The sequence below is a fragment of the Eufriesea mexicana genome, unplaced genomic scaffold (genome assembly GCF_001483705.2).
Source record: "Eufriesea mexicana isolate 0111107269 unplaced genomic scaffold, ASM148370v2 scaffold5826, whole genome shotgun sequence".
Lineage (NCBI taxonomy): Eukaryota > Metazoa > Arthropoda > Insecta > Hymenoptera > Apidae > Eufriesea > Eufriesea mexicana.
Genome location: NW_016913738.1, coordinates 78641 through 150729, shown reverse-complemented (window position 1 = coordinate 150729; position 72089 = coordinate 78641). Strand labels below are relative to the sequence as shown.

Below are 72089 nucleotides of genomic sequence, written 5' to 3'. Positions count from 1 at the left end.
ACATGTACCTCGGGTACCTCAGGTACTATACAACATTCAGAGTAATTACGCTTTCGCTCCAGTCTAATTTCCACGCGTTGGAAATTGTTTTATTTGCAAGCACGTCAGTTTCTTTTTAAATCCTCTCTACAACCACGAGAAGCATGCTTCAAGTTACCAACCCATAGGAACAATGTGGATAGAATTTCACAAGAGCCAAGTGAAGAGGACTGACGAAAGCACCAAGGTACGATATTCACGTCGGTCACGTACTATGGTGATACTACACTATGGTGGACGTGTACTTTGTTACTGATTTCTAAACATTCCACGGTATTGTGTAAAAATGTCAGTACTCACGCTCTGGAATGAGTAATTCGAGATATTTCGGGGAAAAAGGAGGGTTCCAGAGTTAATAAGTGATTCGAAGTTCAAGTTCGAGACTTTTGAAATTTTCGAGACATCGAACAGGGTTCAGTCATAGTAAATTGCTTGCAAGCCATGGGGACGAAGTAAATTAAAATTCAACGTTAACAATTTATTTACAATTTACAATTTATAGAATATTGTGGGAAAAGAGGAAATAAGAAACGGAGCTTTTTGAAAAATGCGATTATTATACCTATATACCTATTATACCTGTTTACCTTCGTGATACTACTATCAATTATGTACAGTACGCATAATTAACAGGTTGACTGCCATGGTGGTCACCAGTGTCCGATGATACCAATTTTTTAAATTTACATTTGTTTTATTCTGATATTTCATTTTTGGAAAATTTGAACAACGTAAACGAATAAAGAATTTTGAACAGAAAACTCTAATAATTTGCACCATCTTTGTCTTCTTTGCCATATTGTTTAAAAATTCTTCATTATATTCTAAGAATAATGGAAATTTCATCGTGGCCCCCAGGAGCGTATCACGTAAAAAATGCATGGCATTCAAAGTGTTAACTAGAAATTAGATATCGGTAATTATATCGTAAATTCATCGATCAAAAATAATGGGACTGCCTTCGCGAAGGATCCGTGATCTACGTTGAAAAATAAAATCCGCATACTCGGTAAACGTACTTTCCCGATAAATAAAACGACAGAGCTGCAGCCACGTTGAGAGAATATATCTGTATCCATAATTAGAGATTACAGGATACACGGTGACCGTAATTATCCCGAACAGGCAAACATCTCACCTGGGGTTTCTCCACAACGAAGCATAAAAATGAAAGGGGGGAAAAAAGCAGCCAATAACAGCGTTTCTCTGACCATTCGTATCAGCTTTTATCCCCTCGCGCACGTTTATTTGCATACCTTATTTTCTTGAAGTTTTATCCGCTGGATGTCACTTTGTGTCCGGTTTCATTGCGCCTGAAATTTTCATTTCCATCGAAACGCGGCACAAGGGGAGAGAAAAATTGATTAATCAAAAGAATGCCTTTTTCTCGGAAACAAACAAATACGATTATACAATTCGCAAAAAATACTTAATATTGTTTTTAATCATCATCGAAACTGGAACTGGAAATGAAAACATGGAAGCCTTTTAAAATGAGACGAACTTTGACGATAGCATCGCTAATTACGACAATAAATATGTGACGATACGTTCGACTCTGTGTCTATCCAAAATTCTCATCATTAACGTGCAAAAGAGAAGGAAGCATCATAGCAACGAGATTTTCTGTGCGAGTGAATCTAATCTACCAGTATCACGGATTAGGATTAGTCGAAACCTTTTTCCCTTTTGTGAATCACCGATACCGATAGAATGTTTATACGATCGATGTTCCATAAACTTCGCGTTCCATATAGAGTAATACTACTGTAGTATCGCGGGCTGTGAAGGAATCTAGCAAAGGAAATAGTATTAACCCTTTCACTCCTGAGTTATAAAGAGAGTAGCAAAGGCCCTGTCCAGAATTAATTTAACAAATTTTATTTTTGTTTAAATCTAATAAAAACTTAATCAAAATATAATATCACGCGTTATAAGCATACCCGAGGTGATAAAGATGAATACGAAAGTTCAGAAGTCGCTAAATATTTTATTTGCAAACCCAGGCAGCAAACGAAAAATCCCGGGCCAAAGGAGCTCGCGCCACGTGCACACAGACGTAAAATACATAGTCTCGCAATTTTTTGACAGAGGGCAAAATAATGCAGGGATTGTATTGAAAAAAATTTCTCTCTTATCCTAGGAGATGGCAGGACACGTCGGAACAGTTGGATCGCGTTCAGAAAGAATTTTCTAAGCTCTAACAGCTTTGAAATCCATGGACGTTGTATCACGTCCGCAGTCCGGCAGTCATGTTATAACGTGACACCATACAACGTCTGCAAGGGTGAAAGGGTTAAGAGCGATATCGGGTTCGGCTCGGACGTTCGAGGTGACGTTTGGGGTGCGTGCTGATGGACAAGTGACCGCGGGCAAGGATTATATGGATGAGATATTTATGACCGGGTCGAGTGCAAGCAATGAACGAAAGTCTAGGAATGCGTCCGAGTGTTTGAAGAACCTGGTCCACCGAGGGCGAGGTCATGTGGGATTTGAGTAATCAACGAAGGGAGCTTGCGTATGAAAAGAGTGTTAGACTTTGACATGTTGACGACCGATCACGGAAATCTCCATGTTTAGTCACCCGAATGATGATAACTTGTCACAGAGATTTACGTTTTACTGCACATTCTTCCACAAAGAAATTCGTACAAATATTATTTTGTTCTAATATAAGAAGAATACTATCCCCCAACGTTCAATGAAGGATATAAATTTAGCTTTCTAATAACAGACAATGCCATAGATCGTTTTACTCAAAGTTAAGAGCTATAATTTAATTATATGCCCGGTCCTACGTGAAAGAATGGAGATCAAACACCCGGTCGTCAACGTGTTAAATAAGGGTGCAAGGACGCGGGCGAGTCAGAATGCGTGCAGTCGAATCATAGTGAACAGAGAATCGTATGTTTGAGAGCTAGAATCCAAGAATTGAGGGAAAGATAACGTAATATTTTAGTTTAAATAAATTTGTTTGTTATTAAAAAGGGGACGATGTTTATGAAACTTGCTGATCTCTGTCTGCATAGAATTATCTAGCATTAATCCTACCTTATAAAGAATAAGGAAAGTATCTATCTCGGAAAATGTCCACTTTGCACAGACCTTTTCAATTACTGTTTCATTCGATTACCGCCTCGTCTCGAATAAATTCGCTCCAACTGTACCGGTGTAATTGCAGTTAAGTCATATTGCAAGGCTAACGATCCATAATGAGTTATTTCGTTAATGAACAGCGATTAGTGTTAAGCCGGCGACTGTAACTGCATCGCCAATTGATCAGGTCGATAATGAATTTCCATCGCTGCAGGGTGATTAAAAATCACCCTCATACATTTAGGTCACGGCTGAAATAACTAAATTCCGATCGATTCATTGATTTTCTATTTTTCCCTGCAACGGAACTATCAGGTGACGCGAGTGGAGGTTGACGAGTGTTCGGCTTAATCGAGGTGAAACGAAGGTATCGGTGGATCGGTTTTGTAAATAAATCATTGCTCATTTCACGCAACGTCGAAACGGATCGGTTTGGCTGCTTTCCAGCGGTGGTCGACATCGACGACGTTGATCTTCACCGTGTGTATAAATTAGAGAGGAAAAGCTAATCAAATGTCTAAATGTCGACTCTCCGATAATCAGGATAAGCGGTACATACGGTATTTGTTATTCCATTACCGGGTAAATTGGATTTTATATGGACCTTCTGGGATGCGAATTTCGAAGATGCAAAAATTCGAGGAATATTCGTATGACTGGGGTACAAATTTCTCTCTACATGGAGCATAATTATTATTATTAATGTTAACAATACTTATCCTAGCCTAGATCTACTCAACCAATCTCTTCACTCTATAAAACTGCTACTACATCGCATTTCTCTGTAAAGAATTTTTTTTTTCTTATATATATACACATCTCGTCTGTTTGTATATTTGTATATTTTTATTTTTATTTTTCTTTGTTACCATTAATTTTATACCTCGCTGTAATAATTTTCTTGTAATTTTTCTAATGGGCTAACCCCGTATGAATAAATAAATAAATAAATAAATAATTAACGAAAACAGCGGGATGGAGTCGAGCTGAGGTTTCTTCAATTTTTCTCACTTTTACCGTGAAAGTACAACAATAATTTAAAAACTGTTACATCGAATTGAACGTCATATCGTATTTATGTGGAGCGCTGCGAGGTAATTTGTATATATTAATTTAATAATTAATTCGAAATTGAATAATCAGCTCGAATATACATGACTTTACTTAACACTGCTCTTATTGAAATTAATGAAATTTCCACACCGATTCCAAGTGGATATATTTCAGCTACATAGGTAACAACTTGATAACAACCATACAACTGCTGCGTAATTCGATTTCCGAACACGTATTAATTTTGTTAATACTTATTAGAACGTGAAAACACTCAGCCGCTCGTTATTGATCGGTAGTTCGGTTCTGCAACCAAAGAATACATATACAAACATGTTTGAATAACGGAATTTGCGAATAATTGAAAATTGGTATAGGGGTGTGGATAATCGAGACACTACTGAAACATACGAGTCTGTGATTTTCGTTGTATCTACACGTTAAATTTGTCTCTCGTAATATACGTGATTATTAGTTGAAATTACAGTTGCACAGCATGTTGTCATTGTAGCAAGATTGACAAATAACCGATAAGCCCGAACAAACAAAACTGAACGTACCACGCAAAAGGAATTGTTTGTTAACAATTTTAACAGAAATTTTCACGTGAAACAGCAGCAACGCGTGTGTATGTCATGAGTAATGAGAAGCGTGGATCGGAGACAAGATTAGGACGATATCTGAGCAATTTAATCCCGAGGACCACAATTTCCCGTTTAAGCTTGCCACTTCTCATCGGATAAAGTTCATGTAATTAACGAGTAAACGCGGTTAAGAGATTCTCAAACGCACGGATTGGCCACTTTCGGATTGCTCGTTTTAAGGAGAAGAACGAAAAGAATTCCTTTTTAGATGTTCCTCAAATTATATCTGTTGCAAATGAAATACCATCGAGATATTAAATACTGTGAGTGTTGGTTTTATATGTGTGAATGCGAATGAGGTTGAATAAATGAAACTCATTCACGATGATATAAATATAAACTGTGCGAGTACAGTCTAGTATGAATGATGTTTGAAAATATGTTTAGAATAATATACCAGAATAAAACAGTCATGTGAGAATCGTCAAAGAGGAAACATGGGTATGTAACGGTTAATAAGAGTGAGAGAGAGAGAAGAATTTTGTAGATTCTGTTCGTATAGATTTTTGACTAAAATTTACAATTGTATAAATAAGCTAAATGAAACTTATAGATTCATAATCTATCGATATATTTAATAATATTATATACGAAGGTATTTAAACTATTGAATTTTATATTGGAAATGGATAATGCATTGTATAGATGGCTGTATACAGTTGTATTGCTCACTACTAATAGCATATTAATAATTGATTTGTCAATCAATTTTTCTATTTAAAATAGTTTATTGCGAGTTACTTTCATTATTTAAATATTTTTATCTAAATACTAATGTGATAATTGTTAAAAAACAGAACATATTGATGTCCATTTATATAATATATATAACTACATAATATGCAATAACTATGAGAACGTTAATATTATTCAACTTGTTCCCACTATGATTTAAATAACACAATTGTATTCGTGTTATTGAAGTTGAAAGCAAATGACGTATTTATTTATTAATCGCATGGTATACCATTATAAATTCAGATCAAAAACGTGCATTACCATTTGCTAGCATATGTGTATCGTAATATTCTATATCGCATAAACTTAATATTACGAAAGACGAAGATAAAATATTCCGTTTCTGTGTAAACCAGGATAGAAAACAATGCAGTTTGAAAAATGATAAAAATGAAGTTATCATCGTGCTAATAAGAAATTTCCACTGGAACATCGCTAAAGGGAAACAATCGCCATCTACTGGTAAAGAAAAAAAGAATTCCTTTTATCTGCTCTGAATCACTCAATGTTTCCATCCCAATTGCCACGAAAACAACGCACAACAATGGAATAAAATATCCCGTTGCATCCGCAAAAGAAACCACCAATAAAGTCTCGCTCCCAACGGACGAAAAACACACAATCGTGCGAGATACATTTAGGCCAGTACATCGGGGTCAGAAACAGGAGAAAAACAGTCTCCAGCGATTCAATCGGTCGTTCTCGAATGGCTGAGATCGGCTGCGGAGCGATCGATGATTTAGCTTTAGATAAAGCTGACCACCCAATGGATTTCCGAATGTTCCAGCCCGGAAACCTCGCCGAGACATCTCAAGAGGAAAACGTGACAATCGTAGCCTCATGTTTTTTGGCATTTTGTCAGACATTCTTGGGGGTCTTGTACGAGGTCGGTGAACCGACCCAAGAATTTCCTTCTATGAAGATGAACCGGTTCCTCAGGTGCTCGCCGACAGATATCGAGATTCTACCTAGCTTTGTCCTTTTCAGCGATTTTCCCTCTATCGATCCATGTCTCCTCCTATCTACAGGAACTCCTAACCTATTTACAGGATTTTAATGAAATATTTTGATCTTAATCGTATATTTCCTTAAATATTTCACCGGCTTCCACGTCATACGTGTATTACGTTAATCCGTCATCTGAAAAGTAATACCCTGTGGAAGCCGGAATAAAAATGGAGGAGGAAGCTGTAGAGGTTTTACCATGGAACGAAAAAGTAAAAACTTGCGAAAAGATAAGATAAACAGCCCTTGCTTGGCCGAATTGCAGAGGTAAACACAGAATGGCGTCGAGGGTAATTAACTTCGTCTTTGGAGCAAACTGGTAGCGAACCGAGAAAGTAGCACGAGCTTTGGTATTACGTAATAGAAAAGCCCGTACAAAATACAAGGTACATTAGGTGTGTTGCAAGTTGTGATGCTGTTGAATAAGTGTAATTGATTATACGCGACGGAAAATAAAGCAAACTCGTGGAATAATGTATTTCCTGTACAGAGTTTCACGAATATTTGTGTTTCATAGTTAAGCATATATGTATAACAACAGCATGTGTGCACTTTTAAAGGAACTTAACGAATTGGAAATTTGTAGAAACCTATCACAGCAATCCAAGTTCCTTTATAATCGATATTATTCGTATTGATAATACTTATATAGAAAAATCTAATACGCCAAGATGTTATTGTGTACTTACTATTATTTTCTTAACCTAGATACTAAGAATTAATACACGAAATAACACCTATTCCAGAAACATTTCTACGTCGCGTTAATTGCTTAGATTGCCACTATCGCGGGGTTATTAAATGGTACATATCCGGTATCACCGATTCCACTTATGGTTTCTCGTATCAATTAGTAGTATCAATCACGCGTAAGCAGATAGATACGACTGTAGGCGGTTCATCACTTTCTATAACTCGCATTTAACCATCCATCAATGGCTTCGTCGCTAATTACACTGTTACATCGATACGATATCACACGATCACTGTACAACACTTCATTCCAAACATGAACCGATTAGCAAAATTGTTTTATCTTTCCCAGCATTCGAAAAAATCAAATTTTCGTAAAAATCGCTGATTTTTTATAAAAACGAGGTACTAAATGAAAATTGCATATTTTGAAATGTTCCCATTGGTCGTAGAAAACGAAGAAAAGCCCTCTGAATGTATCACTCGCTTAATTCTGCTCGTTTTGTGTTTAACACGTTGATTGCCATGGTGATCATCAGAGATCGGTATTTGTCTTCTCAGTGGAGTCATGGTGGTCACCAGAATCCGGCGATACTAATTTCTTTAATTTATATTTGCCTTATTCTAATCATTTTTTGGAAATTTGAAGAACGTAAATAAATAGAGAACTTTGAATAGAAGACATTAATAACTTGCACCATTTTCTTTTTAATATTTAATAATTCATCATTATCTCGTAAGAATAATGGAAATTTTATCATGGCCCCCTGAGCCTACCAGAGACACGGAACTCCGTACGAATTACCCAATGGACATTGCAAAATTGAAACAGATTAAAATTTGTTAATGTTATCCACTCGTTGAAGGACCCCTTTACACTCCACTCTACATTCTACACGTTCAATGCTAGACTTGGTACTGGTATCATTAATAGAAATACCGACGGAGTATTCACGTCGACGACACTTCTCATTTTCGAATTCGGCAGACATCGAATTCGTCGAACCAGTAGTTGCTATTTCGCAACTTATTTATTCACATAACGCTGTATTTCTGTTGCATTAAATTATACAACCAGTTTCTCTAAACTGCATTTGCTGCAGGTGTTCATTTTCGAATTCGAACGTGATCATAGACAGCTGCTTTAAGTCACGTGGGATGGATTAATTACTCGCAGATCAAATCACAAAGTTATGTTAATGATATTCAAATTACATTGAATCTGGATTATTTGTAGTAGGTGTTACTTATTCATAGTGAATTATCGTTGGTTTTGATCTTGTTCAGCGGAATAGAAATAATCTTCAAAATCCTAATTTTTAATTTATATTATTACTAATAGGAGATTAAGATATCCTTCCCAGAAACACCCCCAACGACACCAAATTTTCAGGAAGCACAAGATAGAGTAGATGGATGCTAAATGTGAAATGTTATTTTCGAGAGACGAGTAATTTCCGAAATATTACTGAAAAACTTTTGGTGTTATATATAAGTAGATCTGCCTATACAGGCATGATAAAAACAACCCTTTCCTTGCAATAGTAACCCCGTAGACTAAGTGTCGAATAGCCATTAACGAACACTGTTATCAGAGCTCAGTTTCTATAGGGTGTCCTATCTAAAATCTACTCGAGCAGTGATCCTTGCCAGGTTCAACGTGTCATCATGGCAAGCAAAATTTAATATAAACCCACAAACAATTTTTACAACTACCTCGAAAGTTAAGATCGAGTGGCAATTCTTGTTAAAATAAAAATTGTTCAGAATAAAAGAATAACAAAGTACATTACTTTTTCAAGCTTCTCTGATCTATTATTTATCGATATTAAAATACAGCAATTTTCAGAAGAATCGAAGAAAGAGTTGCCTTAAGGCAAAGTCACAGGACAAACATAGCCAACGTGTTATCCGTTTAATTCCTGGCTTATTTTTATTTATAGAAGTCACAGCACGCATTTCGGTAACTGTTTTGAATTTCGGCTTGCGTGGCCTGCCGCCTAATGGCTTACCTAAATTAATATGATAATTGGCATTATTTCCTGTTGTATTAACGTTGAAAACTAATCCAGAGATCAATAGACGTTAACACGAACCGCCGAGCAGTGAACCAAACAGAAAGCGAAGTACAGCCATTGGGTCGATTATGTCTGTGTATAGGCAAAATTCAATGTGCAGTACCAAATTTGTTATTAATTTCTCGGGAACTGCGAATTTACTGCACATCGAACATCTACCATTGTGACCATTAAACATAAGCTTTTGACGAAGATAAGTCTCGTCTCTAATCTCACTGTCCCAGTAAATGAATTTCGCCAAAACGTAGGGTTCACTTCAAATCACTGACAATCGTTTCATCGACAGATGTTTTATTCGACACTGTTCACGGATGATTTTTACCAGTATTGCATATACATAAGATCTTCAAGTCGTCGGTGAAATCGCGTGTATGAAAACATTGCGGTAAATGGCTGCCAGTGATGTAAAAGTAACCCTATACGTGAGAAAAATTTTACTTTTCATAATTTTTATATTTTCTTTGCAAAGACGATGTCAATACATTATTGACATTCTCCCGGTTAACAAGAGTCCAAATACGATATGAATGGGAATAATTTTAATTGTAATAACTAACTCGACGAAGACTGCCAAGTGATACTAATAATATGATTACTATAATAAAATGATTCCATTCATGCGGTGTTTGGACTCGTTTAATGCATTGATACCATTTTGAGAAAAATAAGATGAAAATTACGAACAGCAACATTTTCTGTACCACGTTTATTTTTTCCAATAGCGACTTTCACTTAAGTCAAATATATCATGCTTCGCAAAACTCGAGATATTAATCGTAAATGCTAAAAGAGGAGTGGAGATGACCTATATTAACCTGGCAAATTCTGATTAAATTTAACGTTACCGTATCTTGGGAATTAAAGCCGACCACCCACTATAAGTAGCAAAAGAAGTTGCTGGAAATTTCCGTTTACAATATATTTGGAAATCTTTGAAATCAGTATGAAACGAGTATATGCATGGATCAATCCACCGACACGGATGAAAACGTACCAAAACGTAGAACCGAAACCCCATTAACCCTCATTCCATTCTAACGCCATCGCAGAAGTAAACGCGTTTCCCGTATTGGCAGAAATGAACTTCTAATTAGCCTGATCATATGGCAGCACAGTGTGACAAAGAAAATGAACGAAACAATCGAAACAAAGTTAGACAATCACAAGAAATAGATGCAACAGCGTAGACTTATCCCATGAAGCATTAACTACAGATTCTTCGTTCATATCTGAATTTTATTTAACTATATTTATACTTCATACATGTATTCGATATTTATGAAGTATAAACGAAAATAATAATGATTTACACGTAAAGTATTACTCTTATATTTGTAGACTTGCAATATATTATTCCGGTATAGGAATTTTACGAGTATCCTACGCCTATGTTAACGTATAACGTTACCGAATACGAAGGTTTCGCTAGTGTCACAGAAGAGTGGGGGTTACGAGCGACCATGTTAGACGAAGAGAGTGGGGACTACTCCCCTTACGCCCCTGACGGATCGGGAACAAAAGTTTGCAATGCATAGTATATACGTATACCACGAGAACGTAATCGAGAGATTAATATCGAGGAATGTATAAATCAAAATAGACCACGAATGTACGAGTAAAGCAAAACTAATTCATCTCTGCTTAATTGTGGAAAGCTATCTCTGATCAGAAATAAAATACAATTACAAGTTCGCTTTGTCTCTCAACTTTTAACTTGTTCAAACTTGGAACGTTCAAAAGCGTATTGAAATTTCGAAACAACAGTTAGCCTTGTGTCCCGGTCATTTAAGTTCTTGGTTCACAGAAAACAGCGCTTTGGGAAAACTTCCTTTTGAAAGTGCAACCCACTCTGTATCCTGCTTATTTTCAAAACAGCCTCGCAATTTCATTCCTCTCTCCCATACTCCTCCCTGCCTTCCTTCTCTTTTCACCCTGCTATTTTATCAAATTTTCTTCGTAACTTTACAGTCTTTTATATGTATTAACACGTTCGCTTTGACAATTCGGCGCAATTCACGTTTCGATATTGTAAATTAATTATAAACCGGTATCGTAAAGTGATACGTACCGAATAGAACGCGATAAAATGTTCAAACAAAAATAATTTTCTCACTGTATTTTTGTATAAATGAAATGAAAAATGTCACGAAACGATCAAATTTATTGAGTATTACGAAAAAATGGGAATTTTATAGCACGCAAATTTAAGAAATTGTTATGTACGAATTGATATTGATAAAATACGATACATAACCTTATTTCTTTTTATGTACATATATGCAAATTATGATAACGTATTCATAAACAAAAATTGAAGACGATAAAAATTCACAAAATTAATATATCATCCCGAGGTATACGTGTTTCACTCATATACGAATAAAATAATTCCTATTTCTCTAATTACGCATATTAAATGATAAAACTATTATATAAATATGCAAACGAAAATGCAAAATTTATGTTAAAACTGAATTTAAGACAGTCATTTTTTATTTCCCACTTGTTACGTGACATATTTAGAGGTTATGTATTAAAGACTACGAATTAAGAAAATTTACTATACATGTACGTATAAATTTGCAATATTTCGCATTGTAGACATTTTCCTTGAAATGGACAACACAAAAGAGTATAATTTCCCAATCGCAATATATATTAGTATATTTACGAATACGTTATCGTAGAACAAAAATCTCGATCGATTGCATTTACTTTAAAAAGTGTTTGTAACAGGACATTACTTACATAAATACAGATGGAGGAGCAGAATGTAACTGTTGAAAGTAAATAACACGTAAAACTGTCTTCTTTTTACACTCAAACACAATCTTCGTGACGAATGTTCATTGTTTCGATACACACGACCGACAGCAAAGATAGCACTGAAGCACGCGTTCCGAAATGCAGCATATGCATACTTCCAACAATGGAAAAATTCACGTCGTTAAGAGTGACATATAACGAAATCACTAAACAAAATACATTTGTGTAGATATAGATCATAAAACTATAAATATCGCGATATGTATTGAGCATTAAAAATGATATACTATATAAATGATAAAATTTATATACAATCACGAAAATCATGTGAAAATATACATGGTTATGTAGCCAATAAAAATTTGCGGACGTATAGATTCTTACGAAGAGAACACACATATAACTGTTTCGATAGAATACTAAATGAAATCACTCCTCAATTTTTAGCTTAATTTTACTTCTCTTGAAACAAATTATCATATAATGCACCAGTAGAATATACACTATGACGTAGTACATGCGAAAATTTTCTGATGCAACTCGACCGTTACAAACTACACTAGTCAATTAATTGTATTAAAGGTAATATTATTCTAACTTTATGTGCACATAGTATATATCCAAAAATTTTTCTCTAATTATGTGTTATTTTAAACAATATTAAACACAAACATAAAATATTTAAGATATTCGTAGTTATTACTAATATTATTCATTTGACTCTGATCTGCATTTATACAATACAAATAAAAACAAAAAATATAAATATGAAATATATAAATATATTCTAAATAATACTTATAAAGATTATATCAATTTTCCGTTCTTTCAAATGTTCACATTTTCTATTGGTAATCGCAATTACTTATGCACGTCAAAAAAGGCGGGCTTTTATTGCTACTTTCGTAACGTTCGGAACGCTCGACGCTCGAAACGTTAGGAACACACGAAACGCTCGAAGCGTCACCAGTATCGGTTAAAAGTTTACGGTGGTGAAGTGCACGGTGTAGTGACGTGCGACGAGAAAAATCTGTCGTCTTCGGAGTAATATACATCTTACATCGAAAAAGTAAAAAGGAGCTGTGTCCTAGTACAACTATCATCTACACGTACTGGCAGAAATGGTAAGTGAAAGACCAAGACGTAAATCGTTTATATACGCAGCGTTTTATACGACGATAAACACTGCCATATTGCAATAATACGCGAAATGACGCAATTACGAAATTTACAGGCTACTAGTTTTATATAATGTTTAGCTTTTTAATGTGAATATATACACAAAAGTGCCAGAATATTACGTGTATTGCGAATACATTTACATTTACAAATTCGTATTTACGTATTACGTAAGACGTGTCCAGCTGATGCTGGCATACACAGCCTTTTGACTTCTGTTAATATGGCTGCCGGTTTGAAACGTATATTTTAGAAATGTCGCGGTTGCATATGTCGAAATTAATTCCTCGTGTCGAACTATTTCGGGAGGGACGAAATCTGTGAAAAAAATATGTTTTTTCCTTAAATATTAGCGTTTTTGATTAATTAATTTTAAATAAAGAATTTAAATATTAATTTTTTTGTTTTCCTCTTTTCGTTTTAATTACATATATAATACGTCCTATATTTTTTATTTCATATAGAAAGTGATCAAATAATGGAAGATATTTCAAAGCTAGATTTATTATTTCAAATATAATTAAAACGAAATGAGGAAAACAAAAAAAATTGATATTTAAGATATTTATTCAAAATTAATGAAAAATATTAATAACTTATTTTTAAAAAATATTATTTAGAGATTAAAAAATTTTTATCCAATGGAAAGTCATGTCGCCAGCAATAAAATGAGCAAGATTACGCGGAAAAAATATTTTCTACTTGAAATCGTGTACATTTTAAAAATAATTTTAATATTTGTTCATACCTCAGTATATTCGCATACTAACATCTAGTCGTTGAGATTTTCCTTATCTTTAACTTACATACCTGCCGTAATTTCTGTCTTCCACGCGTTCAAGTGATCCTCTGCTTAAGAACTAGTGGATTTCTTTCAATTTCCAATCCATGGACTAAGAGTTCTCTCCGTAACGCGATATTTCACCAATTCCGCGAAGGCAAAAAGCCGAAAGTCCGAATCTCGGCGAAAAATCTTTGTTCTTTCGCCGTGCGATCGATAAACCTCTTAAACGTATTTTTCTCGTGTCACGATATTTCTTCCATTTCATAAAAACAATCCGAAAAGCTTGCGGCAGACCCAGGTGTAGGATTGGGACCAGACAAAGGGGGAAATATCTGGAATTCGTTGTTTTTTCGCCGATCGATCTCTACCAAATGCATTTTCCACGCCCAGGAAAATGACAGTGGACAAGAGAGCGCGTGTGTGCATTGGGAACAGCGTATAACTTCTCGCTATCTAGCGGCCGGTGACACAGACGCGCCGGCACCAAGTTTTCCGGCCCGGGATATCGATTAAATATAGACCGAATTCGCGGCAGGATGCTCGCCTTCGCGCAGACAATAATTTTAACACTATCTCGCTGGATGCTCGTGTTAACCCTCGCACGGCGATGGCCGAGTCTGCGGTGACCCGTTTGAAGACCAAGAGCGTGTACATGTGACTCACACTGAGCGCCTAAGAAAAACAAATTTGAATCCACGGTTAACGCTGAAGCATTTCCCACGCGAGTCAGTGTGCAATACACAGTCATAGTTCTTTAATGCACTCTTTCAGTATTTTATAAATATTACATTATATATTATCAGTCCTTTTATTGTATTATTGTATTACATTATATAATTAGTAATATTCTGTAGAGCAAATAGTCAGTACACTTTATGACTTTAACTTTAGCCAAGCTATTCTTTAGGAGATATTTTCCAGAGTTTTTTCTATTTATGGTATAGTAAATTTTGTCAAGAGTATAGTAATTAATTGAGGATTTTTATTATAAATAGGGGAAATAAATAATTTTTTATTTCCTAGCACATTTTATTATGACAATATTAGCAATAATTAAGAAATAAATAAGTCAGTGGGAATGAAATAAAGCTGTTATATGTATTATGCGTTTGAAAAAACATGGTGCAGCGTGTTTACATCCTCACGGCTGACTGACTCCGCTGAGATGCTCTCGATCACAGGCAATGGCTGCCATTGACCGAAGACGACCAAGGACGATCATTGGCAGACCGTAGCGAGGCCGAGTGAGATAGGATATGGTAGTAAGGGCATAGTCTTTGAAGCTATTAAGAAAGAGAAAACCAACGCCGATGCTGCCATATCCTATCTCTCTTGGTCTTGCTACTGCCTGCTGACGATCTTCGTCACCCTTCGGTCAGTAACGGTCACTGCCTGTGATCCAGGGAGTCTTAGCAGAGCCAGTCATCCGTGAGGACGTAAACACGCCGTGCCATTTCTTTTCGAACGTATAATATGCGTCGCAGCAAACGTTAAACGCGTATATACGGATGCTAGTGTGGGTCAGGCGATACCCTGCCAACCGCCGCCTATGGTACGCCATAGGGTTAAATAGAGCATCGTTCAAATTCGAATACCGAATACCGAGTTATCAGCAACAATAAGAAATTTAATTTTTTCGCCTACAATATCGTGTGGATTAGGTATTCGCAAGACTATCGAGCCAAACTTGACTTTCACGAGTGAAAGACGTGGTCAGTAGTCAGGGCCCAACGTAAACAGCACGGGTCAGGCTCGTGGTTCATTTTTACCTGTGTTTTTGTCTCAGTTACGCGTTATTCTTGAAACGGTTCGACGGATGACCGACTCTGTTGTAAATTATGGCAATCCCATGGAGACTTAAATCGTCAACAGGTTAAGAAACCACTCCATAAATTGTTCGTAAGTCGATTAGCATGCGATTCGAGAATCGACGTTTTTCACCCAGAAGGAAAATAATTTTCCCTTCACAGCGCTATAACGATGCGGATTAATCAAAATTTGTTAATCAACTTATCTTTCAGTTCGGTTAAATACACGTATATCGATCGTTCGTATGTTCTACTCGATCGATAGCTATTTATACAAATTATCTTTATCTATGTGTGTATTCATCAGTTTATCGTTTAGTCCATTAACTCTGAATTTCTCTGGGAAAATACTCGATCAAATACGATATTCGAATTAGGAAATACAATTAAACGGTAGAACGAAGATTCGTTATAAAATAGTTTTCGTATCGTTCATTGGATGTTAATACAATGGAGTGAATCGATTTCATCGAAGTGGATCTTTTTTCGCGATAATCTTCCCACTAATTAATTCTTTGTACGAAAATCCGACTATATAACGATTCGAATATTTTCAATGGCTTTTTTACCCTTTGGCTTACAACCACGTGTGAGACTCGTGGTCATGTTTTCGAGCCAAAACCGATTACCACGAGCCTGGCCCGTGGTACATCGAGGGCTCGGCAGTTCTGTTTACGTTTTGGGACCACGCTGTTGAATTTTAAACTGTAGGGCAAGGGATTAATTAATTCCATCCAATACCATGGCACGGTTTACGTCGAACGGTTGTCGCAGATTTTGTTCCGAAACGCTTCACAAAAGAATAGTAAAACCATTCGCCAAAATTGATAAACGATAAAGCCTCTTTCGATCACATTTTCCATCTAATGAAAGCCGGATTCCTATTCAACTACATCCGTTTACAAAATTCATCTCGCACTGAATATCACGAATCAACCCTATGGTATTCGAATTTCCTTTATTCTTCAAAAGCATTTATGCTGCCTGGATGGTTGTGTGAATCTGCGGAAACGAATCAGATCACTGTTTGTCCACGGACTGAAAAAATAGGAGAAAGTCTTTCTGGTATTTTCGCGTACAAAACGCAACGGTCCTGTGTTTTTTCTTTATGAAAACGGCGAACAGTCTTTTGCGAATTCGTTTTTTGCCAAAACCAGTTCAGATTCGTGCTTAAGCCGAATCTTTTTAGGGAACCTCGGTAATTTTTGCAATCAGTCGACGAAATGGTCCCGGGCTTTTATGACCGTTCGCGTGGAACTCGCTGATTGTTTGTAAAACGTGTACACGGTACCGATTCAGTTTCGTTTGTGCCAGTTTTATTTAGTCTGTCGCTAAAACGTACCCACTGTACGCCACGTAGAATGCCATGGAAATGCCTTTCAATATCTTCGTGATTCGTATCCCTTCGCCCTTCCTCTATCTTTGTTTCTTTGGACAGGCCTTTTGTAAAGGGCCTTATTTACGCGATACTCGAATCACGTTCAATTAATTCTCGTTGAATTCGTTCGCCGGCCAAACGAATATCTCGAATGAATGGCAGTTCTAACGGTGATTTTCGATTTGAGCGGTTGTCGTATCTCGTTTCTTTATACTCGTTACGCCTTTGTCTCTATTTCATCGACTTTGTTTTAGACACCATGCGATTACGATTTATCATCAGCTGTTATACAACGCGATAGCGACCAAACGAAATTTCGCCAAAAATTTGCACACCTGAAACGCAGTTTTATATTTTTCATCCCTTTGCGTTGGATTGGTATCCGAACAAATTACACGAGGGCAGCTGAACGAGATCGTTTAAATATCTTTTTTCATTAATTATTGCGCGAGTTAATTTTTGGGGCAACGTTGCGTTATTATGGAGGATAAGTTTGACCAGGAAAAGAATTTTTCTTTATATGAAAGTCATCTTTATATGCAATTTCAAATTCGTCGATGTCTTTTTAACCCATTTGCATTATTAATTGGAATAATCCGCGCCCAATGACTGTTGCTTATCTATTTAGGCTTGTTTACCTTACAGCTGTATAAAAAGATAAATATTTACATTATATCATCGTATAGAATAATTTTATTATAGAATGTGTATAATTTTTGGATTAGATAGAAACGGGAGTGTTTCGTTTATTTTCAATCAAAGGCTCGAAAGACTCTTTAAAGCATAGATGCAAATGGGTTAGGAACTCTGTATTCTGCATGAAAGCCGTTACGTTGATTATCTCGTGACGCAATATCTTCGATTTTCGAAGTTGGTGACATTTTTCGTTCTATTCTTCTTCTCGATTCGTAGTAGAAATTGTTACTTTCCTCGGCGAAAATTTCGCGGTGGAAGGCGAATGGGCGAAACAGAACGTTAAAGATTCTCGCGCAGCCATCAAACAGTAAAGTAAAAGTAGAAACTTTTCCAATCTAGATGGATCGCGTGCAGAAAGAAATCGGTCTTAGAGCTTGCGTTTGGATTAATCTTCCCTTGGTCTGAGCCTTCTCTTAAAACTAAGATTAAATGATTCATTCGACTCAATGGAATGTTAGATCGTACATAATACTTATTCGGATGTTTCATCCGCTTAATTCAAACTTTTTTTCGACTTCTTCATGACTATGTTGTGTTTCTCGATCCCATTAAGTGGTCCTTTTGATTCTGTTATTATATACGTATTCTTGAACGTGTTCCAGATACTTCTATGAAAAATACAGATTTTTTAAAAAAAATCGAGATTAATTCGTAAATGATAGTTACAATTTATTTTCCTTTCTTTTATATTTTTTGCACATTAGTAATTATCATTGTTGTATACGTCGCCTAATAAATACACAGTTTACCAGTGAATATAACAGTTTCAATTACTGTTACCAACAACAACCATTAATATTCTAAACTATGTTCGCATCTCGTTGCACAGTAAACAACATATCGATTACTAGTTACCACTGAAAGCATAGCTCATTAAAAAAATATTTGCCATAGAAGTAAAAGCACTTCACCAAAGGTTAATAACAGTATCGTAATTGTAGTACCGCAAACAAGCGCTAGGGGGTTGTGAGAATTGATGTCGAAAGACGCGATTCCATTACGTTGCGATATTAGCGGATATTAACAATGTTCCATACCGCCTGGTTAACAGATTGTACAACGTGACCCGAACATTTTAACGAGCAGTAACCGAACAATGAAAGAAACGAATTTTACGTAACACCTGCCGTAAGCCCCGCTACGCAAATTTCGGAAAATCGATCCATGATTTGAATGTAGCACTGACAAACCGTGAGTTTCTCTGTATTTGTGCGAGAAAAAAATAGCAGAGGTGAAAACCTCGGTTAAGAGTTCGTAATCGCTTGAACTCGAAGCCAGGCGCATGCATAAAATCGGCGTTCAAGCAATTTCCAACAAAGAGTTTGCCTGGGAACGAGTGCGGTTTATAATTATCGCGACACTCTATAACGTTTCTTTAATTTCATTGACAACGTTTTAGCCACGTCGTTAAACGAATAATCCGTGATAGGGGGAACGTTTTTAACGATAAACATGGCGGTGTAAAACGTCTAGGCACGAATCTTAATACATTGCGTATTGGTCACGAGTTCTTCGCGTTCCGCGCGCCATCTGTGAAGGTCCGCTCTCGAGTTTTCTCGCGATCCGCGCGCCATCTGTTATGGGATGGCTACCTTAGATGTCAACACACTGTCTCATTGAAACGTGTAGTCCTTGACGTATGTCTCAGAGATTTCTATGCGGTAAGCAATGTGTTAATGCCGAAAAGATGAATATTTTTGTAATAAACGCCATTATGAAAATTACCAACGTTGGCTGATAAATAATATAGCCAAACGGACAACTCGTTAAAAAATCAAATGCTCGTTCCATTCCTGCGATTCGACGAGTAAATCGTGTCCATGGTTGTCAATAATTATAGTTTTAAATTTAAATCTATCACGACCGGTCGTTTCACTGGTCGAATGATCAGTCATGACAGAGGAAACAGACTAGATATGATTTTCCGATAAAACAGAGGTGGGAGAGGAACAAATATGGAAGTAAATATTTAATCGTAAAGTTAAATTATAGAATTATAAATCGGAAGATAAAAACCGTCCATTTAGTATGTGGCAGGTTTAGCGAACAAAAATTGCGGATAAAAATTTTAAAGTTGCAGCCACCTGTGGTTTCATCCGCCTGAAGGTATACGATGAAACCGTGAACATTGTAACGTTAACAGCAGCATTGCCGCAGTCTCTACTTGCCGATATATTGGCTATCAATCGACCGTTCAAATGGTAGATAAAAAATTCAGTCAGTCAGAAATCTTTTCATTGCACGCGTGGGAAACAAAACATTTTTTCAAACTGTTCCATTGGCAGTCCGAGCAACGTTTGCGTGTACACAATTGCCAGGAATTTCCGATTGTTCGCAGATTCTGGTGTTTTGCAGCCTGCACAGGCCAATCTTGAATTACGACCACGCCGTTCCATCTCTGTTGGTAGCAAGCAAGGGTACAACTCATCACTGTTCACACGATTCGCGTGCATACGTGTTATATTTTGGTCAAGATGGAGGATGAAGGTATATTTTAAAACGCCATTATGTGTGAAACTCTGTCCATGGGAATACAAAAAATTTGATATTGAAATGTCGTTACAGATTAATATTTACTGATTAATTATTATTAACAAGTTCCGTGCCACGTGTACCATTGTGGTACCATAAATGGTCCACGCAAATTTATTTATTTAATGAGCTGAAAACATGTTTTATGACAGATTAATTTTGTAAAATACATTTTCACTAAAGAATGAGGTATTATACAAAATATAGTATAGAACAAAGGCCATAAATTTGTTTAATTGTTATATATACAACAGTATATATAGCAAGGGATGCATAAAGATGGCTTATTTGGGCAATCGCTGCAAAACGTCACATCGCAGCATTAGGTGTACCATAAATGGTACACGGTGTGATAACTACTCTAAATAAGCTAATTACTTGTTGATTGCCGATGTAATGACATATCGTGTGATAACATATCAATTTTTAGCCGAAATAACAAATGGCCTCGAGATCATGTCGGGCAAGAACGGCAAACCGAAGATTTCCAAGTTCATTTCTGTGTCTATCTTGATTGCTACGTGTTCGATGGTTTAACTAACGTAAGGTTTACAACGCTTTCGATATTGTATTTGATCGACTTGTATCCGAGAAGTACACTCGAACGATTATGTGTCCGCAATAATTTCTGTTCCGTGTTATCGGTTCAGTGGTTTGGAAAAATTATGATTAGACAAGACACGAAGGTCCGGATGAAAGAAACTCGGAAGGAGAAGGATAGGTGGTTTGCTCGATAAAAGAGAAAATAATATCTTCTACCTCCGGCTAGTCGATAAGCATCATTCCGAGCCAGCGGATGGGAAATTGGATTGTCTTCTATCATACATTTTAGTTCCTATTACGAGAAACTGTACCCGATATGGTCTAACTCAAGCTGACACTTGCGATTAATGGAAAGTACAGGAACTTCTATTTGCCTCCACCCTTATATGCCTCTCCAGGATTGTACCGTTTTTCCTGCCGCTGTTCTATTCTATTTTTCTGTCAAACTATGCAGTAAACAAGCGCTTGCTGACTGAATCGCTTGATTGGGGCTTTTTTTCCTGTTCGTTTGATATGTCTGGTCAACAAGTTTGCTCGATTGTTATATCAACCTTGTTTGAGCAAGTGTTTGAAGTTGGAGGAATTGATTGATTGTTTCCTCCCTTTTATTTTTTCCTTTGTTTCCTGTTTTGTCGCGTCCTGTACACCGGAACTTTAATATCGTTTGGCTGTTGACGTTTAAAGGTATGAAGAACTCGATAAGAGGCGGGTGTTTGGAAAGAGCTCTTCATGCATTTCGAGTTATTCGAACTCGGATTGCTCGTTTTCGATTCGCATAGAATCGGTATTTCGTTACACGAAAATTTCTTAGATTAAAATTTCGTTGATTAAAATTACACAGCTCTGAAAATCACCCAGAAAATCACCTGGACTGACCTCCGAAGCTCCCTTATATCCTATTCACCGCTCTTTCAGGTCGTGGTGACGTCTACACGTTGCGAGCCTTGTCACGTCTGCCAGACCTCGGTGACCTCACCCTTTACCGTTCTTAGGGAGGTCAGCACATCTGTAGAACACATCCGTGTTCGTCGTTAAGTGGCCTCCATAAATCTAGACTGTCTCCATCCCTGTCTAGGTTAGACCAAGAGACACGCATTCAATAACTATACTCCTAGAATTCAGATACTCCGCAAGATTTAATACCCGATGAGTTGCCCACTTCGTACAAAGCGATAAAACTTGATTCAACATTCAGAAGCTTCGAGAGAAAATTTGTTAATAATAATCCTATTAAGGGAAGGTCGTTATTACGCACAACATCTACGATATTTACGTGACAATTAAACTTTGCAGAATTTCCTTTCATACTTTGAGATATTCGAATTCTGCATTAAAGATACCCTTTCGTTGTTCCGCTCTATTCCGCGATCCATTTATTACAGTTTAAATTAAGTAATTACACTTCAGCGTTAGACACTGCTCTCTTATTCCATTTCAAGTTTCAGAAGTGGAAGTTGTTTAACCACACAGTCTGAAACTGTTGCATAATGAATTACACTCGCTACAACGATTTGCACTTAAACATTGGGTATTTCCATTGGTGTTATCCACCACGAAATCGCATATATCCTTCACGTATTCCCCGAAGATAAACCCCGAAATTCTTTTAATTCGCGGAACGACCTGTCAAGCTTCTTCATTTCCAATTCGCCTTCGTTACAATTACAATTCGAAATCCTTAAATTCTTTGGAGTTCTTTCAACTTCGAATAGCAAATCCCGCGTTGAATCGAAATCAGCTTTTCGCGACGGGTGCCGTATATATATATGGCAGTCACTTGGTGCATCACAGCGGCTGACGTCGTCTATATGCAGCAAATCATAATCATATTGTTACAGATCGCACTTGAAACTCATCTTCTATGAGTTCGATCGTTGGATTGTTAAAATAATCCAAATGTACACGACATAGAATTAGATTAACCCTATTGAACGCTAAACGCTGTCAACTCAACCCGTTGATCTTCGGCGGAAGACGCCCCTTTTTATAGCAATAAGCCACCATTCGCTCAAACATTCTAGTAGGATTACTATTCGATTACTATTCCTCAAATGTACACGACATAGAATTAGATTAACCCTATTGAACGCTAAACGCTGTCAACTCAACCCGCTGATCTTCGGTGGAAGACGCCCCTTTTTACAGCGATCAGCCACCATTGCTCTTCGCTCGAACATTGTAGTAGGATTACTATTCGATTACTATTCTGGAAGTTGGAAGTCCCTGTCCAAATATTCTGGAAGGTATTGGATTATTATTTTTCTGGAAGTTACTAGGCCGCCTTTCGCTTTTGTTACTAGGCCGAGTACAGGGTGGATATGAGAAACTCGTAACAATATTATTGCTTTATTTCAATAGCTAACTCAAAATAAAGCTAATACAGGGATTAGGCAACGCAGAAAATGGTGGCGAAGTATAGTTACTCGCGTCGTCGCGAAAAATGGCGAAGTATGATACAGGTGCGTCGTCGCGAAAGGGTTAATTTTGTTAAATGCAGTCGCATGTATCCAGTAATTCCGACAATCGAATACGTTAAATCAGTCATTTGGATTCGATAGCTTTGAAATTGAAGAAATTCTCATCCCTATTTTAACGAGTTCGTTATCACGAAGGACGACTTAGCTCGTTATATTTGGACATTAAAGCGGTCACATATTTGGAGGAAAAGAGTGAAAATATAGAAACGGGAGCACAAATTCATCAACTTTCTGCACACGGGGAAAATCAAAGCGGATGATTATAAAAATTTTCATCTCTGCTCATTCACCTCGTTTCTTTGCGTTTCTTTCACCGAGCGAGGCTTCAGTTGGTTCCAACTAAAGGCAAGTCCATAGTACAGATCATTACCGCGTAAAAAAATACAGAAGCCGCGGTGAAGTTGGAGAAGTGGAATCGCGTCTGATAAACGAGACGCGTTTGAAACGATACCTACCGAGCATCTGCCCTTTTTCTCCGGTTCCATCTTCTTCGTCCACCGGCTGCCTTGAACCCCGCGATCCACCCCCCATTTCACCTTTTAAGCCTTTTTCGAGCGTGTCTCAAGGCTGTCCCGCGGCAGAATTCGAGAGCGATAAAAAGCTCGGAACTTCAGATGCTTGCGAACAATCGTTTTTCCGGTCGCTTCAGGGCAAGCTCGAGCTTGAAGACTCTCACATGAAGTCACGTATACCGATGCATGGTTGCGCGCGGACCCGTATTCACCACGGCGTACATTCAGCCTGCATTTTCTTGTGTCTGGCTGAAACGAGCCGCAAGTTTGGAACTGTTAGGAATTGTAGCTCGAGAGCCTCGGCCGAGAAAGTTCAGCATTTTTGCTTCTTACGCGATTCTTCGCGAAACGTTTTTCATCCCTGACTCGGGAATTTTTAATGATGCCTCTATTGTTCTACTTGCCGGGCATTTTTTACCGGATGCATCGCGATACCATTGCTGGAACAACGGTTGTCATCGATGAGTTTCAAAGGTGTTTCCCTGTCAGACACTGCCGGGTTAAATAACCGTCGAGAATATTCTATGAGTTTGTACCGGTACAGGGAAATTTAATGGAAGATGAAAATTTTGCTAAAGACTGTTCGAATTAGTTCGAGTGCCCGAAGGGCAGGTGGTTGTTGATTTTTAGTCGCAGTTGATTCGATAGCTCGACTGGAGTTCGGTAAATTCGTATGCAGTTACAGGCTATTACGAGAAAGTTTGCATACGGGTTGCACAAAGATCACCTTAATTGCAAATTTCCAAAGAAGCGGCGTCGTAATCGTGGAAAGAAATTAAACGGAAATTTTAATAATTAGGAATACCAAATTTTTGTAATTAAAAATTATTAACTTACTTTACTTTCCTAATATACAATTGGCCCTCGATTTTCGCGCACAATTGGTTCCTGAAAGTGTGTGCGAATTTTGAATGTTCGAAAGTAGAGGGATGTAAAAGATATGCACCAAACATTGAGTTTTAAAGTATTTATTTATCAATATGTATATATAATCAAGTTAAAGAGACGTGTTTAAATGCTTTCGGGTGTTTTCTTTATAAACTTGTCAAGAGTTAGTACCACCCTTTAAATACCACCCTCTTTTTCTTTTCTTGAAAGAAAGGCTTAAAAAGTTGAATTTTGGAAAATGTGCGAAATAGCGAATTGTGCGAAAGTCGAGGACGGCCTGTACCTCTTAATATATATCTTAAAATATATTTATATATTAATAATATATTTCTTAATATATATACCTACTTTGATAATAGATTTCCGTATTTATTGTTCTTGGAATATTGACTTCGACAAATCGTGTCTTCTATCGAGCCTGCGTTCTTAACGAAAACAAATACAGACACGTACAGTCGAATTCAGGATTAATATAGCTCAGGGACCCGAATATTATCGAGCGAATAAGCGGCGTACAGTCCGAGCATGTCCGATAATTTCGATGGAGCTGCTAATAATAATTAATCTCTTCGGTATTCGCTGATGGTGGAAAAAAGCCACGATAAATTAGCCCTTCATTGGCTGTTAATCTTCTTCCTTGAATACCACGCGTACACGCCGGACGTGATATATCCATAAGAGTCGAGTACATTTTCTGGTTCATCCGCCCCGAAAGTGAGAATATTCATTTCGTTAAACATGGTCCGCGCGTTGGCTACCCCGAGCTAAATTGCTATCGAGTTCTTCGTTCGAAAAAGGTAATCCTATTTTTGCCAGGGCTAATGGTTTAAATTTTCCACGCGGTAGTCATGGAGAGCATCCGTGATAAGGAAGTGCAAAGTTTCGTGACACGAGTGTTTTAAAAATAAAAGACTTGTTCGGTATTTAATGGTACGTTGAACAGCCCTTCGGAAACACTTTCATACCCCTAGAGGTCGAATTTATGTATAATAAGATTGTTCAAATTTGACTTTAATCCGTTTTACGACGGCAGAATGAAACGCTGAATTACGTAACTGAATTACGTAACCGGTAAGGTTGAAATTTGTTTGACCCCGATTTTGGTATACGCGGAATTTATCTAACAATAGGTGGATAGACCTGCAGCGATAATTGCTCCGCTGGTATACAGAATGATATCGAATTTAGGATATATCCTATTCATAAATTCCCGAGCAATGTTTGTTAGTCGGTTAAACAGAAATTATATTCCTTTGAATGTTTTATTCGCTGGTAAATTAGTATCGATAATCACGCATTCTCTAGATTCCTTTCGTCCTTGCGAAACTACTGTTTCGTTAGGTTAAAATATCGGAATTCCAGTGCCGAGAGCAAGTATACTCCGTCACGATACTAACTCCACTCTTGATGCTCGTGGTACTTAGACTTCTGAAATAGTAGAGGGATAAGCTACGTCGTTACATTTTTTAGTTTACGTCAAGTAAGTCGACATTGATTCTATGTTTATGTCATTGCTTTTTCTGCTTCATCACTCGACAAATCCTGTTAACTCTTTGTCACGCGTTGTAATTGTAGGGGATGAAGGTGGAGGTGGTTAAATGAAGCACTGAAGCGAAGTTGCTACTAGTACATCTCTGACAGGACTTTATTGTGCGACTTGCTGACTAACGAACTCTTGACACTCGACTTTTGACTAGGTGGTAATGAGTGTAACTCAGTGAATGACTAAATATTTGGAAAAGTGACTCTGTATTAGAGAAAGGGTACTTTTAAGCCAATCTAGAAGGCAAGCTCCTCCCCCGAAGGAGAAGAAACTCCCTCCAAGCCATGATCAGGTGTTAAGGAGACTCTTCCTTCCAGGTTAGGCTCTCCAAAGGAATTAGGCCCTCGCGAGGTGACCTGGTTTGAACCTCCTACGGTCCAACTGATAGCCAAATCCTAAGTGCAAAAGCCTAATAGCCTAAAGTAGGCTTTTGAATGACGCCCCGTGCCCAGTGACCCGAGGTAATATAGAAGTTTAATTAGAATGCACAAGAAACAAATAAACACCGAGTCACGAATTGCTCAGAATTTAGGATTTGGCTACAGAAAGACTGGAATGAGCCTTTTAGTGCTCAATTCTAAGTCTACGTTTCAAAAATATCCTAGATAATGGAATCCTATTTGTAGGTGCGACACTTTTGGTTAAAGCTGAAAAATTCGCGTGATCTATTTTCGTAATTGTGTCAAATGTGACGAAATGGTCCTATTATTATATCATGACTAATCAGATTCTTCCCTGCTAGCAACTTCTCAAACTCACATAGCGTATCTGCTTTATCGACAGTGCTTAGCAACATTTCACAACCAGCCCCAAGTTTTAAACTTTATAGGCACTTCCATACTAACATATCGAAAAGTACACTTCCAACATCCCCGATGTTACGAATATCAGCTAGAGGCAGAGTTCTAAATTGCACCATTCCTAAGGTGTTGTCCGATATTCATGGTATCGGTATGCCCGCACGATTTTGTTCCCATTCGAAGCTCTTTCCAATAGATACGCAAATAGGTATCGTTTGGATCGTGGATTATCAGCCCAATCGTGCAAACTTGCTCTGGTTCTCGTTCCTGTTGTACAAACTTGTCCCTCTATTTCCATTGCCTTTCACCTCCCTTCGATTTCTGCTCCTCGTCTCTCTTTCTCCTATCCCCATCGCGGAGATTCTCCGTTGGTATCCAATTATCGGCTATTTGGAACGTCGAAGCGGGTCAACGGGTCAACCATTCACGATTGTAGTTGTTGTTGCTTGTTCTCGCGCTGTGATCTTAAAGACAACAAGCGTGGTAGCTGGGTCGAAGCGATTCTCACCAACGACGAAAGAGAAGATGAAAAGCAAAGACGATCTCGAAACTGCACTCGTACAAGCGTTCGGATCGTCGAATATTTCTCACTCTTGGGAATTAACACTTTGACTGCTACGGTGGTTATATATGACCAGCCATGGTCTCCCCTCTGACGCCACGGTGGTTATTGGTGACCGGAGTGCTTGAACTACTTGCAATTGTAAAAATCCAATGAAAATTGACAGTTAGTTCACTTCAACCGTTACCTAGGCGTGTAACCACTAATAATATATCGCCAATTTATTATTATTTTGCCATTATATGCTTTGAATAATCAAAATACTCCCGTGGTGTCCTGAGCGAAGCACGTAATTTTGGCATGACAGTCAAACGGTTAATCGCCTTTCTTCGTAGCAAGAAGAAATTAATTACGCGGTTGTCACGAGACAATTACGGTGAAGTAAGGAGAACGACGTTTGGCCAACTCTGGAATAGAGACTAACGCGGATAACTACGTACAGTTATGGAAGGTCTCGCGAAGGTACAATACGGTGGAGTTGTACTGTGCAGAATGCGCTTTATTCGTATCCTGGTGTGGATATATATATGCGGGACTGTATGTCAGGAAAGGGGTAGGTTTTGGGGAAATATTGGTTGACACAGGATTGGCTATCGATAGACTTTGCTTTCTTCCGGATGACTTGCCTCAGGTTTCGGGTTTGTATGTAATGACGTAATAGGAAAAGGTTCGAGGAGATGACAAGAGGTACCCGTTGACACAGGGTTGACTCCTGAGTCACTAGTGCATTTTGGACGCTGACTATGGACGATAGGTCGGCTTCGCAATAGCGTACCCCCTTCGCTGCTAATAAAGCGACGCTGGTCAATAATTCCGAAGCCGAAATTCTAAGACCCTACGTAAACGGAGCAATGGCTACGTACTGTGCACTGAGACTTACATTTGATTATAATATGTCTAGAAATGGTCCGATCTTCAAACTTGATATCGCAGTTTGCAAAGCTCTTCTTTTTCAAATCCATCACGCTAACTCACTACAGATATATATATAAGCGGGACTGTATGTTAGAAAAGTGGTATGTTTGGGGGAAATATTGGTAGACACAGGATTGGCTATCGGTGGACTTCGCATTGTTACGGATAACTTGTCCCGAGTTTCGAGTTTGTATATAACGACGTAATAGGAAAAGATTTGATGACAAGAGGCATCCGTTGACACAAGGTTGACTCCTGAGTCACTAGTGTATTTTGGACGTTGACTATGGACGATGAGGTCGGCTTCACACGATCGTCTCTGGGCCTGGTGCTCTACTCGGGGTCGCGAAACGCTAGAGGGACATCTGCGAGTGAAGGAAAGCCGGATGAGACACGGTTTGAAAAGTTTAGATATGAAAATTTCATGGTTACGGAGGATTTTCAATTTCGTTTTGGAAAGTTTGGCTGCGAGCACAGTTTATAGGTTTTCCGCGGTTATGAAAGCTTTCGAAGTTTGAATTGGCTCGTGTTCCCGGCATCGATTCCGGGATTGGTCAGTTATTTTTTATTGCTAAGATTGTAAGATGTCTCGTTATTACGTAGCAGCAGAAAGATAACGTTGCAAATTTCGTCGCTGTTGCAGGATATAATACTTGGCGAAGGTCTTCACCTTTTATCCTCCTTTATAATTTAATTGCTTTCCCGTGGAAGTTGCTGGCAAGTTTGTTACAAGTCTGATTGAGATTCACGTTTTATTAATTGTTTCAAACACTACTCTTTAATGAACGTCCTTTCTTTTTGCTGAAAGTTTCACCGGGTCAGAAGTTCTCGGCCAAACGTGTTCTTTTTGTGCAACATTTTGATTAACTACCTTACCTTTCATATCTCACGACGAACAATAAAGTTAGTCTTCATTTTCACGGATAAGTATATACTCGTAAACATGTCCATGGTATTCTCGTTTAAACGCAATAGATTTCATTAAATTTCAATAACTTGCAATAAATTGAAAATTAAATGATATGTCATTACTGTCACATTAACAAATAACGATATACAAAAATGTTATTAAATTAATTGAAATATTCTACGAAATTTCCTTCGTTCGATGAAATACGATATCTTTTGGCAGGTTTATTAATTAGGTACGTTGTAATGGAAATTTAAATATATATTTCTGTACGTACTGTTCATGCAAGTACATTTTCTCACACCTTTGTGATTTTCCACGCGCAGAATAAATTAACCTTCTGTATCGTTATCTTTTCAGGTATCGCATAATATTTCCACGTTATATTTATAGGGAGGAAATTTACGATATATTCCAAATTTATAAAAATATTCGCTTTCTTTTTCCTTTATCTTCAATACGCTAAAATTCTACTTCTGTATTTGAAGCTTCAGTTCCAAAATATTTACCCCATATATTTACCACATCGTAATATAGTCGTCGTTTATAATTTTGGAACGTTTAACTAGCGGAAGATTTATCATTGGCGTTATTAAACCGCCCCCCATTTTCAAAATCGTCGGTAACCCGATGGGAATGGGCACATTCTCTGTCCAGCCAGCGAATATTTGGTTGATCCAATTCAGTCGTAACTATTAGAGTTGGCTTTCCTCCTTGCCCTCCTCCACCTCGTCTACCCACCGTCCAACCTCTGGGATTTTGCATCAACTGCACCTTTACTACCAATATCGAGCTTTCCCTTCGTTTATATTGCCGAACCAGCATACCAATAAAAATATATCCGAAGACCGCGATACGTTTACCACTGCTGCATATACGCTGGTTCAATGTCGGAGCCGATTTACCGGAAATAAAAAATCATCGAACCGTTTCGAAAATTTTCAATGCTCTTTAAACGAGTTCGTTGCGCACGTACGAAGTACTTGGGTTATGCGTTGCCGGGGATTATTCAAATTACACGATTTAATCGTGGTATCAGTAGCACGATGCGCGCAACGTCGAAAATTAACCCCTTGTGCCGCGATTTAATTTCAATGTGTCAGACCGAAATCAACGATTTAATTCCGTTACGCAATACCCTGGAAATAAAGCGGTCTGCGTTGTTCGGAACCGTTGGTTCACGGTTATCATTGGCAACTCCCCCTTCCGCGAAATTCCTCCGCCGTTCGAACTTGGCGAAAATTCTTTCCTCGATATTTACACGCGATCGAGTAGAAAATAAAATAGACGCGTCTAGTTCCGAGGATTTATAGAGTTGGCGAGGGGCACTCGAATCCAGGGGAATCCGGGCACGGAAGACGCTTTAATAACCCGTAGCCGGAATGAAGAGAAAGATAAAAGCAGCGCGAAGTTCTGTTACTCCTTTAACGAGATTTCAGCTGCTATAGAGCAGTCGTTCTTTGGCTACAATTTTCAAACACCTATAAAAGTGCACTTACCGATAATTCTCGGATAATTCATTTCGGTCCCTGCGACTAGAGAGAAAACTGGAACATTCGGTTACTTTCGCGATGGCGACAGTTGCCGAGAAAGTTAACGCGTTTCTGACACCACCTACTACATTTCTATCGAGCATTTCCTCTTCCGGAATGCTGGGTTATCGAAGACGTGAAATTTATCAGCGACGAATCGAGGAATAATTTCACGTGTCTCTCGAAGTACACACATATTTTGAGTAAATGGATAAACTGATAACAATATTTATTGAACAGTATAACAACGCAACATAAATTATAATTATATCACAAAATAAATTCGCTTCTCACTGCGATATAATCTATTCAGGACTCTCTCACACACAACGTCTATTTCTGATGACTGTCGTTCCCGCACTAATTGTTTTTCACGATTCTCTGTCATAATCGTCTCACACATACATTCTTTCACACAAACATTCCTCACACTTATACCAAACATTCTATGACAACCACCACCACATATTTTACACCTTTTTTCTTTTTTTTAAATTAAGAAACAGAAGTTTACATTACCTATTCGTTCCTGTAACTAATATAGAAATGAAAGAGAGGAAAGGAGAGTTTGAAAACTACGCGAGTTTTTGACATATTGAAATTTCACGTCGACTACATATTGCAAATGTAGATTTGATATAGTTAGTATAATTTTGATGACGCAACTTTCCTCGCGATGAATGTAGCGAAATTGTCCGTTAGAAATAAAGCAATTCGAAATTTAGATCTTTCAAGCGTATAAATCATCGGAAGTATTTCCAACGCAATCGTTTTCTTGAAATTGCGACATTACAATTTCCTGTTGTTTCGGAAGAATTTATCTTCGTCAGTGGTGCATTCGTTATGCAACATCCTTAGCATAATCCGTCTGACAATAGATCATCTTTATGCCCTTCTTATTTGCCGAATAAATGGACTTTCTACGGAACGTACGAAGAATGTAGAAAGACAAAGGAGTAACACGAATATTTCTACGTGTGGATTCAGAAGGATATTAGTTGGTCGTTGTAGAAGACATAGGATACAATATAAATTCTTTTCGAGAAGGATAATATTCGATAATTACGAATATTCCATGAATAAATATTTGTGCGGCTTTTAAACAAATCTTTGTAACAAGTTCGTAATTATTGTAATGTTGACTGCGTTTTAAGTAGTATAGTCAATGCATGCTCGGGTACTCCTTTCTTCGTTGAATAAAATTACTATTAAAAGAAATATTAGCGCGGATTTTAAACAAATTTTTTTTAACAATGTATCATTAATATATAAAACTGTGCACTCCGTTTCATTGAAATTCGGAGTTTCGAAATAACAAACACGTAATTATTATACTGTTCACTACATTGTAAGTAGTAATAGTCAATGCATGTTCGGGTATTCCTTTCTTCGTTGAATAAAATTACTATTAAAAGAAATATTATCGCGGTTTTTAAACAAATTTTTGTAACAAGTATGTAATTATTGTACTGTTGACTGCGTTTTAAGTAGTAATAGTCAATGCATGCTCGGGTACTCCTTTCTTCGTTGAATAAAATTACTATTAAAAGAAATATTAGTACGGTTTTTAAACAAATTTGTTTTACGATTTATTGCTAATATACAGAACTGTAAATTCGCTTTCATTGAAATTCAGAGTTTCGAAGTACCAAGTACGTAATTATTGTATCGTTGACTGCGTTCTAAGTAGTAATAGTCAATGCATGTTCGGGAACTCCTTTCTGTCGTCATTAATAACAACCGTTAATGAAATAAATGGAAGACAGAGAATTATTTATAAATTCATTAGATGTTCCGTTAGTATTCCGTATTTTTATAGAATACTAAAATCTTTTTTTTTTCTTTTCTTTTTCCCTTTTCCTCCCCTATTAATCGTAAAAATCGATTAAACTTTTATTTATCCTTTGATAAAAGTGAAACAGTCTCGTATTATAAACCTCGTATAATATATAATAAGATTTATCTCACTTCTATGTTTATCATAACGCGTTTTACATAGAACGCATTTCCTAATTCCCGTTAATTCTGCTTTTCTTATAATATGGTTTCCATATAACACGGTATGAATTAATCGCATTATAGGAGACTTGACTGTACTGCAAAACTGCTTTTACTTTTCTCCGATCTTGTTTGTATTGTTCAAATTATTATGGAGGTCCTCTCCCACAGTTTAAAGTCTATTGTTGATCCTCGATATTGTCAGATGCTTCTTAACTTCAAGTTACTGCTGGATAGGATGAAAGGGAAGGAAAGGTTGGGTTAGATTTGAAAGTTTCGTCCTGGGCCCGCTAGTAAATTTATCAGTAACATTACTTAGCAGGCCCATTTCTTTTTTCTGTTTTTACAGAAAATACATACAAAATACATCAAAACGTACCAAAGTGTTACAAAATAATAACTTAGACTATGACATCGATGACTCCAACGTGATGCACTCGTGATTTAGGAAATTATAAAATCATAAAACGAATAAAATAGGAATCAGTATGCTATTCATTATGAAGAATTGTACACACAAAACGTGTACTCTATTATAACGATGATGAAGCACAGAAGGCATACGGTATCGATACACTCGCGAGATATCTTCACAGAATCGATTCGACGAAGTGCACTCGTGATTTAGGAAATTATAAAATCATAAAACGAATAAAATAGGAATCAGTATGCTATTCTAATGAAGAATTGTACACACAAAACGTGTACTCTATTATAACGATGATGAAGCACAGAAGGTATACGGTATCGATACACTCGCGAGATATCTTCACAGAATCGATTCGACGAAATAAAATAAACGCAAAAATCGGTATAGGAAAATTTCGATTGAGACACACTTATTATGTCATAAATGATTCAAGTTTGCATTAGACGAAGGGAGACAGAGATACGTAATGGCGGTGACCTCAGAATACTCGTGAAAATCGCGTGTAACTGACGTTACTTTCAAAGAGTACGGTACAGGTTGCTGTAAAGATATTGTTTCTTCTGAATAATTTATTCCGTTGTTGCTGTTATGTAACTGCACTCTCCTGTGTTTATTACCTCGCAGCACAGCACAGAGTAATTAAGCATTACGTAACAGTGGGAACGTAAAACAGACAATTTTTAATTTAAACATCAAACCGATTAATTTTAATATTGCGGAAAGTCGTGTTGGGAAATGAAGCTTGTTATATCGTAGCGTCTTCCGTTTTGCATTTCAAAGACCAGGGAAAGTAGTTGCGTTGAAATTCGAGGAAGGTTGATAGTTGATATTGAAGGAAAATAACAAACTCGGTGAAACTCCTTGAAATAAATATTTCACCGGATATTCGATTAAATTATTCCGAATAATGGCAACAACGTTAGCTCTGAGTTTCAAAGGTGTTATATCAGCTTTCAAAGAATTATCAGAGTTACCGTATATATACCGTAAATTATTGAGCGTCTGTACGACTTTAACGCGTTTCAAGGCAAGATAATTAAATCTTCGCCGAGTGAATATGAAGTCTCATCAGTTTTTGAATATTCATCAACGGGACCCGAATTGCATACAACAGGCTTGATTATTTTCCTCGAACTATGAAGTTGCCCGACAAAATGATCGACTTGCATATTAATCGTAAGCTGATCTATTTGCAGCACTGTAAACATTTACTCCGTATGGAATATTAAACACGTTGCGAAAACTTGCTCGTTAGAAATGAAAACTTGTTTATCGGAGAGCCGCGGTAAATATGCGTTCGTTGCACGCGTGGTCATGTAAACAGCAACACAATGGAAATTTCGAGCGCCGCGTTGTTATCGATTTTGAATGCTGTAAATAGCACGGGAAAGAAGTACGTTACCGTTATTGAGAAAAGAACGAGACAAATGTGGAAACTAGGAAACTAGGTACTTTTGTTTATTTGCCTGCCTTTCGAGCAACATTTACCAGATATTGCATGCAAATGTACGTATCGTTTTCTTCCGATACTTTCCAGTCGTTGGATTCTTCGGTTATCATCCTTCTATTTTCATTTCGAGCACACACTCGTGTCTGAATTGCCACATTCTCGATAATCGATACACTCTTGTAATTTCTTCACAGAGAAGATATTAAACGAACACCGTGAATCGTATAAAATGTTGCACAATAGTACACGGGCAAATATATACGATGCATATATAGCTTCTCTTTGTTAATGAAGTGCTCCATCGATCGGTCGAATCGGTAAATGACACTGTCGATGACACTGCGTTTCTATACGCGAGCACAATTTTGTAACGATGAAAGACGATGTTAATTGCAATAACGATAGTAATAACTTCAACTTCAACGACGATAATCTCCTTCGCAATTCCAATGACAATAACGACAAAATCTCAATAGGCGTAATAGCTCTTCCCTTCTATACCATAACATGGATAATTTCTCGCTTTCCTTCCTGCAAATTCAAGTTATGTACGACGAATACCTCTATAGTTTTTTAAAGCTTTTAATTGCTATAATAGCTCAATTATACCCCGACAAGGATTCTCCCTAGCCTCTCTCTCGTCCCTTTCACTGGGCACTCGTACGTGCCCAAATATGGATTTCATCTCAGCTTTCCTAGCCTGTCTGGTCAATGTCTTTATCGATCCTAATTCTCGCTTCTACAACCCTCTTGCAGGACTACTACAATACTACGTGTACACTGAGTCTTGGAAGTATTCGTGATAAAATTTGTGGCGTTTCAAAAAAGCTCAGTTGTTCGAACATATAATATCTTCTAGAATTTTGAAAAATGTACTATGAACGAATTGCAACCATTCAAAGTGACATATTTTCTTATTTCTAAGCCCATATTTCGACATTTCCATGTTTATCCTCATTCGTCTTTTAATTCGTCATTTTTAACATTAAACGTCCCAAGTGGTGTCAAGTGACCCTTTTCAAAATTTACTTTATGATCGTACATTTATTGTTATTTCTTTCACGCATCTGACTTTCTGTAAATTTTTATATTGTCTGATTGTTTAATTTTTCGTTTTCTGTTTTTCTTTTAACTTATTTTTCACCGAGAAAAATTCTTTGCGTGCCTTATATACCACGAGGGGTCGTTTGACGTTATAACCAAGGAATTAAGAATCAACGATCGCTATGTGGTGTAGTTGTGACATTTCTGATAACGGGTCTTTCCGTTCCCAATTTTCGTTGTACAAACGAGTGAGGTTTATTTCTTTCCACGAACGTGTTTTGTATAAATGTTTGTATTTCCTGGAATTCGAGTTTCTGTATCTCTCATCGGTAAATTGTGGTAAATAACATTATGTATGCGTTCGGTCATAAACTTAATGGAAATATATGAAATATCATGGCATAATCGTCTAATTTCCATTTTAGACCGGTCGGTATTCTCATTTACTGTTTCACGATGAAAACTGAATTATACATAAAATTGTTTTAACGCAATTTGAATCTATTTCCTCGAAATAATATACAAATTGTTATTTGACTAAATTATGAAATGCAACAAACTCAAGGATATGTTTTATTTTATAATTGACATACTCCAAATATTATATTAATTTACTCAGGACTTTGCAAAAATGAATCTCGTCATTTGTCTATTCACCAAATTCGAATATAATGCAAATTCAAAATATAACGTTTCCATTCCTCATTGAATTAATATTCTTCAATTATGCGAAATCAATTTAACCATACGTTTTGCTGGAAATACGCAGAGTAACGTTTCGATGTAATTTCAATATAAAACATCCATTTATTTGTCCGTTGTGCAAACTGAAATTTAGCTGTAACTGTTTTACCATGTATTTTTATGTGTACCATTAATAAAATGATGGCAAAATATTGCCGTTCAATCGAGTAACGATATTTTTCCATTTATTCTCGTGTTTCACTTCAAGCCCTTATCTGGTAACGATGATTTTCAAATGTACGTAATGTACATCGTCAGTAGGTCGTTCTTGCTTGATAACGATTAGTGACGGATGGTTCTTTGAGTAGATTGTGTTTAGCTTCGAATAGTAAGTGCACTGTGTCCCTGTCTTGCTATCGAGTGTCTTTATATCCTGCGAGCTACTAGGTCTAGCATTGATATAGACCCTTGGTAGGACTATGTAATTTGTTATTGGATAAAGTTTCCAAATTTAGGATACAGGAGTAAGGGTTACAAACGGAAAAACGAACTGATTTATTGCCCTAACTCTAGGTACTTGGCGTATATGATGGCCAAGCATCAAGGTACTATCATGTTTTACCTGGGGTACAGTATCGGCAATATGGTATTTTCTGATGAGTAATATGGTAAGATCGGATTAACGCGTTAAACACTACGCCGGTTCCTAAGGATCGGCCCTAGATTTTCCATTCAGATCTCACGGGGCCCTAGGACCCGCATAACAGCTAACTGTGGCGTGAACGAAACGGCGTAGGGTTTAACGTGTTAATAAATCAAAAGAAATTTTGAATTCTGATTATATTTTCTTGATGGTATAAAATAAACGGAGGCTCGAGGTCCTCTATAATGCCAAAAAGTGTCCCTTCGACCCTTTCGGCCAGGTCTTTATAGACTCTGTGACACCCAACCTAGCTTCAAGGAAAATTAATAAGCTGTATGGTTCCTCGAAGCAAAGATAGATCCCGATGCAAGGTGATGTCATCTAAATAAAGATTCCTCTCATGGTAATAATACCGTCGAAATGGTATTTCAACGATATTTCACCTTTTAGAAGCAATTATTATACGTCCCAGTATCGATAATACTTTGTTACAGAAAATGAATTCATCGATGGAATCCACCATAGTAGCCTAGAGCACCGGATTCGGTCATCCACCCTCGAAGCAATAGTCCCGCGCGGGTTGTTTCTCGATCTACATATTTAGCGAATGTTATAGCAAGTGTCAAAGTGTCGGTAACTGCAGATCGTAAGCGGCTCGTCGCTAGAGCCATTAATTACTCCGGCTAATTCCGCGAATTGGTCATTAAGGATCAGCTGTTCCGCACTTAATGTCAAGCTAACCGCGCAGTCCACTTCGTCCCTGATCCAACGATAGTCAGTGCTCCTTGGTACGACGCGGGACGCTGTAATTGGTTTGTTGGAGCTTAACTAACTACCGGATAAAGTCGAACGAACCGACCGGCCGTTTAAGCACGGATTATCCAGAACGAGGTGAACAATATTTACTGCTAATTGCCGGGCTTTAGATTCCCGATTTATTTCAGCGATAAGAAAATCTGGCCAACACGCAGCTGCCTATGGGATCCTATTCCTTTTTTTCCTCCCAACTTTCGCCTTTCTTATCTGATTTTCACACTACCTGTTTCTATTTCTCTCTCTTTTTCTCTTTCTCTCTTTTTCTTCGGTTTCGATGCTCATTGGACGCTTATAATTCAAAGTGCCCCGGGCTTTCCACGCATCGCTGTTTTTTAAAGTATCTTCACATAAGGAGAATCGTCAATGTGCCTTCGGACATACTTTCAACGATATAGTTAGTTTCCATACATATTCGCTTTGGAGATTCGAGTGGCTTTTAAGTAACGAAAGAATACAGAGAATATTAACTTACTCTCGAAATATGCAATCAAAACGTTCTCTTTTCCCTTAGAAATCTTTTCAAACGAATTCAAGATGACACGAAAGAGGAAAGTGGTTTAAAGTATCTTATTTTCTACGTACGAGGGGAAACGCGCCTTTAACGTACCTTTCAGGAAGCGTAGCGACTAATTATTCTTTTGGTTGTTAAACATACAGAGGTAAACGCAGACAAAGATGTCCGAACAATGCTTGTTTATTTTACAGCGATTATGTACCCCGGAATGTACGAAAACCGCGTACGAAAGCCTCTTATGTATTCAGCAAACATCGTTCTATTTCGCTTTAATAATATGAAATTCTTCTGCCTGTTTCTCTGCTCCTTAAGTTTCCTCTCCCGCCACGGAGCTCGACTTATTCCGCAATTATACTCCGTTGCCCTTTGGAATTTTCGTCCGTCATAAGAACGCTACGTAACACGCGTCGCGCTCTGCTCCTTAAGTTTCCTCTCCCGCCACGGAGCTCGACTTATTCCGCAATTATACTCCGTTGCCATTTGGAATATTCGTCCGTCATAAGAACGCTACGTAACACGCGTCGCGCGAGAGAGAGATTTAATCTCGCGAATGAGATTCGAATATCGGCCTAGCAGAGGAGGTGCATTAAACAGGAATATCCTGCGAGCTTGGGCTTCTTTTTGCCAAGAAAAAATTAGCTTATTCGAACGCGCTCGCGCCGAGGAAACGAAACTGCCGTTGATCTAGCAATTAACTCACCTGGAATTCTGCCAACTATTTATATCGCGCTATTATCATACGTTCTAGACTAGGCTCGAATAGCCACAGCTATCCGTGCACTTTAGATATTGCTGCTCTAATTTTATCTAATATTACTACCTATAAAATACGCGAATTTTATCGTAGTAAGCTAATAGCCGCACGTCTGTTTGTCTAATGCGTATATTGTCGCAGGTAGTTACGAAGAGGATTGATATTTTGTTTTAAATTGTACTGGGAATTAAAATCCGTCATAGGTACAAACTTTATTCAGACTTTTAATCGTTGTACTAGTACCTTTCTTTAACCCCTTGTCCTACGATTTAAGATTAAGATCAAGAAGATAAGTGGTCCTAAAATGTAAACAGAACTGTCTAGCCTTCGAGTCATTCCAGGCCTCGGAAAATCTATCTTAAGTTATACCAATCGCACACAACTTACATAGGGTGTCGTATCTATAAGAAAAATGTAATTCAGGAAAAGTTAATTTAACAAATTACAGAAATACAAGTGAAAAATTAAAAACAAGCAATAAAGGATAATAAATGAAGTGGGGCACATCAACAAATCAAGGGTGTGACACGTGGTGTTCACATTTGGCCCGACCGATATACCACGAGCCAGCCCCGTGATAGTCAGTTTTGACCCGACCGATGTACCACGAGCCAGACTCGTGATAATCAGTTTTGCCTCGAAAACCTGACCACGAGTCTCACACGTGGTTGCAGACCAAAGGGTTAAATGTTTACACTCTTGTGGCTCAAAAGTGACTGAGGCTGGCATCGTTGCGTCGAATTTACTTGCATTTTCCTATAAATCTGGTAGAACGAGTGATTACTCTTTGAATATTTCAAGATGTAAGGGGTAGTTCGAAGACGACTACTCAAAGTCTCGAATCACATGATCACACGATTCTGCATTACACGTGTCAAGCATAGAGTTGCCATGAACCTAGGATCTTCTCTCTGGTATCTGAAAACCGCGATGATGCCACGGGACGATAATGGTTTTATAAAAAATAAAACCAGAAAAGCCAGAAAACTATTGGTTTCTTGGAACGTATTGAAAAGGTTGAAGTTTAACGCTGGATGTCTGATAACCTGAATGATTCGCTTTATTGGGGTTACGTAGGTTTATATACAATTCAGAATAGGGACCTATTAGGGTGACCTATAGCACGTATTGCTTAGTTGGTTAGTGATGACTAACAAGGAAAGTGCAAGTCTTTTGGGTCATGGATTTACTTTAAACTTTGCAGTTTTGTAGATTTAGTCATCCAATTCAAGAAAACATTCCATTATAAGGGCAACTACTTAACAGTTTTTAAGATATTTATGCTTAAAGCATTATTATTCTTAACTACCCATTTCTACCGAATAGTTATCGATATTTATCAAATGCCGTTATGGCCTAACGACGATATTCGAAAATTTCTACGCTGATGGCCAGGGGTTCGATCTCCCGACTATAATTAATAATTCTTTTTCCATTTATTTTTCGTTTTGTATTAATTTTTCACCCACGAAGACATATAATTTTAAATATATTATAAATTAATTTAGATAAATTATAAATTAAGTAACAAGATGCAGCTGTCAGAGCTCCTTCTGGAGACAAGACTGTTATCGCAGCGTCACAATGACAAGTGAGCCTGGACCACAAGGCCTGGAACGCGAGGTAGTCAGCCTGATCAGAGAGAAGGGACGCATAGTACAAAAGGACATGACGAGGGTGCATTTAGGGTTTTTCGAGGCGCGCCGATTCCTTTGACAAGATTTGGGAAGCCATAGTTAGGGTCAGCCAGACTTTTTTCGACCTTTTAATCTTTTCATATTTCGTCCTACAGCTTATACATGGATTTCCTATTTGCTATAACGGAGACTGCGATGTATGTGATCGAATTTCTTTTGAAGTCTTCTGTATTTTATATAGCGATACTCTGTCTGTGACTGCGTTGCAAATTATTTCGTTTAATCGCTGTTCAAAATCCTCTATTACTGATTTTGAATAATTTTTATTTGCGTAACGAGAAATCCGTCGATTAAAGAATGTTAAGGTTTCATTTCTATTTAGATCGCACAGGATTTCGTGAAAATTTATTTTAGACCAAATACTCCTCTGTGTAACGTAGCTGTTATATTCATACAAACAGGAGTATGAATATAAAGTAGAGTCTATAAATATGAAATAGAACGTATGAGAAATAAATTTCCAACTTCTTTATTGCTGCTGAAGGCTGCTACTGGTGAACCTAAGCAAAGGGAATTACAAAATTAGACGATTTTCATTGTCTTCAGCCACATTTTCTATATTAATTTCACGAGTGCCAAAAAAGTGTCATTTATATAATATAAATATAATATAATGTAGGAAAGGAACAAATACGGTTTTGAAAGAATGTCTATAGTGTTTGGGCTTAGAAGTAAAGTGATCGCATGCAAGAGGATCGAATGTAAGGGATGTTTATGATAGAACCGAATGCAAGTGAAGAGTGAAAGCCTAGGAATGCGTCTGAGTGTTTAGGATACGTGATCCACCGAATGAAAAAGAGAAAATGAGTATAAAAGAAGACAGAGTGCAAGGTTTAAATAAGAGTACAAGGACGCGGAAGAGGCAGTGCGTGTTTTAGAGTCAGTCATAGGGTTTTTGAGAGATAGCGAGTGAGAGTCAGCTGAGAGTTATTAGCGCTTAGAATAGGTTTTAGCTTATAATAAATCATTTTTATATTTACATCACTGCTTATTCTATCGCCTATTCAACATTCCTACAATAGTGTAATAAAAATAAGTAAATATATTATATTATTTTATTATTATTCACTTTGCAGTATAACATAGTATAACAATATCAACTTCGTGAAAAGAGTCTACACATTTTCAATAACTGCAAAACCCAAAAATTCTGAATAAATCAGGCATAGAGTGAGTCATAGACTGTTTTAGCGTCAGTCATAGACTGTCATAGATTGTTTTAGCATAGTCATAGAATTTTTTGAGAGATAGCGAGTGAGAGTCAGCTTTTGATAGTCTTAGAATAAGTTTTAGTTTAGAATAAATTATTTTTATATTTATATTTCTGCTTACTCTGTTGTCTACCCAACGTTTCTACAATAATGTATTTATATAATATAATAGAGAATATGAAGATACTTAAATGAACTCGTTGAATTTACATTGGACTTTATTTTGATATAAAAACTGTTCAAGGAAAGAAATTGGTGGAAGAATTACGTACCTGGAATTCTGGCGAAAGAGCATGATTCGATGTTTGATTCTCGAGCACTTGGAAAGTCTCGTCGGATAATCGCCTGAATATTTGGGGGTCCATGATAAGCCTCACGTTGACAGTGCTTTTCCACCACCTGTACCAAGGCGACAACTGGTTCTGACGAAAAGAAAATTTAGTTGACCGGTATGGTAAAGGATTACACGTATATTGGCTGCCGTTCTTTTCAGGCCGGTTTAAATTATCTAGATAGTTTCAGTTGTCACGAACAAAAGACACTCTATTCGATAAATTAGACCGGAGTGGCTTCCAAGTGGCCAGGTTTCGAGCTCGCCTGATCGAAACCAGAGAGAAACTGATTCCGGGCTGTCACGTATTCACGATAATTCTTAATTAAACGTGCACCGCCTGGATTTCGATTCGACTACTCGACGGGAATTGAATTTATGCAGGTAGGAACATGGTTTTGCTTGAAATTCTTGTCCCGTGCCTGTTGAGATATTCGCTTCGAGGATATGATTTACCCTTCTTCGAAATCACTCGTGTCGTAATTTATTATTTTAAACGTTCGTGTTCGCGATATGGGGGTCAAATAGCTTCAACATTTTGACTGCCATGCATTTTTATGTGGTATACCCCTGTGGGCCATTATAAAATTTCCATTATTCTTAGGATACAATGACGAATTACCAAACAATATAGTAAAAAGAAAAATGGTGCAAATTATTAATGTCTTCTATCCAAAGTTCTCTATTTATGTACGATGTTCAAATTTTCAAAAATTGGTTGGAATAAAACAAGTAGAAATTAAAAAATTAGTATAGCCAGACCACCGGGGCCCCACTGACAAGCACCGTGAGGAGACAAGCACCGGTCACTGATGACCATCATAACAGTGAACGTGTTAACTAGCATCTTCGTTTTAACCACTTGCGGTGGCAAGAAATTCCAGGACGCGTGTGCCAGAACGGTGCAGTGTTTCTGTAACAATTGCCTAACGACGTGTATACCACGTCGTTGGCGATTCTATGACAAAAGCATTACGACGTGCGTGACACGTCTTTCCAGCGCAAGCGGTTAATCGTATATCGTATAGTTGCCAAGAAAATAATATACCGTGGAGTACTTCGGACGAAGTTTAACTTTTCTAAAACGTCAGGGTCCTAGAATATAAGAAGCTCTAATCTCTATTAAAGTATCGTATATTACCTTGATTTATTTCAAGGTTGTGAGAATATTTAGCTTTTAGGTTGATGTGAATGAGACGTGATGTGGGGTGACGAGTGAATGCGGATGGATGGCAAAACTGAAACAAAAGAAGCAGGAGTTATGTGAGCATGTCCTACCGAGGTATGGGTGAACGTTCTTTCTGTGCGACAATGCGTAATGTATAGCAATCTTGTAGTGTAGCTGGAATATTTGTTAACCCCTTGACTACGGCAGATTTTGATACGCAATGGCCATACCATACGGTAGGAATTGAGTTACGATGTGCGCCATTTTTGTGAAAACAAGCGCCATCCGTGTCAGAAAGCTAAACTACGTCGAGCGTCTATAGGCGCTCTCCGTGTCACAAACGTAAAACTTCTAAGCGCCTATAGGCGCCCACAGTAGCCAAGGGGTTAAAATGGATATTAGTAATAAATAGTGTAGGATATTTTTAACCATTATTAGGGTACGAAGGTTTAGAGGACTTAGGGGAGGCTGCTAGATGGGTTATAGAAGGTAGGGGCCAGGCCACGTGAGGTGATCCCCGCGAGGGTGACCCTTTAGAGAGCCTAACGCGGAAGGAGGAGTCTCTTCTACCCCTGAGCATTGCGTGGAGGGGGTTTTTTCCTCCTTCAAGGGAGACCCTTGCCTTCCAGATGGGCCCGTTCTGGAAGATAGAGTTTAGTTCGTTTTGAGTTGTTTTTAGTTCGCGAAGAGTTGTGCAGTTCGTTAAGAGTTATTAATTGCAGTCTTCAGGAGTTAGAGTTGGGATTAAGTCAAATCCAGTCCCTAGTCTGTGGAAATTTGGAAGCCGAGGTACTCTCCAGCATAATAGAGACTGTGTGACTCTACAATAGCTAATAACGTCGAGTGATCATTCACCAACACAATGGTGTAACTTTTTCCGTCACATCAACGACACACGCAAAATTTCTCACGCTCGTCTACGTAATCCCGAAAATACATATACATTTTTAGGTATTTCGTAATTTATCGAATATCGGTCTTTAATATCAGAGAACATTGGATCTAAGCCACGTAATGTCGAGCATAAAGCGACAGCGGAACCTACGCTGCTCCTTTTTTATAGCTTTTGTCAACCATAAGCAAGTTATAAAGGATAAAAGAAATTTCTAGCGATCCATGGATAGAACCACCTCCTTGCTTTTCAATATCATGCTCCTCTTTTTACAATTTAACTTGCCACAGTTTCCTCTTCCCTTTTTCGTCTCTTATTCTCTTCGTTACTTTGTCGTGCTTCCAGACGAGACGATTTTATAACAGCTTTGCCATGCAATAGTGGTCGAGGGCTTGGACAAGACCAGGCAAGAAACATAATCAGAAACTGACGTGTAATTTTTTGCCTGAAAACGCTCGGGATCCTTACACGATGCGACAAAATTATTTTCCCTGGATTTAGATTCTCGCGCAGTTATCAAAGACTCATTTGCGTCGTACGAATTTAATTAGCGTTATTTACGTATACGAATCCGGCGCTTTAATGGGAATCGCAGTTTCCAGTATAGGTATTAAAATTGCGAGGCTAGGTTGACACGCTTCGTTTATCGATTGACATTAATTCAAAAGCAACTTAGCATATTCTGAAGCATCCTTCGTTATTGGACTTTTGAACCTGATTTTCAGCACTTGATGCATCAACGTTGTTTAAATTTGTTAAGCCCCGGTAAAAGCAGTCTACTATGGCAATTTACAATCCACTGTGATTTCAGGAAATTTGATCACATTTTTAGATGTATCGTATCCTTTGTGCTTCAAATTTGATATTGTCGAAACTGTCATTTCATTATTTCTCAGTGATCTTATTTTTACGTTACGCTAAAGGAGAAAAATTTCTGTTCCCATTCGTTCAATTACAATTAAAGTTCATAAAGAACTTTGACATTACAAGCAGTGAACGATGCGTGCAGACGATCGGTAGAGTAAAGAGACATTATTCTTGTCGACACATAATTAAAAGTTCGTAATGAACATTCGTGGTACAGCTACATCGAGAAGCCTCCAAATTTCCAGCAAACTCCTGAATACGCGTCGTTCTCTAGCCCAATTAACTTATAATGTCTCATTCTTCGAGTTTCGCCACGAATATTCCACGGAATTTCAACCTTTTCGTTACTCACGATCACTACGCTCACCCGACATCTCACGCTCGCTGCTACGCTAAGGCACCAAACGCTAGTTGCAGATTTCCTATCGATTGGTAACTTCGGTAGAGCAAAATACGACCGTGTCGGAATTGTCCCGGTAGTGCATCGGAGGTCGGCGTATCGAAATTGTGGGAAAAGAAAAATAAAGAAAAAAGAGAGAAAATGGGGCAAAAACACGAAGCCATTTTCATACGTATCGCGATATCATATTTTTCCCTAGCACACTGAAACTTGCTGAAATTTCACTGCGCCGAATAAATTCTCTCTCATTTTCCTCGCCATTCCAGATATTTCTTGCTTATGAATCATACACCGTTTAATTCGCCCGGAAACGGATAGAACGGAGAGAAATGAACTAGCCACCGAGGAAAAAACTTTATCAATTACGCAGGTATCGTTTAACCCTTTCGCCACCGTCAGCGTCATCGCGTAGAACCCAGCGTGGTGTCAAAGGTGGAACTATTACGCGTGTATCAAGAGAAAGGTGATTGAAGTCAAATAATTCTTGATGATAATGAAGTATCGAGTTTGAACGTTCGTTCAACTAACGAGGAGAGTGCAAATCCTTCGAGTCATTGATTTCCTTTTTGATTGATCATTCGGGACCATCCTATGTAGGTTTGCAGATTTAGTCATCCAGTGCAAGAAAATGTACCATTATAAGTATGTACCATTAATGTACCAACTACATACTAACTACCGTTTTTGAGATATTTATGATTGAAGGTTTATTATTCTTAACTAGAAATTTCTTCCAAGTGGCATTGCGGCCTAACAGCAACATCTGAAAATTGCCAACAGTATGAGAATTTTCGGATATCGCCATTAGGCTACAACGGCACTTGATAAATATTCGAAATAAGTCTGTAATTAAGGCAATAGTCAATCTCTAATCATAAATGTCTCGAAAATTATTGAGTAGTTACCCTTGAACTGACCGTGACTAAATTTACAAACCTGCAAGGTTTCAAGTAAATCTATGACTCAAAGGACTTGCACTCTCCTTGTAAATCAATCAGTCGAATGATACAGAGTGTTCGTACCTATTGAACCATAGTATCAATAAGTAGTCTTTACAAGTAGCACAATTATAATGTACCGTAGTTATGTATATAGAAGGAATTATGGCAAAGAGAAAAAGGAAAGAAACTATATTCTGCTCGTTTGAACTGAAAGAATATATACTTTGTATAAATTGATATGGTGGCGAGGCCTGGCAAGGAACTAAATTGTCGCGTTATAAGATCGCTGAAACAGAGAAAGATGAAAACAAATACCGGTGCTGGTTACACACTCATCGCTGTTGCACCTCGACAATATAATTCGCGAGTAAAGGTTGAACAAAATGTAGAATTTGTATGGTTCGAAGGAATGCTTAATACTGTTTTATTCTCTAGTTCGTTCGTCTTTCATGCATAAGATTTTGGGGGTGTGGTTCCAGAGAGTGAAGAAGAATGTTTATAATTATCGGAGAAAAGCTAGTTCTCTTTAAAGCGATACATATGATTTTGACATTGGCGTCGGAAATCGAGGTAGGGTATGTATGAGGAGAAATAGCTTTAAGATAAGATATCTAATTTTGGATATAGAGCAAAATAACTGTGCAAGATATTGATAATTTTCGGATAGGAGGAGTTAGGTTTGACATTAGGACTCTTGGTACTATTCACTTGTGCGCAGTTTTTAAAGAGCAGAAAAATGAAAATAAAGAGAAAAACCATAATCATCGCAATAGCGCTTGCAATTCTTTTCTAAGAGAGCTAGGCGGAACGATATCACTTGTGTTAATTTTTGTGGTCGATGACTATAGTGACCCGTCGTTATGGAGGAACGCGCCGCCATCTTGGCGTCTTCCGCGTGGCTCTCCTCGGACGTGGGATAGAGCGTGTCTCGGCACTTTATTTCGACTCACTTGACGAGTTCCATTCACACGGCCAAGCGTTGGCACACCTGTTTCACCTCTACGTCCCGGCTTAATGTATCCGCTTCGAGGCAGCTTGTTATCTGGGTCGGCAGAGTCGTGTCGCATAAACATAAACCGCGAAAGACAGTCGTGGCGAAACTCAGAGGCCGTCGACCTAGACCTGCCTCGGAGCTAGTATGAAATGCGCGGTGTCTCTCGGGGAATTCGCTGCGATATTTTTCCCCTCGAACGAAACACTCGATAGTGCGGTGTCGCGAGCTCGAAAATTCCGCGGGAGAAACAACGGGCGTGAATAAAAGCCGCGTTTTGTCCCCGAAGGGATAGCGAGCTCGTACCTCGGGCTGAAACGAATTTCTCGACACGCCGCTGCCTTTCGGAAACGTTTCGTTCCGCGATAATTACATTTGCCGCGGTGGAAAGTCTTTTAACCCTCTGGCTTATGGCACGGGCTCACACTCGTGGCAGAGATTATAGTCGAATCGCGGTAAACGGCGGCTGCATTCGTGACACAACCGCGTATTAGCGCTGGAACGCCAGGTCACACACGCGTTCCGGTATGCATAATCTCGAATGGAACGTAGCAACCGTGTTCGATAATAATGCGATAACAATAACGATTTCGTTCCACGGTTGCTCCTGCTCTCCACGCTTAGACACTCTCTCCCTCTACCTCTCAGAGACTCTTGAAAATCTGAATTCTCATTGTCCTTTCCTCGATCAACCGTTTCGTCTCGAATGTACTCGCACGCTTTGTTTTATTTTATTTTATTTTATTTATTTTATTTATTTTATTTCTTCACCCTGGACGTGTTATTCGTAGATTTTGAAGTATTTCTTAGGGACACGGAGTCTATCCGAAATCTTAGTCCCTCGGGCCCTCGATCTAGACGTTCTTCCTTCGCGCTTGCGGCACTCCGAGGACTAGCAATTTTTCATTCGCACGTTTGTGTTTCCAGATTCAGATTTCCCGAACGCTTTTTCGAAAAATAGTTCTGAGCTCGATGTTACCTTCGTTCGTAGAATAGTAATAATCAGGTGTGAATTATGTATATCTTTATCAGTAACGTTTTGATTGACATATTTCTTCGTCTTATTTCGAAGTGGAAATTTATTCAAGCATTCGATTAAAGATTGAATCCTGAGAATTAACCAGTCAGCTGTGGCGCCCTCTTCTCAGAGTGTGTACTTATATGTGTCGCGAGGATCAAGCAATGACGAGTATAGTTGTCAAACAGAGAGTCAATTCACCAGAGCAAGGTGAATACCACACGTAGTGGTATTTTGCACTCGAACACCAATACCGCCATTCTTTTCTAATCTTTTTTTTATAACAAAATTTATAAAACGTTTTGGTCGCACTTGTATAAATTGGTTATAAAAATTGATAAATTATTTATACCCTTTATTTGTTTGCATTGGATTCTCGACTTTAATTGTATATATTTATATCGTAGTTATTTTACAATTTTAATTGCATATCGTAGTTATTTTACAATTAGAGCCCAGAATAAAAATACAAACAAATAAAAATTATAAATAATTTATCAATTTTTATAATCAGTTTATACAAGTACTACCAAAACGTTTTATAAATTCTGTTATAAAAAAAAAAGATTAAAAAGGAATGGCGGTATTGGTGTTCGACGTGCAAAGTGCCACTATACATATATAGTCTTCTCTCGTTGAGAAGATCTAATGTGAGCCAAGAATTCTTTTTCAAAGGCAGTAATTTTTGTGGGTTCCATTTTATCAAGATATCCACGAACATCACAATAGATAACAGCTATTTGTACTTCAATAGCCATAGGTACATATTGCTCCTATTTAAGAAGTTCTATTAATTTAACACCACGGTTAAGTAGTTGTTGAGTTGCAGCATCCAAATCAGAACGAAATTGTGCAAAAGCTACTACTTCACGATATTGAGCCAATTCCAATTTCATAGAACCAGCGATCTGTTTCATGGTTTTAGTTATTTGACAATATATATATATATTTTCTTTATTAAAGTCTCTTATTCCTCAAGGAAAGTATGTCTGTCTTTGAATGCTTTTCTAGGGAGACAGTGTCACTTGTGAGAGGGTATGCGACGTGGTTCGCCTAATCCCCAATTCTTATCTAATTTATATAACATTATATCTATCTTCTTTACATATAAGATATAATATAATGTATATTAGGTGAAGTAGAAAGAAAACCATTATTCTTGCATTGAATTTCATGCAAAAATAATGGATTTCTTTTTATAAATACAAATACTGGAATATTCAGGTGGTGGCCAACATTGTTAACTTACTTCGTCTTTCGTTATATTAGATGTAAAAAGAAGTTCATTATTTTTGCATTGAATTTCATGCAAAAGTAATGGACTTCTTTTTACTTCACCAAATATATAATATACATATTATCTTATTTATATAAACATTCGAATTTAGATCTAATGAACTATACCTTCATACCTTATATCCTAGGTTGCTTTCGTATACAACTAAGTGTTAACCCCTAAAAATTTTAAACATATTGAGATTTACGAATATATTTTAGTTCTCGATAAAGTTCTAATTTAAATAGCAAATGGTAACTAAATTTTAAGCACAACGAATATAGTCGTGAAACACAGCTGACTGGTTAATAGGACATGTTCTTGTTTCAAATGAAGTTATACCGTCAACGTTCGCGTTACTTAAAGCAGCGTTGCTCGTTTCGTAGCCATATCGAACGCGTCTTCGAGGTATATCGTTACGAGTCTATTATTACGCAAAAGGATGCGACACGAGAGACTGTGATATCGTCCGGTATCATCTACGATCGCGTAGAAAGTTGCACGAAATTTCGTCAGAGTATACGCTTGTATTTAGATAAGAGTGGCGGAAAATACCGGAGACTGATTTCCTTTGACTAAAGTTTCGTAATATGGACAGTAAAAATACATCAAGTTCCGAAGAAGCTGAAAGGACGTAAGTTCGCGAGCGGTGCTGATTTAAATATTGAAATACCTGCCGGAGGGTGGCGAGACGAATTTCCGTTATTCTCGAAACGCGAGGTTCATGGACGAAATATTCGTTGATTTAAATGAAACCGCGTCAGGTCTCGATGAGAACAAAGGTGGCAGATCTCGAGTTTCCGTCTGACCACCTCGCGGATCTGCAACAGGATGGATTTACCGTTGCTCGGAAGAAAGAGCCAAGCACAGGACCATTAAAGGGATTACTCGTGGCAAGAATATGCCTCGAATTTCTCGCGAGAAGCCTGTTCGTTGCTGACACGAGAAAAACTCGAAGGTTTCCGAGATTACGCCAGGACCATTTAGGGAACTTGTTACGAACGGTATTACTTAGCATTGCGCTGTATAAACCCAAATAGCGCGCAGCTAGTCTGCTAGAACGGTGAAGGCTACTTCGTGCAGCAAACTTTCCAACGACCACGTTTTTGACACGGTAATTATTTTCTTTGGCCGTGTATCCAGAAACCGAGTTCCCCCGTGCCAGAGAATAGACGAAGAGTTTGCTATCGGATTTACCGGTTGCTTAGAGACCTAATCTTTGCGTGCCAGCAGCAGTTGGCTAGTTAATTGCGAGTACTCGATTTGTCTCCTGGGACGTAACGAACAGCAGTTAAATACGTTTTATTACGACACAGTTGCGGTTTAATGTCTACACACATTCCGTGCACTCGGTCTATTCGAGAAAATCTCCACTATAAGCGAAAGCAAAATGAGATAAAATGGAAACTGTAATTTTCACGGATATTCCGCGTTTGGAAGAGATCGATACCAGGAATAAAGACGATAATGGAGAAATTATAAGATTTTATCTTTTAACACTTTCACTGACACGCCATTCTTATATGGTACGCTCAGGGGGTCAAGATAAAGTTTCCATTTTTCTTTAGAAACAATGATGAATTTTCAAACAACATAGTAAAATAAAAAAAAAATTTATTCGCTAATTTTTCCATGCACTTCATTATTATCATTGATATCTATATATTCCTCTAATTTCATTCGACAAGTATTTTATTTGACTTTTCTATAAGAGACGAAGTATTTAACACTTTGATTGACACGCCATTTTTATATGGTACGCTCAGGGGGCCACGATAAAGTTTCCATTTTTCTTAGGAAATAATGATGAATTATCAAACAACATAGTGAAATAAAGAAAAGAATTTATTCGCTAATTTTTCCATCCATTACTTTTATTATCATCGGTATCCATATATTTCTTTAATTTCTTTCGACAAGTAGTTAATTTGACTTTTCCATAAGAGACGAAGTATTTAACACTTTGACTACCACGATAAAGTTTCCATTATCCTTAGTATTCCTAAACTTTCCATTATCTAATGATGAATTATCGAACAATATGGCAAAGGAAAAGAAAATGGTGCACATTATTAACATCTTCTGTTCAAAGTTCGCTTGTTATTTAGGTTATTGAAATATTCAAAAATAGGTTGGCGTAAAACAAATATAAATTTGAAAAATTAGCACCGCTGGATGCTGATGACCACCATAGTCTGACTAAGGAGACAAGTGCCGGTCATTGATGACCACCATGGCAGTCAACGTGTTAAGCAACAAAGTTTTTGCACGTAACTTTTTACTGTAATTTACGTGCATTGTACACTACGTGTCAAGATACGTATATTGGTGCCAACTCGAGCGTGATTTTGATAGATGGAATGAAAGTTTTCGGGAATGAATGTGTCTAGATTCGAAATATATTTCCTACATAGTCGCGTTCAATAGCTGCGTACGTGTACACCATTTCTGCTGAAATGCGACGAAATTATTTTCCTCTGGCCCGAAACAATTCGTTTTTGATGATTTCGCTTTTGAAAGGCTATTAAAAGTGTCATTCTCGTTGTTCAAAATTGAATTAAATGTCAGTGAAAAATATTACCTTGCCTATTAAATAGACCATTGTAACGTAACCCAGCACCACGATGGTTAGGAAGAACCATATAGTTCCTCTTGTCCAAAGTTTCGAAATTCCAATTTTCTTTCCCTCTATTACGAAATATTGCATACCTATATTTCAACACACAGACAATGTCAATGTTTCCTAGTATAATATTTTTCATATTAATTATTAACACCGTCATATATATATATATTTTATCACTTTATCAAGTTAGGTATTGAAATTTTAATGGAAATACAACCGAGATAAAACGAGATAAAATGGTAATCTTGTTTCGCTGTCTGTTATGGCTGCTCGACTCACCTAGGAGACAAAGTGTTACCGATCCCACCGTAACGACGGAGAGTAACGTGAAGATAAGGAAATCTGACTGTATGTTTCTACGATTCGTGGGATGGCTAATCCATATCCTCAACGATTCTGGCCTGAAGGTTCCCATAAAAGTGATCACTATACAGGTCGAAAACAAGTTGAATTTCATTCGTTATTTTTTATGCAAAATCGAGTAACTTTTATCGGGTATTAACAGACATCGTGATCGGAGGGAACATAATTAAAAAATAATTCACGATTCGATTTCTTTGAAATTAATCGAAGTTTATAATTATTCAAAGAACGAAGATATCGGGAAAGGTAGAGAAGAGGGAAATAGAAACACGCGTAATTAAAATACGAAATTTTTGAATTTAAATGCTTACCATGTATAACGAGGTGTTTCGACAACGTTGAAGTGGTAACGACATAGTTCGCAATAAGAGCGACAAGATTGATTCAACCATCTTTCCAAGCAGGCCAAGTGCACGTAGGCTAGGGATCCTTTACACCTGTACAAATCGTGTTTTCATTCTAGAGAAATGTATATAGCACGTAGCCTAGTATGATCATCTTAAGAAAATAGCTGTTCGAATATTTCACGAGTTGAAGTTTTATTAATATTAATAATAATCGCGAGATAAAAAGAGCAAAGAAGAAAGCAGAACGAAATATAGGTTTGGTATAATAACATATAGCTCCTAATTGCTATTCGGTTCTATTGTTAGGACCCTAAGAATTTAACACGTTGACTGCCATATTGGTCACCAGTGTCCGGTGATACTAATTCTCCAAATTTATATTTGTTTCATTTTAACTAATTTTTGAATATTTGTACAACGTAAATAAATAGAGAATTTTTAACGTAAGACATTAATAATTTCCAATTATTTTTTTATAATTCATTATAGTGTCGTAATAATAATTGAAATTTTATCGTGGCCTCCTGAACATAGTATATGAAAGTTGCGTGGCAGTCAAAGTGTTAACCATCATTGTCATTTTAGATGATATTGGAATTTGTTATAAATTATTCTCCATTTTTCTTATAACACTGTGTGCTATTTTCATTGTCACTATCTCCTCTACTGCTTTCACCGTGGCAACATTTGCCCCCTATTATAGGAATTCCGTTCTTCTTGCTTCCTATTCTTTTCCTATCTTCTTGTTTACTTCCGTTCGTTTTCCTATCAGTATTCGCAGCTGGCTTTATACCAGCGGGATCCATTTTCTGGTTTTCTTGCGTCGCTTTTTATCGCCGGAATTTCTCTTTCCTTGGCAGATAAGTTCTCTCGTAGCTGGAATTTTCTCTAGGATCGTCGGTGGTCAGGCCGCAGCGCGGGATATGGAAATTTTTCTAAGCCCAATCTCATCCGGGTAGAGTGTATTTCAGCGAAATACTAGCGAGGAAAAGGCCACGGCCTAATAAATTACTTTCTGCTAGTGGTCCTAGATGGACACTGTCCACGGGAGTAGTTTAAACCGGAAGTAAATCCCTCAGAAATATTCACCGAGGTCAGGCAACCTCTGGGAATGATTTCTGAGAATGTGACCATTAGCGACCACTCACTGACCATACAGTGGATATCATGAAAGGTAACGAGTCTGCCAAGAGGTATGGCAAGCTTTGGGCACGCGAAATGAATTACAATTTGTTGTAGATTTAAGGTTGAGGAACACAGTGTACAGGTACTCGGTGAAATAGTGGTTCTAATTTTGAATAGAAAAAATAAGAAATATAATAGAATTGTAGAGGTACAATTTAGAGTCCGATGTTTGGAACCAAGGTAAAAAATAAAGTTCGACTCGTTTCGTGTGATTATGGCAGAAGAATGACACGCGACTGACCGCTGAGAGTCAAGAAAGAATAAACGCTTGGCCCGTGAGAGCTGTCAATTTTATATATAGGTGTTGGATGACTAATGAAAGTTTACAAAAAGTGAATGCTATTATAGCCGAGGCAAAATTTATAAAAGGTTCTATCGGAGATTTGCCGCAAGGTTTGGCATTAGGATTAGTTGATAGTAATAGTAAAATAGCTCAGTCAACTTTAGGCATTAACGATTCGTTGGCCCGTAGTGACTAGAAGGGCCTAGCTAATAAACGCAGACCAACTTCAGAGTCTAAAAACAACTAACTCGTTCCTACTTTCACTAAGGGCCAATGATCATCTTCACCCCATCAGAAACTAACATTATAAAAGCACCTACAAAATTCGCGAAATGCCAGTTTTTTCCTCTTCGCCGATTTATATTTTTCCGACATAGCTTTGTTGCTAGAACCCGTACTGTATATAGAAATCCGGGTTCCAACATCGGTTCCAAACGTTGTAGATGCCATAAAACTAAAGAGACAATGTATAACATTGTCTTTCAACACAATCCTTTGTGAAAAATACTCGGTAATTATTGTATTATGGGTTCTAATAGTAAAATAACTACGATATATTCTCTGTTGAAGTCTTATTTCTGACGAAAGGTATATTTGATGACCGACTCCTGAGGTAGAAATCGGAAATCGACATGTTTATAATGCAAGAAATAATTTATACTGCAATTCTAGCTAGCAAACGCGAAAATTTTGCTGCTCGCGTCCGCGTAATGGCGTCGTCGAATCACTTTTGCGTATGCAGAAATCAGATATCAGAGTCAGAGTTGTATACGCACACCTGATATATTTCCATCGACGGATCGGAGATTGATTCGCTATCGCGTTCTACGAATGCGTGGAAATTCGTTTTATAAAACTGCCCGTGCATTCATCACCGGCCGGAATCCAACCCGGCCCGATCTTATTTCCTTCTGGTCGTTCAGGCACCTTATATTTCACAGTAACATTTGAATGAGAAACGAAGTTCGGTAAGTTTGAAAATTACGTTGACAACCGGTTCAGCGAAGAGATTCGTAGCCGACTTCTTACGTTTCATATTCTACCTTCTTGTGATAAAATCGGGTTAATAAGTCAAAAGGAACTTTTACTCTTTGTTGAAAATGAGATACGTCTTAAAGTATTTACAAAAATCAATCTCTTAAGGGAAGTGGATATGTCTTTGAACTATGCGTTGAAGGGGTTCCGGAAACGCGTGAAGTGTTTACTGTAGATTGGAATTAGGGGACCAGGATGAGCTACAATTTCATACCCTTTTTCATCGCTCCAGTTTTGTCTCTCCCTGCGTACAGTTAGAATACAGAAGATATAACTTTCCAAGATAGAATGAAGATAATTATTGTTGCGGCCCTCTTTTTCATCGCTCCAGTTTTGTCTCTCCCTGTGTACAGTTAGAATACAGAAGATATACCTTCCCAAGAAGAGAATGAAGATAATTATTGTTGCGGCCCCAGGACCGAATGTTCCAAATTAAGTGGAGGACTGTTTATGTCCTTATTGCCAGCCTCCCTTGATTCGTGTACACTCGTTAACACCTAGTCACCACTTGAGTGAACCTTAGCAAGGATCAATAAATCGCCCATAAGACGATAGGCATAAGGACCCAAATAGTTTAAACATCCACCACCACCGAAAGACGTCGAAGCTAACACACACCCCCAATATTATTCACAACCAATAGGAGGACACACACCCACCACTTACGTTTCACACCAACCGATCAGTAGACATACGAAACTTATAAAACCACCGAGACAGCAGTCACGAGAGAGTTCTTCTAAAAATCCCAAGAAGACAAGACAAGCATCACTACCAGACAGTCATGACAGACCCACGACGATTAACTCAGCACGAGAGACAGTCACGCATCGGGACTCTTTAGTTCACCCCTAACCATGTCTCGCTCTATTAATTTAGAGTAGGACGCATCCCAGTAACAATGTCACATCCGTGTAAACGGGCCTTACATCCTCGCGAAACTCCCACCGTGAAAGTTGGGGACAATAGTTATAAACAATCATAGTTACCTCTTTTTACCTATAATCCCACTACTCTTGATTATATTTTATATTTGTCGATGGTATAAAATAAACGGAGGTTTGAGGTCTTCTGTGATGCATACTGCACACGGTGAACTGCCAAAAAGGGTGTCCCTTCGAACCCTTGGGCAAGGTTTCTATAGACTCTGTGACACCAGCCCATTGCGTCAATTAACCCAGCTTCGAGGAACCATCCAGCTCACGAATTCTCCTCGAAGCAAAGATAGATCCCGATGATGCAGGGTGATGCTATTCAAATAAAGATCCCACATATTCTCCTATATTCTTTTCCCCGTTTTCTAAAATTCTTTTACCCTTTTCGTGATTCCGCCGCTGATGCAAATTTCGCGCAACGGAACGCCTTTGATCGTTCGAACATATTTCTCGAGTTATTTATCCCCGTGCACCGGATCCACCACGTGAGACCACCCCTTTTAACACGATTACCCGCACCGCAGGTGTTAAAATTACGCTGCTACGTGGTTGCCGTTTCGTAGCTCGGTGGAACGCATCTCATTCAACTTCTCCGGAAGCGTGTTTGCCTACTTCAGCAGGCTAAGGCTGAGCTTTCAAGCGAGCGCCCACCAAAAGACACCGTCGAGTAAGCTGAATCGTGTAAAGTCTGCAAAATTTATACTTGCCATAGTTCGAACGGACTTCGTCATCCGCGTTCGAAGCCACGGCCTACGCGGATACGAAAAGACCAGACGTGCTTCTGTTTTGCTAGGCAAATTTACCGTGTAAGCAGTTCTAGCGTGTGTGCATGGAAGATACGAAGTTGACTGAAACAACGGATGTCTGGCTCGAAACGGGGACGGAATTGCGATTTTTCTGGACACTATTAGCGAACGCGAGGAATAGTCTATGGAATTATAATACTCGATGGAATGTTTTCAATTATAGTAATTAATCGCGAGATCTATGAGTTCGCGTTGGACGATTTTTATGTAGCACAACGATAAGTTATTTCAATGTTAAATTAAAACGGTACTTGTTTTTGCCTTTGCAATGTTCAAATCAATAGTAACAAGCAATAAGTAGACAGTATTCGAAAAAATTAAGCGTATTGCGTTTCAAAAATAATATACTTGTGTTTCCTCGAGTTTGCTTGGATTGGTTAAAAGTGTAAGTTAATGGAGGGAAAATAGAGTTTTTTTATTGGACGTGGGTGTGTCGGTGTTTGAACTGTCAAGGAGTGGGAACTGTCAGGGGCTGGTAGCTGTGAAGGAGTGGGAACTGTCAAGGAGTGTGAACTGTCAGGGAGTGGGAACTGTCAGGGAGTGGGAACTGTCAGGGAATGGGAACTTTCAAGGAATGGGAACTTTCAAGGAGTTGGAACTGTCATTGGCTGGGAACTGTCATTGGCTGGGAACTGTCATTGACTGGGAACTGTCATTGACTGGGAACTGTCATTGACTGGGAACTGTCATTGACTGGGAACTGTCATTGGCTGGGAACTGTCGAGAAGTGCGAACTGTCAAGGAGTGGGAACTGTCAAGGAGTGGGAACTGTCAAGGAGTGGGAACTGTCAAGGAGTGGGAACTGTCAAGGAGTGGGAACTGTCAAGGAGTGCGAACTGTCAAGGAGTGGGAACTGTCAAGGAGTGGGAACTGTCAAGGAGTGGGAACTGTCAAGGAGTGGGAACTGTCAAGGAGTGGGAACTGTCAAGGAGTGGGAACTGTCAAGGAGTGGGAACTGTCAAGGAGTGGGAACTGTCAAGGAGTGGGAACTGTCAAGGAGTGGGAACTGTCAAGGAGTGGGAACTGACAGGGACTGGGAACTGACAGGGGCTGGGAACTGACAGCGGCTGGGAACTGACAGGGGCTGGGAACTGTCAAGGCAGTTGCCTTTCGGTAGTCAATGGCGTGAATTATAAGTAGGTATCCGTCCATCGTCTTGGTGGATCTGTCGCACGTGAGTCCAATCTGTCAGTTCTGGTAGGTGTAAATTTTCCGTGCTTTGCATTTAAATACATGGCTTAATCTTCTGAGCGGGCAGAGAGGCACTTAATTCGTGGAATGAAGTAATTTGAAATTCAGTATTCACTGGATATGATTATTTATAAAATCCAACAGCCTGAAGAATAAAGCTAATTTCATAATTTTCACTTTCGTTGCATTGTCAATTAAGTCCTAAAATACTGTAAAGTAATAATCCCAATTGCATTTCTCGCAGCGTTTATTCATACGATCGCGTTTCTCGATCGACGATTAAAGGTATTTTTTAATTAAACTCGTCCGTATCCCGCTCGTTTTCAAAAACAGGTAACGTATAAAGGAAATTAATTATAATCCAATATAGGAGAGAGGGAGAGAGGGGGAGAGAAAGGTATTCCAACACACATAGAGATCGTTCGTTTGAAACGCGAATAAATTATTTTTTACTGCAAAAGTGCGAAGCCCAATTCGTATTTACGTTACAGATCGTATATTACTTGTTCGCGTTGTTTATTGGACTTAATGAATTACTTTTTCATTCAGAAATGCTATCTCTTAATAAACAATCTCTAAACCATGGCCATATTCCACGGTTCGCGCAAAATACCGTGAAGAGAATTTTAAATATACGTTTCATTAGCTTCTCTCTGTGTTCGTATTTTCACGACTTTAGCGAATTTCGTGTCATCGTTTGAAGGATTTTTATCATTCGGGTTTGTTTAAAGAATTATCCTCGTTGTTCGGCCCTGTATGGAGCCGATGCGAAAGCAGTTTAAAAGGAGGAAAGAAGGAAAGAAGGAATTTCTACATTTCGCCGGATTTGCTTCACGTAGGAAACGTTTCTATTAAATTTCTGCGTCCTCTTTTATAGCTCTCAATCTCCTCGTAGCTTGCTCTCTTTTGATAACCGAGGTTGCTTTATTGCCGGATGTCTATTTTCTACGCATACTTAATATCTTTTTAAAGTTCTCCACGCGTGGTACACATTGCTGTCGTTTCTTCATTTTTAAAAAAACTTGTGAAGCCGCATAATCATGAATGTAAGGTAATCGGTTAATATAACGTTAGGGATTTTAGAAATATTTTTTCTCGAACCAAGGTAGGTCATGGATTTTGACAATAGTTGAGGAAACATTCTAAAGAATCGGAGAGACATAAATTTACCGTAATTGGATGTAGACAGAAAAGAAAGGTAAAGAAGTTCAGCTAGCGAAACATCGGACTTCTTTCGGACGAAAGAAGATAAGGGCTTTCAAAACCGAGACAAAACGTACAAAGATTGGGTTCATAACGGCGATGCAATACATTTCCTGAACTTCGTTACAGTAGCAAGTGTAACAAAGTTGAAAGACTAATTGACTCGGCACGATGCATTTGTATAGCGAAGCGTGCGCCACTTTTGCACAACTTTGTCTAACTACTTCGTCTAACTGCTGCAGAAACGTGTATTAACATGTTTCTTGAAGTTTCGGTAACTTTAATTCTTATTATTAATTAATGTATAAATCAAGCTTCCTACGAATTAACATCACCCGGTAAAATTTCGATGGGACAATGCTAAATACAAACTTAATTTATGTGCAGTTTATATATATAAAAATACTGAACAAAATTTACCCTAGATAAAGAACGCTCATCCCTGTCTCGTAATTCGCTTCGCCAATACTTTAACCTTAAACAGCCGCCATCGAATAAAGGCTAAATAGTATAATCTAAATAGAATTCGTAACAAGTGAAAATATAGTAATTCCAGTATTTAATTCCAAAATGGACGCGAGGAAAGCGAAATTTTCCTATTTATATCAAGTACACGAAAAGAAAGCAGTTGTCGAATTGTGTTCAGTTGTCGAACACTTCTCTTTATGAATTCTTGTGCCTTCTATTAGCCTCCATAGCAATGTTAATACGGACCTGGTCCACCACACATGGTTAACGATGTTGTAAATTTTATTTCAAGGACAGGGACTCGAGTTACCATTTTATTGCATGCCTTTCTTGCTACCAGTAGTGCTTTTACAGATGTAACGTGAGTGTTTCAAACTGGAAATATTAACCTTTTACTAACGGGATGGTCCGAAGTTAACCTACCACGGAGCAAAGTTGCTGTCACGATAGGCATTTCAAATTGTCAGTGCACATTTCTGCCTAGTCGTTATTTTCGTTGACAGCACACCAAGATGTAAATAGCGACGCGTTGACGTGAGACGCATATATGCGTCCATAGTCCGCAAAGGGTATATAGGAAGTCGGATTTTCATCGCTTATCTCTTCATTCGCTTTCCTTTGTAAAGCCAACCAAGTTAAGCCTGTCATTGGGAACCCAATTCCCAGACCTATCAAAATCAATCTGCACATCGAAGAAAGAGATATATAGCCGCTTGTCTTGTATACATGTCGGATCCAATTCTAATCTAGACATAGCTAGGGATCAAAGACAGCTCCTGTGGAGCGTCCATTGGGATCGAGCTAATCTCAGTGACGGATCGCGTAAGCAGATCAAGGTGCACGTGCGTGTTCCTAGTTAAGCTCCACCTAGCGAACAAGCCGCGTATCCGAATTCCTTTCCTCCGGATCGCTTCGCTTCTTCGTCGTTACCTAACTCCGGGTCAGATAATCCAGGATCGCGCGTAAACGCGTCTGTTATGCGAACGTGGGATAAAAGGAATCGCTTTCGCGAAGTAGTGAAACACGGAAGCGTGACGATTGCTAACGCGACGAAGTTGTAGAAACTCGGACGAGAAGAAATGGGTCGCGCAATGGGTCGAGTCGTTCTACTGGAATTCTCACGAGGACCACGCAGGATGAACTAAGCTCCTCGCCGTTAGCTTTGGGAGTTGCGAAATGGACAAGTGTAAGAATATATAAGATTAGGCGAGCTCCGGTTACCGATAAGGTAACAATGATAACCGGAGTCTCAAATCGAAGCGGCGATTCGCTTGATTCGCGATCAATGAACAAAGGAGGCCCGTCATTGAAAGGGTAGGTCGAGAAGCGTACGGGGACAGTTCTTGGGCAGTTCTTTGAGAGGAGTTATTCTGAGATCGTTTATAGGAGAGACGAAAACGTGCGTACCTCATAGCGAAAAGAAGAATATCGAATAGGCTACCGAGAGTTAGACTTGTGACCTAGCCCTCACTTAGTAAACCCCTTACACAAGGTTGTAGAAGACACGGGAAATGAACGGCAGGGGGGTGGCGAATGGCAGGTGGCCGAAAGGAAAGGGGTAAAAACAGGGAGAAAGCAGACATCGAAAAGTGAGGAAGGTCGGAAAGGGAAAAAGGTGGAAGCAAATGGGTGGAGGGTGACGGCGCGTCGCTGAGACTTTTATTCCAGCATCAAAAACACCACTGGGTGTCTCGCTCGGCTGTAACGTGGCGCCATGGCGAGATGAAAATTGTGGAACCCCGGGACGAGTTCTCGATTCGATTAAGAAGGGTTAGCCATTGTCGCGGGGTCGTAAGGTTGCGGTTAGCAGGCGGTTTTGGAAATGGAGGGTAGCAATTGAGAGAAGAGGGCGATGTCGGCCCTATAACATCGCATCGGAACGATTTATCGCGATAAAGGATAATGCTAATAGATTTATTTCGCGAGTACCGTCGCTGCTGTTGAAGCGAAAGAGGAATGATTCTAATTTTAACCCCGCAATTGCGTTTTCCTTTCCTTCGTGTTCCTGTCTCTCTCTTTCTGTAAAAGAATCTAATTCCGAGCGAAAGAGGGTTGTTGCTGAACGAGGGCCAAGAGAACAATTTCCACTGCTTCGTTCACAGCTCATCCTCGGTTTCTCCAACGTGTAATCACCTTTGTTTAAAAACGAGTGTATTAATATTCAGCGTGGTTATCGCGATTGTTCAAAGTGACTTAAGTTAATCGTGACAATACCGAGAATATTTCAAGAAACTCTATGTCTTATCTGATTATATTAGCATTACATTGGAATTGGCTGATTCTAGCGACGTGACAGCCGGATATTAACCCTTTGCACTCGATGATATTTTGGCTAAAAGAGGGTTGGAATTCAAAGATTTTCTGCTATAGAGCTAACGATATTTTTCCGAGCAGTAAATAGGAAATCTATACAGAGGACCAAGTTCTCACCCTTGCTAATAGATGTGTTCCTGGTTGAAGGAGGTTCGAGGAGTTTCTTGCAAGTCCCTATGCCAGCTAAGTATCCCTGGTCTAAGGCGGGGCCTGCTAGAAGGAAGCCTTACTGCTGAGACCAGTAGCAGACCCGGGACGAAACGCATCCCTTCCTTTTCCTGCCATCCTTCTACCTGCTATCAATACCACCAAGCCAGCACCATAGGACACCAGCCGCTCATATGCAATTACAGAAGACAACACACAGTTCGTAAGAAGAGCTCCATTGCAACGCATCAAGGGTACTTGTGACCAGCAGATTTTCAATTATATATAAAACCCCTGTGGGCGGTACCCCCACATTTATAATAATTAACATGTAGAATTATTTGATTTCGATACCTCTCACACCGTTACATTATCTTAAATTTTACATATTAATTAATATCGAATGTTGTTGAAGTCAGTCAATCGCAGAGATCCTCGTGTGGCAGTGGTGCTGCTAGGGAGGGTAGGAAAAGGAAGGGACGTGTTTCGTCCCAGGCCTGTTAGTGGACTCATCGGTGAGCCTACCCTACCAGGCCCTGCCTTAGACCAGAGATACTACAGGTAGCACAGGAACTTCTATCGACGGAAGTCGAGGCTTCACCGTGGACTTGCGAGAATGTCCTCGAACCTTCTTGACGAAGGAATCCGCCTATTGGGCAGGGTGAGAACTTGGTCGCTACATACCACTCGATTCGCAGTTATTGGCCAGGGTGTGAATGATGATCGCTACATGGATATTCGAAATTTTATCAAATGACAACTGAAAGGTACCTCTCGAGTGCTTATAGAATATCTTAAGATAAAAGATATTTTAATCGAAATTTTATCAAATGACAACTGAAAGGTACCTCTCGAGTGCTTATAGAATATCTTAAGATAAGAGATATTTATAGAGTTAAGATATTTCTCTCGACGTCAATGACACCGTATACAGGTGACATGTCAATGCATTTATATATCCCTTAGAAATAATTGAAAATTGACTTTGTATCTGGATGATACAAATTCAATGACAGAGTCTCGCTAAGCAACGCACCTCAGCTTCAGCAGCTCTGCTTTAAATGTTCGAGATATTAAAGAGGCTTAGTGACAGTAAATTGGTAACTAAGCGACAGTTAACGAACCTGGTTCAAATACGAAATTAATAAGCAATCTCTCTCGTCTTGTTACTTGCTGTTGCTATCTATAGCTAGCTTCGAGTTGCAGACGGTTTTGAATATTGGCGACGTCTACGGTGATGTTTCCGCACGAATAGAGACTGTCGCTTGATACACTGATTTACTCTACATCGCTCGAAGCAATTATAAATAAATCTTTAGGAAAACGTGAGGGAATATGAACCACTGCGAAGGACGAGAGAACGAAAACGGTTGATCCTAGTCGACGCCCAATTGCAGGAAAAGGAATGTTTGGCACTAGACTGGGTGTCATTTATAGAATACGTATTCTCGAATATTTAAAGTCGCTTAACCACTCCTTATTTTCTTCTTGTCAACCTCCTTTCGTCGTTTCTGACACGAACGAAAATACCATTCCGTCGAATTTATCTTTGATTTCCTACCTTAGTCCAGATATGGTTAATTGGCGTCCATCTGCCTTTTCACCTTTTGAACTCCAGTCCGATGTACTATGCGTGGCTGAAAAGAAGTCATCTCGTTAGATTGCGGGGCAAGAGAGGTATTCCACAAGTAATACCCATTCTTCTATGACACTCCCAAAACTGCTACCTCCAAGTTCGGTAACGTGATTCGTTAACATAGGCGTAAGATATCCGTAAAATTCTTACACTCGAATAATAGAAGACGCAATTGAAGACCTAGGATTGGAAATACACAACAGTGAGTCGGATAGGGAATCAGATGACAATAGCTCGGAAGATTTATAAGGTAAAGGAGCACAAAAGTAATAATAATTAACATCATTTATGAAAATTGATTTAAAATTTAAGATGTATTTTTTATAATAAATTAATTATGTAATTGCATCATACTAGATAACCGTTTAAAAAAATCATACGATGCAACATAAATATAAAAAATATGTGTACAGTACAGCACGTTTGCTGCGTAATGCAATGAAAAGTTAATCGAGATGCTAATTAGTAATTAGTAATTGCAAATAATCACGTGTTCATCGGAAGAATCTGAAGTTAATATGCTTTTGGGATGAGTCTACGCTCTTGCATCTATTTGTTGCGTCTGTCTCGCTTTGTCTCGTTGCTTCGTTCGCTTTCTTTGTCACATGTTGTTCTATGACCGGGCTAATAGGAAGGGATTAGTTCTGCCAATAATGGAAGCGATTTATTCTACTTCTTCTATGACGTTAGAATGATTGAGTTAGTGGAGATTCGGTCTTACTCTCGCTTTGTCTCGTTGCTTCGTTCGCTTTCTTTGTCACATGGTGTTCTATGACCGGGCTAATACGAAGGGATCAGTTCTGCCAATAATGGAAGCGATTTATACTACTTCTGCTATGACGTTAGAATGTTTGAGTTGGTGGGGATTCGGTCCTATAAGTTTCTCGGATGACTTCTTTTCAGTCACGCATAGTACATCCAATTCTCGCCTAGACTTATTTTCGCGTGAACATTGCTAGGATTTGCAAATATTTTACCATATTTTATCGCATTATTTAGATTAACTTTCTGAAATTTAGTTCTCCCGTCGGTTCGCGTGACGAAACGTAACGATGCGGTTTAAGATACGCGATTAACGTATCAGCAAGCCTGTTTGACGTGACTTAGTATCGTGAAAATACGCGTCCGTAAAATGTATACGTTTATCGGCAAACCTGCATGTCATCCAATTCGATACATTTGTGCGTATAATCCTGGAAGGATTTATCCGTACCAATAACGATTGGTCCCGGCGTCGAAGTGTTTGACACCTGTTTGACTTTTGTCTGAACAAACGATGGTATAGTAATTTTGGTCCGCATCCTAGAATCGCGGAAAAATTAATTCATTTTCTAAATTTTCGTATCTGTCGAAACGATTGCGTTAATTTAAATTGCATGTCGAATAATCGTCATTCTTCCATCATTAAAGCCGAGGAATAGGCGAAGTTCATCAAATAGTTGAGAAAAACGGATTTATCGTTAAGAGAATAATCTCATTTAAAAAGGTAATATTTTTCAGGATTACCAGCCTCTATATTTCAGGATTATTCGCAATTTTCTTTCACCTGTATGGTTAATCGAAAACGAAAAAGAAGAAAATATTTTTTCGGTATAAATATGGCTATAGCCTTGACAGATTTGCCTCAAAATATTAAATACTAAAAATTTGATAGCACTGAAAAGCCAATTGCTATCGGCTTTTCGTATTTTTTTTCTTTTTTTCCCTTTATACGTAGCGAGGTGAAAAAAATAGTAAAGAATATCGGATTCCGGAAATCCTAGTTGGATGATAACGTGGCAACCATTTGGAAAAATGTGCTTCGGAGAAAATGGCGTTCAATGTTTTTCGTACAAATATGTATATTTACGTTTGATCCACTGATCCAGGATTATGTTTCACGAATTTACAAACTGCACTTTACACTTGCAATTTTAAAACCAAGTTTACCAGTTTGCATAAACGACATATCGCTTTTGCATAGCTTACAAATCACTGAAAAGGATATTATGCAGAATAGCAGGAAAAATTTAGGATACGAGACCGAAAGTTACGAAGATTATAACATGGTTAATTTTGCGAATTCAGCTATATCCGTTGGTAGAAGTATTTGCGGGGGTACTTATGTATTTTCCAGGAAAGAGATAAAATCGAAATCGATTCTTTTATATACATTCTAAACGGGAATATTCGTGTACTATGATGAGAGAAAAATAGCGTTTCGATGGAACACTGAAATATCGAGTTAGAGAACGTTTGAATCATTGATACAAAATAAATTCTCTGCAACCATAATTTTTGTTTATGAAAGTGAATAATTATTACATGACCAGGACCTGATAATCGCTACAATCGAATCGTCTCTATCGTACCAATAGCAATAATAGATTAAATAACGAATTAATCTCGATAAAGTAATAATTAGGGTTTATGTGTCTTTATTATATACTCGCACGGTATTAAAATATAACAAAATCAGATTAAATTTCACCCCTGCCTCTTTTACGAGGAAAATACTAATACACGGAGGAATCACGTTAAATATAAATTTGCTTTTGCATTTGATATTTTAGAAAGGAAAATTTTTGGAAATTTTCCACGGGATCAGCGTATTAAAAAGTTCCCGTTAATGAAACTCGACTTTTCTGCTGAAATTCAACCTGCCGCATTCGTACACCCCTGTAATTCGAGTTTCGCTGGATTTCGCGAGACATTAAATCACGATCGAACGAGACCGGAAGGGGGGAGTTAAATTTAAGCACGACCTCGAAATAGATAGCCCCGGCCGCATTTAACTTGGGGAAAATTTTGATTGAAAAAGTGTCGAACGGATATCTGACGAGATATCGGGGTCACGATCTCGCGATTATCCGCAGTTTAATTGCGTTCACGGTGAATCGACGTTCATTCTTTCGGTCATGTCACGCTTGACACGTGGTACCCCTCGAAACGAACCTGGCTGTCTCGTCTGTACCTACAGCGACTTGATATAAACAATTACGTAATTACGAAAGAGAGTCTTTGAATTTCGAGCAACGTCACTCCGATTTAATGTTAATGGGATGCCATGGTAATTACTTGTCACGGAATAACCGCTACTTAATCGACCGGCGCGAGGATTAATTAGCATTCTGCGGCTAGGAATTTTAGTTACAAAATTGTTTGCTTATCCCGTTATACTTAATATTAACGTGCGACCATGCAGTGAGTTTTCTATTTTAAAAGCATGCTTAACGAATTTACTCGATTACGCGGTATCTACGTGAACGATCGGATTAAATTTTCTTTCATCGGAATTTTATTGCTCGTCGCAACGTAGCCCGGGTAATTAAACGTAGAATATTCCCGTGTTATTCGCGAGCAATTTTTCCGAGTACTCACTGGCGTCCACGGCCTCGAAGAGCATTTAAGATCGTGACGGTGAACGCCGAAACGTGGATGTAATATCTCGAATATCTCTTGTCACGATATCGGTTAATTAGACTCGGTACATTTTAATAAGCCGCGTAATTAATTTTCAAATAAATCGAGGTACGCTGCAGCTTGTGTAATTATTGTTGTTAATAATATTAATAATTATTAAATGCTATTATTGTTATCCATGAGTTAATACCCTTTGCTTGGAGGAAACAAAATTGGATAAAGTGGTATTTAAATGGATTAAACGATTAATGGTTTGCAAAATATATCGGGGGTACTGCTCCCTTATATTCGTTGGATTTATTTCCATTTCTTCCCTTAATTCTTTCGTTTTTTAATTTTACAGCGTTTAAAGATTGACGATATTTTGTTTATTTTTTCTTTCCTCTTTTTCGATTTTTCAATTTTTCTGTGTGTCAACCGGTCAAGGGTTCATGGCGATGATAGCGTTAGTAGAACTCAAAGGTAATTGCCTTAAAATAGGAATGCACGTATGCACGATATATCGGTATTTTATATCGTTCATAGATATCGAAAATTTCTCCAATAATGTTTTTCACACGTTTTTGCTTCGCTTTTAATGTCCGATAACAATATTAATCGTAATTATATTAGCAGCTTGCAAACACAGCGCTAAAGTACGGGAATAATTACGTACACATCGTAATATTAAAGCTACCTTTACGATACTTTTTTCGAAGGTCGGGAGCGGTTTTTGTCTTGGTATAATTATTTATTACAAAATCGACAAAATAAAAAATGTAATATCCATTTAAACTTATCCACGTACCTATTTCTTTGCGTTTAATTCGACTACGATCGATAAATACGATTTCAAAATCTCTGACCGATGGCTCCAGATTTGAAATCAGAAATTTTTCCTCGAAGACACATAATCATCGACTCTAAAACCCCCTTTAAGGACTTTAGAGATTTCTCGAACTTCCTCGTTCGAGGTTAACGAATTCGAAAATTTGTATCCATCCTTGGTTCGAATACCGTCGTTAGTGACAGTATGGGGAAATTCTCGCAAAAGTCCCTAGCGTCTGAACCGACAGGAAAGACCATAGCACGCATGATCCGGATGAACACCGCAAAAGGGACCAACCGATCAATTAATCGATGATACATTTACCTACAAGGTGAAACGAGCGGCTCCTTGGACGTGTTTGTGTGACATATCCGGCAGACAATGGAGCCAACCGAGACCAGGCTGCGGGTAAGCCGGTGTTGTTGGCCAAGCCCGAGAGACATTTGCTGGGTGTCGCAGTCATTTAAATTGCAGGACGAACCCTCGGGAATGGTGACCGGTAGCATCGGGATGCCGTGCTCGTGATCCAAGTTCACTGCAATCGAAGAGAAGGATACACACGAGTCGGTGCATATGTATGATCCAGCACGCTCCCTACGCGTTTACTTACACCCTATTCGACGTAATGGCCGGCTTTCTGTGAAGTTCTATGCCTCGAATATCGATTAACGCTCAGTGGGTTTCGACGTATCGAGATGTTTTCGAAATGATAGCCGGTGGACGTCGAGTTATACCAGCCCGAAGATTGTGTATTAATGACAGAGGCGGAAATTGAGAGCTCGCCGATCGTGCAATCGCTAATGATTATTTGCAAGATAATATCGCGAGATTTTTCGTCGCGTGTACGGAGTCGAAAAATTTCATTCAGCAGAATGCACGTCGATATTAAATTTTTCTCGACGGCATTCATTGCTTTCCCGCAGTTTTATATTTTTATTTATCTGTCGACTGATTAACGGATTTCCTTTTGTAATAGGAGAGAACGATTAATTCGAAAATACGAGGATGATGAGGTTTGGGTTAACAGTATGGCTGGTATACGTGGAGAAAATAAGGAAAATGGAGAAAATGAAAATAATGAAAGATTTGTGAAATTTTTATAATCGCTAGTCAAATAAAATTAATTTATTTCTAATTTAATGGGAAGTAAGCCTAAAATTGAACAAGAGGTTGTTATTGTTTCGGAAAATGGAGGAAAAGGGAGAAAAGAAAAATAATGAAAGTTTTGTGAAATTTTAAAAATTTCTAGTCAAATAAAATTAATGTATATTTAATTTATTTTTAATTTAATCGAAGATAACCCTAAAATTGAACAAGAGGTTATTTTGTTTCGGATATTGTACAATATTCAGTGAAATGCTCGATGGGCACGATTTAATATATATATTTAATATATATTTAATATATATTTAATCAACGAATCAATATTCTACGAAAGCATCGTAACTACTCTACTTTGAGTCATTGAATTTGAGCATTAAGTTATGCATGAGGTAGTTAATTGCGAATGTAAAATAACAGGAACAAAGCGGAGTAGAAAGTTGAAGATGGTGTACATATACAGGGTGAACAAATCATTTCATTCATCGCGTGATCGATTAAATTTTTCCCCCTTTTTATTTTGTAAATCATAAATTTCGAAGGTTCTTCAATCACACGACGTTTAATTTCTTTTACATCCTCTTTTTATTCAAGGATTTTAATAAATCCTTGATTTCAAGGTTCCATCGAGATTTTCATGTATATTTGATCTGAATACAGCAGAATAATTATTCTGATCTCGTTGAAATCTTTTCGAATCTCACTGGATGATGAAAAATAAAAGAAGGAAATTGTAGAATTACAATATATAAATAAAAGTTGAAGCTGGCTTTGAAAATTTACTTAATTCACCCAAGAAGACCTACGAAATCGTGTTATTTGTAATAAAATAGAAAATTTCTAGACGATCAAAGGAGAACGGAAACAACAGAGGTGACCATGTTAAATAGCCCACCTTGTATACGATGAACCACGCACCGCACGCATCTGCGTGTATTTACAGCCTATTAGTCGTAATGGCAGGCTTTGTGGAAATTTACTCCCTGGAATTAATCAATACGAAATCTGATATTGCCACTAGAATTACAAGCAGAATAGCAGTATTTGAATTGTAGATTCTTAGTTTCGCGAGGTCGTGAAATTTCATTAATTCCCTCGTCTTCCGATAAGCGTCCGCGGATAAAACGATCTCGCGATACGATACGTCGACGAACTGACTCTGGAAATTTACCTCGTACGTTGGAATTTCCTGTGTCACGAAATCATATACCTCCGTGAATCGTTGAATTAAATATCGAAAAAAGAATTACCGAGATATAAAATGGAGATAATAAGGGATAAAGGAGGATGAAATAGGAAGATGAAATGACCCGTGGAAATCAAAGAGAGTTAATTAGAGAACAGAAAAGCCTCGGGAATGAAATGTTAAATACAAGTATCGAAAACTCTACATGCGCAAATGAAATCGGATTTTCCACCGATACTACCATTCTACCCGTTCTTCTTATTTCCCTGCACACGATCCAGATACGTGGAAATTGTAATACGCGAGATCCTGTTTGCAGAATCGGCAAACATAAAAATACCTTGAATATTTGAATCGTAATAATAAATGATAAAAAGTCACGTTGCCTGTGATATTTGGTTGCTGTTGTTCCGTGCGATCACGAAGAGATTTTGCCATGTAGATTAATTTGATAAAATAAACGGAGACCAGTGATCGGAGTAAAATGAAAGAACCGATAGGAAAACAAGTAAGTCGTCGTCGTCAGTGAATTCCTTCCAAACTGAGATCCATATTAACACTTTGACTGTCACGGTGGTCATTGGTAACTGGAAGGCTTGAACTATTTACAATTTTTAAAATTGACAGTTAATTGTCAACCGGTACCATGGCATCACGGTGGTCGTTGGTGTCCGGAGGGCTTGAACTACTTACAATTGTAAAAATTGACAGTTAATTGTCAACCATTACTGGAGTAAAATGAAAGAACTGATAGGAAA

General features: G+C 38.2%; 1 protein-coding gene across 1 annotated transcript; it reads right to left on the bottom strand.

The window, feature by feature from the left end:
- Nucleotides 1-42205: 42205 nt before the first annotated feature.
- Nucleotides 42206-69550, bottom strand: LOC108552270 (E3 ubiquitin-protein ligase MARCH3). The gene is made up of 6 exons (XM_017906731.1): nucleotides 69369-69550; nucleotides 53597-53722; nucleotides 53202-53323; nucleotides 52878-53005; nucleotides 42685-42834; nucleotides 42206-42214 (listed from the first exon to the last, which is right to left on the bottom strand). The coding sequence occupies exons 1-6, from the start codon at nucleotides 69548-69550 to the stop codon at nucleotides 42206-42208; spliced, it is 717 nt and encodes a 238-aa protein (XP_017762220.1).
- Between the last annotated feature and the right edge of the window lie 2539 nt (nucleotides 69551-72089).

Bases quoted from the DNA above. Each gene is read 5' to 3' on its own strand.
- LOC108552270 (XM_017906731.1), bottom strand. From the start codon at position 69,550: ATGCTACCGGTCACCATTCCCGAGGGTTCGTCCTGCAATTTAAATGAC. The intron at 53,723-69,368 runs GTAAATGTATCA...CGATTTGTACAG, and splicing joins CCGCTCGTTTCACCTTGTAG to GTGTAAAGGATCCCTAGCCT. The intron at 42,835-52,877 runs GTAATATTTTTC...TCTTTTCGTCAG, and splicing joins TGGTCTATTTAATAGGCAAG to AACCAGTTGTCGCCTTGGTA.